Below are 72,089 nucleotides of genomic sequence, written 5' to 3'. Positions count from 1 at the left end.
CTGTGCCTCTATTGTCCCTACATCTTGCAGGCAGGGTGGATTGTAGAAAAATTTTTGTTGCTGGGTTGGTGTATAAGTCCCACCACTGGAAGTTGCCTGATTGCCGAAGATAACCAATTCATGCTCCATATTGTATATCCTCCATTACTAAGAATCCTTGCTAGTCACCTCATAGGATCCTTGGTGTTTCTACTGAAGTAGGTTTTCACACAGCTCTGCAAGTGCCTCTCAGTTCTCGTCATCTCTCCTTGTACTCTCTCCCTCAATCCCTTGCTCTACATGATCCCTCATGTTCCCATTTCTGCTTGCCACCAGCCCACATGCAAAAAGAAAATCTACTTCCCCTTCCCATGGTTATCCATATATCCCTCTTAGAGCCCTCCTTGTTACTTAGCCTTCCTGGGTCTGTGGGTTATAGCATTATTATCATTATTCAACAGCTAATATCTGTTTATGAGTGAGCACATACCATGTTTGTCTTTCTGGGTCTGGATTATCTTACTTGGGATGATATTTTTTCTAGTTCCATTTATTTTCTGCAACTTTCTTGATGTTTATTTTAAACATCTCAGTAATAGTAAATGTACTACATTTCCTTTATTTATCTATTTATTTATTTATTTATTTATTTATTTATCCATTTCTCTATCTATCTATCTATCTATTTATTATTTATTTATTTATTATTTATTTATTTATGGTTTTTCGAGACAGGGTTTCCCTGTGTAGCTTTGCGCATTTCCTGGAACTCACTTGGTAGCCCAGGCTGGTCTGGAACTCACAGAGATCCACCTGCCTCTGCCTCCTGAGTGCTGGGATTAAAGGCTTGTGCCACCACCCAACTGTACCACATTTTCTTTATCCTTTCTTCAATTGAGGAACATCATCTAGGTTGTTTGAATAAAAAAGCCACTATGAACATATTTGAGCAAGTGTCTCTGTTGGTAGGATGGAGGCATCTTTTGGGTACATGCATAAAAATGGTATATTTGCATCTTAAGGTAGATCAAGTCCTAGTTTTCTAAGGAAGCACTTTATTGATGTCCATAGTGGGTGGTACAAGTTTGCACTCCCACCAGCAATGGAAAAGTGTTCTTGCTCCACATCCTTGCCAGCATAAGCTGTGACTTGTGTTATTGATCTTAGCCATTCTGATAGGTGTAAGATGGATTCTCAAAGTCCCTTTGATTTGCTTTTCTCAGATGGCTAAGGATGTTGTGGTGATTTGAAAGAAAATGGTCCCCAAAGGGTCACAGAGAGTGATATTATTAAGAGATGTGACCTTCTGAGAGTAGCTGTGGCATTGTCAGAGGAAGTGTGTTTCAGTCTCTTCCTGCTTCCTTTGGATTGGGATCTAAAACTCTTAGCTTCCTTTCCAGCATTACGTATGCCTGCAGGCCATCTTGTTTCCCACCTTGATGACAGTGGACTAAGCATCTGAACTTTAAGCCAGGCTGATTATATGTTTTCCTTTATAAGAGTTGCTGTGGCCTGGCAGTGGTAGTCCACACCTTCAATCCCAGCACTCAGGAGGCAGAGGCAGGTGGATCTCTGTGAGTTTGAAATAAGCCTGGTCTACAGAGCTAGTTCTAGGACAGCCAAGGCTTCATAAAGAAATGTCTCAAAAAAATAAAAAATAAAAAAAGAGTTGCTATGGTCATGGTGTCTCTTCATAGCAATAGAAACCCTAACTAAAACAGATGTTGAACATTTCTTTAAGAATCTCTCAGCCATTTGTGATTCCTCTACTGAGAATTCTTTCTTTAGATTTTTATGCTATATTTAATTGGGCTATTTGGTTTTGATTTTTTGTTTTTTTGTTTTGATGTCTGGTTCTTTTATATATACTTTTGATAATAGTCTTCTCTTGGATATAGATCTGGGGAAAAGCTTTTCATATTCTGTAGACTGTTGCTTTATTCAATTGATGATGTCCTTTGCCTTACAGAAGCTTTTCAATTTCCTGAGGTACCATTTATTAATTATTGATCTTAGTGCCTATGCTATCTGTGTTCTATTCAGGAAGCCATCTCCTGTGTCAATGTGCTCAAGGGTATTCCCTACATTCTCTTCTATCACATTCAATGTATCTGGTTTTATGTTGAAGTCTTTGATTCACTTTGACTTGAGGTTTGTGCAGGATGATAGATTTAGATCTATTTGTATTCTATATGCTGACATCCAGTCATGCCAGCACAGTTTGATCAAGATGCTGTGGTTTTTCTGTTGTATATTTCTGACTGTTTTTAAAAATAAAAAATCAGATGTTCATAGGTGTATGGATTTATATCTGGGACTTCAGATTGATTCCGTTGATTAATGTGTTTGTTTTTATGCCAATACCATGTGATTTTCATTACTACAGCTCTGTAGTAGAGATTGAAATCAGGGACGCCAATACCCCTGGAAATACTTTTATTGGTCAGGATTGTTTTAGTTATCCTGGGTTTTCTGTTTTTCCATATGAAGTTGAGTACTGTCCTTCTAAGTTCTGTAAAGAATTGTGTTGAAATTTTGATGGGGGATTGTGTTGAATCTGTAGACTGCTTTGGTAGGATGGCCACTTTTACTATGTTGATCCTACTAGTCCATGGGAATGAGAGATTTTTCTATCTTCTTATATTGTCTTCAATTTCTTTCTTCAAAGATTTGACATTTTTGTCATACAAGACTTTCACTTGATTGGTTATAATTTCCCCCAAGATATTTATATAATTTGTGACTCTTGTTAAAGGTGCTGTTTCCCTTATTTCTTTCTCAGTTCCGTTGTCATTTGTATATATGTGGGCTACTGATATTTTTGAGTTAGCCTTGTATCCAGCTACTTAGCTGAAGGTGTTTATTAGCTATAGAGTTCTCTGGTGGAATTTTTGGGGTATCTTATGTACATTTTCACATCATCTGCAAATACTTTGACTTTTTGCCTTCCAAATTTTATCTTTTTATTTTCTTCATTTGTCTTATTGATCTAGCTAGAACTTCAAGTACTGTAGGGACTAGATATAGAGAGAGTGGGCAGCCTTGTCTTGTTCCTGATTTAAGTGGAATTGCTTTGAATTTCTCTCCTATGGAGATATTTTATTTGTGCTAAAATGTGATTTTATTTGTATGTTAATAAATAAAGTTGCCTGGGGGTCAGAGCTAAAAGCAAGCCTCATAGCAGAAGTCCAGTAGTGGTGGTACATGCCCTTAATTTGATCACATGGTAGGCAGAGTCTCTGTGTGTGTAAGGACACAGCCAAGTGGTGACCTGAACCTTTAATCTCAGTACGAACCATAGAGACCTGGAAATCTGTATAGGCAGGCAAGGTATATAAGGCGTGAAAATCAGGAACTAAGCTGGTTAAACTTTTAGGCTTTTGAGTACCACAAGTTCAGCTGAGAGGCTTCCAGTCTGAAGAAACAGGATCAGCTGAGAACTGGTGAGGTGAGTAGCTGTGGCTTGTTCTGCTTCTCTGATCTTCCAGCATTCACCCCAATAACTGGCCTCAGGTTTGATTTTATTAATAAGACCATTTAACATTCATGCTTCATCTGGCACCCAACATTCATGGTAGGAATTCATGAAAAAGCTACTTGCCTATGGCCGTTGCGGGCCCCAGCTCAGGCCCCAGCTACACTCAGCCAGTTGTGGTGGCGCACACTGGTAGGGAGTGTTAGTTACTGAAGGAGACAAAGGCAGGAGGATCCTGAGTTTGAGGCCAACCTAGGAGGCTTGCTAAGGAGAAGCAAATGGTGGCGGTAGGAGCATGGAGGTAGCAGCTTGCTGCTCCAAGTTGCTGGCTGCTTCTCATCAGGGTTGGTGACTGAGGTGATGCTGCTATCTGGGACAAAGGGTTTACTACTGCTTGTTCAGAGAAGAATTGCCTGGACCATCATGTTACAAAAAAGCATCAGCAAAGGTTAGTTTGGAAAAGTTTGGCAAGACAAATGGTGGGGAGAAATTGCTGTGAAGATATTCTCTTCTAGGGAAGAATGTTAATGGTTCCAAGAGACAGACATTTATCAGACTGTGATTGCTCCAAAGCATGGAGAAGGTGCGCGCGTGCACACACACACACACACACACACACACACACACACACCACACACACACACACACACACCAAAAGAAAATTCTGCAGGGAACCATGACCACACCTGACAGCAACTTTGAAATCTTCAAAAGGATGACAGGACCCCACAAAAATGATTCCACATGGACTATGATAAAGCTATCAACAACATGGAAAGATTGACTTAGGACTACAAACTGCTCAGGACAATTTTCAAGATGGCTAGCTGAGATGATCCAGATTCACAGACAACTTGAACAAGTACTTGAAGCAAGCCCTGCACTTTCTCATTATGCAGAAACTGAACAAATGATATAGGACTTGACAATAACCCCAAAATTCCTTTTCAGGATCCCTTAAAGATGTCTTCACCCACAGAAACCAGGAAGTAATTTTAAGAAAACGACATCCACATTCTCGAAGAGGTGGGATGGGAAGTTTTTGGTTGTTTAATAAGTTTTGGATATTGACATTGTTTACAATGATTGGTTACAAGTTGTTAATCGTTAATGGTCAGGAAAGAGCTGAACATGGAGATTAGATTCAGAGGTTTGTTTTTTTAAAAAAGGGAAAAGAAAGAAGAGAATATAGATATTTGGTAGATCATTGACTCTACTCTGAGAAAAAAGATAAAAAAATAATAGGATAAATGGGTAGATCACTGTATCTACTCTAAAAAGAAAAAGGGGAGGATATAAAAATGACAAAAGATTGTTTACTGAATCATTATGAAAAGAAAAAAATACTTTTAAAAAAGGAACTACTTGTTTTAATAGGATAAGTAATGCAATTTTTTTGTCTGAGTTTATCAAATATTACTGGACTGGACATTGTTATATATATATATATATATGATTCTTATTTGAATCTGTCAAATTTTAGTGGACTAGACATTGTTAATGTAATTCTTGACTGTATATATTGTAGATACTATTGGATAGTTTTTTCTTGTATTAGTTATAAACTTTTTAAAATTTAGACAAAAAAAGGGGAAATGTGGTGGTATTTTTGTCCCCAAAATATTGTTTACCCTAATAAAACTTATCTGGGGTTAGAGAATAGAACAACCACTAGATACAGAGGCCAGAAAATGGTGGCACACACGGCAGAGATCCATCTGGATCTCTGTGAGTTCAAAGCCACACTGGAAACAGCCAGGCATGGTGACACATGCCTTTAATTCCAGAGAGTGAGCCTTTAATCCCAGGAAGTGAGGGCAGAAAGCAGCAAGGTATATAAGGCGTGAAAACCAGGAACTAAGCTGGTTAAGCTTTTAGGCTTTTGAGCACCACAGTTCAGCTGAGAGGCTTCCAGTCTGAAGAAACAGGATTAGCTGAGGAACTGGCGAGGTGAGGTAGCTGTGGCTTGTTCTGCTTCTCTGATCTTCCAGCATTCACCCCAATAAATGGCCTCAGGTTTGATTTTATTAATAAGACCATTTAACATTCATGCTACAAGGCAGTGATGAGGAAATTATGTGGTTGAGTTTAAAGCCAATGAGAAGGTAGAACAGAAAGGCAACAAAATGATAGGTCAGACAGGAGAAGGTCTCTCAGGGAAAGGACAGCAGTGACTGGTAAGCTAAAGGCTTCGCTAGTGCTCTGATAGCTGGGGCTTTTAACTCTGCATTTGGCTCTGTGTTTCTTATTTAATAAGACCATTTAGAATTTTATCTACACTCTCCATTGAATTTGATGAATGATATAGGACTTGCTGTAAATTGCCTTTCTTATGTTAAGGTATGTTCTTTGTTGCCAGAGACAACATATGAGAAACCTGACATGTTGCCAGTGGAATCTGTGCTAGAGGTACCTATTGGTAAAATTATTAAGGCCACTCCACGTAGTTAAAAGGGAGGTTTATTTTGTGGGGTAACTTACAAATGAAGGGGTAGGTTGCAGGGTCTGGCAAAGGTACAGCACAGTCCGGCGGTGTTCTCTGGAGAACTCTGCTCAGTCTACCTCCAGCGTCCAGGGTCCCAGAACCAAGAGAGAGACCCTCTTCCCAGATCCTTGGGCTTCTGCTTCTCCTCCACCCTGCCTTGTGGGCGTGACCATTAACGAAAGCCTCAATGGGGGTTGGAACTTCCAGGCCAATGCTGGGATGGCTATCCCACTACATCTCCCATTTTGTCCAATAAAGTAAAGTTCTAACCTAATACAAGACTATATACAAAGAGATGGTTATCAAATATTGTCCAGGAGTAATGAGGGATAATGACCTAGATAATTTGGAATTACAGTAAGTTGCAAACAATAATCAAGCAAAAAACACATAGTAAAATCCAGGGAAGTCTAGGGCATGGGTAGGTGGCAGTTACAAAGATCATTCCAAAAGGTGTCCTATCCTAAAGAACCTGAGTCTAATACTTAATATATTCTATCTAAGATATTATATATGTATATATACTAAGTTGTAACTATACTGCTAATCTCCAATCCTCATCAAAGACCTGAGAAGGAATATAATAATACCGTGAGAAATGGGAGAAGGATGCAAGCCACTTTCAGGAGTTCTTGCAAGAGTAAGACAGAACAGCTAGCAGCCTGGACAGTCACCTAATGTTTCTCAGCACTCATTGGTACATTCAAATTGGACTACAGGCTAGAGTCTCTGACAGACCATTTTCAGAAGCAGGAATTCTGAAAGACCATCTTACCCTGTCTTGGCAAAGTATAGTGGTCGCTTTCCTTGTGTCCCATTTGTCGCAGAAAGGACAGCATTTGTACTGTCAGCAGTTGAGGCAAGGGCAGTTCTTTGCCCAGTAGGCCATTTTGTGCCAAGAAGACAAACTTCCAAATGGAAATGTCTTAGAAGCCCCAACATTCTCTCGGGAACAAATTGGTGCTGCCAGGAGCAATTATGTCTCACGTCAACAGAAATTCTAAGTTAATTAATGCCAAGTTATCTAGGTCCATGAAGTGTTTGAAGATTACCTGTCCATCTGACCTATGTATTTATAAAATCTGGATAACGTAACTAACATAAATTATAGAGATGACAAGCATAGGTGAAAATAACTCTGTAAGTCTTATCCTACCTAAAACAACCTAAGAACTAAGCTTCCTATAAATAAGGCAAACAGTCTGTAAGCAAATGCACAGTAAAAGGACAATGACTTTAAATTGTTGACAATACACAAAATATCTTTAATCAAGAGGTAGGATGTATAGTGCAATATGAGATATGATAATAACCTAAATATATATCAGTATACAGAATATCTTAAACAGAAGTAGAACATACATACAGTATGACAGATATAAATTCACATTTGTATCAATATACAAATATTTCATATAAGAGTAAAAATATGTGTACAATATAACAAACATAGTTCTGTATTTGTATCAATATACAAATTGTCTTAAATAGGAATGTAAAAAGTTTATATTTTGTATCAACATATAAGAATTCATAACAGTGCAAAGGCTGGTATATTACTAAATTTGTTTACTAATGTATATGACAGTCTACCTAAATATCTTATACCTATCCATTCCATTTCTTCTTTTCCCTTTTTTTTGAGACATATTTTCTTTCCTTAAGGAGAGTACTGAGTTTAACAGTTTCTTCCACCCCCAACCCTGGAACCATTGTCCATAACCCTGAGAAATATGAAACCTTAGGGAGAAGGGGCGTCGTTTTCTTAGAATTGCTTTCTGCTGTTTAGGGGCGATGGTATCTCTGTTGGGTATTGTGAGAAAGCTCAGATAGTTAAATCTCAGTTAGACTAACTGTAGATTCTGCAGCAACTCTCAGAGTAATGGGTAAGATTGTCTGAAATTCTGGCAAGAAGTGTAGTATGATGATGATTACCATGGCATCATTCTGGATTGGTTAGAGTTGTTGTTGTTGGGGCCCCATCTTCCTTCTGGAGACTTCAGAGATTGCTATTGGGAAAAAACTTATTTTTTATCAGAATGGAAGGTTTGGATTTAAAGATGTCATGACATGTAAGAAAGGATTCCAAGAAAGCAAGAGTAAGCATGGAGAGAATTAGAAGCTTGAAGATAATGGTCCCTTATAATTGGTTTCCTTCTGTCTCACACCAGAGGGCTCTTCTGATATGGGACTGAAGAATCTCTCAACCTTTTCTTTTATCAATATGCTTGGGTTTAGAGAAGGAGTGAGCCAATTCCATCTCCAAAGCCAGCTTGGTTTATAATTAAATTGGAACCACAACTATTCTAGATTGATAGAGATATAGATGTTAGACAGTGATATCTTACCCTGTGTAGATTGGTACCAATAGATTCTTTCTTTCTGCTGTAAACATCCGGATATCCAAGGCCTTATGATTTCTGGAAGATGGGTATTTCCATTATCCTGGAAAGACAAAAACAGAACCATACCCCAACCTTTGATTGTTAAATTTTTCTTACAACCTGAAGAGATGTCACATTGGTGGATGATCTTTTACTTCTCCTCATCAAGGGGTTTCTCCTGTTCGAATCGAATTTTTATTAATTTTGTTGGTATCCATAGCTTTTCTTCTCCTGTGGAAACAAAAGCAAAACCCCTTCCCCAACGTAGGACATATCCAGGTTTCCATTCTGAGGTCAACACATCTTTGAAATAACCCGGTTGGTTTAGCTCAGGAGTTTTGTCTGTCATCCAATGTCTCTCCGCAGCTGTTGTTCCTTTCTCATCAGCATTGAGAAAATTCAAGGTTAATAAAGCACTATGCAATCTATTTCTAGGAGTCATTGTTACCTGTTGCTGTTTATTTAGCATATCCTTTAAAGTTTGATTGGATCTTTCTATGACTGCTTGGCCTGTGGGATTGTGTGGTATACCTGTAACATGCTTTATATTGTAATAAGCAAAGAACTGTCTCATTTTATTGGAGACATATGCTGGGGCATTGTCTGTCTTAATTTGTACAGGTATTCCCATGATGGCCATAATTCTAATAGGTGTGTAATCACAGAATCAGCCTTTTGAGAACTCATAGGAGTTGCCCACTGAAATCCTGAATAGGTGTCAATGGTATGGTGTACATACTTTAATCTTCCAAATTCTGCAAAATGAAACACATCCATCTGCCAAATTTCATTTCTTTGTATGCCCTTTGGATTGCTTCCTGCAGGTAATGGAGTTTGGTTATAGAAGGAACAAGTAGGACATTTTTTCACAATATCCTTAGCTTGTTGCCAAGTAATGGAGAAATCCTTCTTCAAACCTTTGCTATTTACATGGTGTTTCTTATGAAATTCTGAGGCTTCTAGCACATTACCTATTAGTAACTGATCAATCTCATCATTACCTTGTGCTAGAGGTCCTGGCAGACCTGTATGGGATCTGATATGTGTTATATATATATAGGATGTTCCCTTTTTCTGATGATTTCCTGCAATTGTATGAATAATGAAGTTAATTCTGTATTATCAGGAATAAATTCAGCAGTTTCAATGTGTAAAACAACTCTCTCTGCATATTGAGAGTCAGTGACTATATTGAGGGGTTCTGTGAAGTCCATCAGTACCATAAGAACAGCATACAGTTCTGCCTTTTGTACAGAGCTGTATGGACTTTGTACCACTTTACTTAAGTCTCCTGATTTGTATCCTGCTTTCCCTGATTTATTTGCATCTGTATAGAATGTGAGGACTCCAAAAATTGGCTTGTGTTGTACAATGTGAGGAAGGACCCATTCAGTCTTCTTTATGAATTCTATTCTCTTGCTTTTGGGATAATGGTTGTTAATCTCTCCCAAAAAGTTACTGCAGGCTCTCTGCCAGTATTCATTATCTTTCCATAGTGACGAAATTTCCTCATTAGTTAAAGGTACTACAATTTCTGCTGGGTCCATTCCTGTCAACTGACGAAGTCTTAATTTACCTTTTTGAATCAAATCAGAGATCTTTTCTATATAAGTCTTTAATTTCTTATTTGGTTTACATGGTAGGAATATCCATTCCAATATAATATCTTCCCTCTGCATCAAAATACCTGTGGGGGAATGTCTGGAGGGGAATATGACAAGAATGCATTTAAGTTCTGGATCCACACGATCCACATGTGCTTCTCGAATTGTCTTTTCTACTAGAGCCAATTCCTTCTCAGCTTCGGCTGATAATTCTCTTGGACTATTTAATTCTTTGTCCCCTTCTAGAGTATTAGCCAAATTTTGTAGTCCATCTTTGGGTATTCCCATGATACCCAATAAGTTGGAAATGCTTCCTAACAACTTTTGAAAATCATTAAGAGTCTTTAATCGATCTCTCCTCAGTTGTACCTTTTGGGGTCTAATTTTTTGTAACTCTATCTTATATCCTAAGTAATTAATAGAATCTCCTCTTTGTATTTTTTCAGGAGCAATTTGCAGTCCCCAGAGAGGCAAAACTTTTTTTACTTCTTCAAACATGCTTTCTAATGTGTCTAACTTTGGATCAGCTAATAGGATATCATCCATATAGTGATAAATTATGGATTGTGGAAACTTTACACGAATTAACTCCAATGGTTTTTGAACAAAGTATTGGCATAAGGTAGGGCTGTTTAACATTCCCTGTGGGAGGACCTTCCATTGATATCTCTTGACTGGCTGAGAATTGTTATAATTAGGAACTGTGAAGGCAAATTTTTCTCTATCATTTTCTTGTAAGGGTATGGTAAAGAAACAGTCTTTTAAGTCAATAACTATTATAGGCCATTCTTTGGGTAGCAGAGAGGGCAAGGGCATCCCAGTCTGTAGGGAGCCCATTGGCTGAATTAGTTATTAATAGCTCTCAGATTTGTCAGCATTCTCCAATTACCAGACCTTTTTTTTTTTAATAACAAATACAGGAGAATTCCAAGGGCTGGTAGATTCTTCAATGTGTTGAGCATTTAACTGCTCTTGAACCAGCTGTTCTAAAGCTTGTAGCTTCTCTTTTGTCAAAGGCCACTGTCCAACCCAGACAGGTTTATTCGTTAGCCATTTTAAAGGTAAGGCAGTTGGTACTTCTGAGAGTTCAACAGCAGTTGTGCTCTGTTTGTGTACAGCCTGAATGGTTGGTGACTATTTTTTTATAGCATTTTATGATATTATTCCTAGAAGCATGCATTGGCCTGTATTCCTTTTCTGAGAGTGTAGGAATTTTAATCTGGGTATTCCACTGTTGTAACAGATCTCGGCCCCATAGATTTACTGCTACATTTGCTACATATGGCTTCAGCCTTCCTCTCTGTCCTTCTGGCCCTATGCATTCAACCCATCTCGAACTCTGTTTTATCTGAGATAGGGTGCCAATTCCTAAAAGTTGGACATCTACCTCTTGAAGAGGCCAATTTGGATGCCATGATTTTGGTGTAATTACAGTCACATCCGTACCTGTGTCTACCAGGCCCTCCAGAACCAAGCCATTAATTCGAATTCTAAGCTTTGGCCTTTGTTCATTTATGGAAGTCTGCCAAAATATTTGTTTTATTGTGTTCTTTGTAAACTGTGATTCATCTATCAGAGCTGTTTTATCATCCATTGCAGTATCAGTTTTTACATTAGACATTGGTTTATTCAGTTGTCCTGGAGAGGAATGTCTTCCACAGTGGCTGGGAATGTTCTTACCACATTTGCTTTGGGGGCCTGCAAATGGCCCCCTGAGGCATTTCCCACTACTAAAGGGTTGCCTCGTATATCTATTTTTGATCTGCACTCACTGGTCCAATGTCAGCCTTTGCCACATCTTCTACATAATCCAGGAGGTGGTTGGGGTCTCTTGTTTAGGCTATTCCTAGAAGGAGTATTACTTCTAGGATTACCCCATGTACAGTTTTTACTTATATGACCTGGTGTACCACATTTAAAACATTTGGTACCACGGGGCCTTCTTACACCTCTGGGATTTGTCTCTCCTATCCAAACCTCATTACTGTAGTTAAGAGATTGAACACTATTAGTATACTGAATCCATTCTTCCAAAGGAGCTGATCTGATCTTTAATGGTGTAAGTATTCTTTCGCATTCTGCATTAGCATTGTCGAATGCCAAGGACTCAGTTAATACTTTTCTTAATTCTTTATCTGATACAGCTTTTGTTATAGCTGTGTTCAGCCTTTGTAAAAAATTAGTGAAGGGTTCATGCGGTCCCTGAAATATCTTTGTGTATACCTCAGTTGCTTTTCCAGGTTCTGGAATTTTTTCCCAAGCATTTAGAGCTGCTGTACGGCATAGGGATATTGTATGCTCATCATAAATGGCTTGTACATTCCTGTCAGCAAAACATCCCTCACCAAGTATTTGATCTTGGGATATCTCAAAACCTCTGAGTTTACCTTGTTGTTCTAAATTTCTTGCCTCTTCTCTCAACCAGCTTTTCCACTGTAACTGCTGGCTATATTCTAGAACAGCTGAAATTAACTGATGCCAGTCATCTGGAATGATTCTCTGTGAGGTAGACCACGAATTTAACATCTGTTTTACATATGTGGAGTGTATCCCATATGTAACTACTGCTTCCTTTATATTTTTAAAGTCCCTTGTTGAAATTGGTTGTAATGTATATGTCGTATATGGTTCGGGGTGTGTGTCATCTGCTGGCTTCTCATTTATGATAACAGGATAAGCCATTGTATGTGAGCCATTTGGAGATGTTACAACTTGTATGGTCTTGCCCTTCTGCTTATTAGGTCCCTTGTCATGTTTATTTAGAGTTTCCTCCAGGGCTTATAAACGAGCACCTAGGGTCTGTTCCAGGGAGTAAACCTCCTCTCTTGTAAGGGATTCCAGATTTTTCATGGAATCATGGAAGTTTTTATGTTCTTCTGAAACACATGATTCCATGGACCTTATCTTATCAAGTAATGATAATTTTTCTTCCTCATATATTGTCTGAGTAGCTACAACTTCACTCTGGAGAGTTAGTGTTCTATCCATTAAATACTCATATTTATTATCAATAAAAGCAATTTTGGGTACAAGCTTGTTTTGTAAATTCTGGTTAGCAGATTCCAGAGAGAGAATATTTTTATGTAAGTCCTGGCCAGCAGATTCCAGAGAAAGAATCTTTTTCTGTAAGCCTTCATTGCTATCTTTTAAAACCTGTAAATCCTGGTTAGCAGATTCCAGAGAGAGAATCTTTTTCTGTAAGCCTTCATTGCTATCTTTTAAAGCCTGTAAATCCTGGTTAGCAGATTCCAGAAAGAGAATCTTTTTATGTAAGTCCTGGTCAGCAGATTCCATAGACAGAATCTTTTTTCGTAAGCCTTCATTGCTAACTTTTAAAGCCTGTAAATCCTGGTTAGCAGATTCCAGAAAGAGAATCTTTTTATGTAAGTCCTGGTCAGCAGATTCCATAAACAGAATCTTTTTCTGTAAGCCTTCATTGTTATCTTTTAAAGCCTGTATCAGTCCCAATAATGATTCATCTTTGTTCTTATTATTAAACCAGTGTTTGAACACTGTGTGAATTATTACAATGAATGTCAAAATGGTACAGGCCAGATATGTCTTAGGGAGGTCGTATATTTCCAGGAAAATGTCATTTATCGTACAGGCAAAAAGGTTATTAAATTCTTGTGAGGTAATGTTGTCAGCCATATTACAAGAATTACTCAAGATTTGTTAGCCAGTTTTAAGGTGTAAAATTATCAAGTACTTTTACTTGAAAGAAGCTTACCTTTCCGTAGTTTGTGGGGTGCAGTAGCACTTTTCAGCCAGCAGGAGGCGTTGGTATAGCTCCAAAGCAGGGCCTGCTGGTGACCTTGGCTGGCGGCAGCTGAAGGCAGGAGCCAAGATGGTGGGGAGCCGGCACTCAGGGAGTACTGGGAACGCCTCACAGCGGTTTTCGCTGGTCTGGGGGCTAAGCTAGGGAACTGAGACCGGACTAGCTGCTCCCTTTTTCGGGAATGGAACTGTGTAGGTGTCCCCTGGTTAAATGGAACTTTGCAGGCGGGTTTAGGTACCCGCCAGCTGGGGAGGAGGCTGAGGGAGGGAGCCGCCTAGGCCTTTGGAATTTGCCCCAAGTGAGCGCCAGATATCGGTGAAATTATTAAGGCCACTCCAGGTAGTTAAAAGGGAGGTTTATTTTGTGGGGTAACTTACAAATGAAGGGATAGGTTGCAGGGTCTGGCAAAGGTATAGTGCAGTCCTGTGGTGTTCTCTGGAGAACTCTGCTCTGTCTACCTCCAGCGTCCAGAGTCCGGGAACCAAGAGAGAGACCTCTTCCCAATCCTTGGGCTTCCGCTTCCTCCTCCGCCCTGCCTTATGGGCGTGACCATTACCGAAGCCTCAATGGGGGTTGGAACTTCCAGGCCAATGCTGGGATGGCTATCCACTAGAACAGATAAGCCAGGATTTCTCATCCTCATCACATGGACATTCAGAGGAAGTAAATATATGCTGTGTTGCTCTCCTGTGTAACACATAATGAACATTGTCCCTTGGCCCTGATCATTATTGTATGCCAGTATTATAATCTATATCATTGCTCCCTACACACCAGACGTGGCACTACTGAGGCTTAGAAAATGATGTGCTTGAAACAAAAAGCCCTCCTGGCTTTTAAGTTTTTTGCTAAGTAACTTGGTGATATTCTAATAGAACATACCTTGTAGGTCACTCGACCTTTCTCTAATGCAGACATTGATACTCTTCCCGGATAATTCCTCTACTACAATAGACCATTACAACAAAGAACTTACTTAAGGTAAGCTGTAGAATATAGAATCACTCCCCTCTAAATCAATCAGAAAACAGAAATACTGTTCTTCCCAGTTCTATGCCTCTGTGTGTGAGTCAGCTGACCATTAAGAAATTGTCTTACCTTCCCTATCTTAGAGTGAATCAATAGGCCTCCATTCTAGAAGGAGTCTTGGCATGTACTCAGGATGAATGAGTATGACACAAATGAATCAAGAAGAATCAGAACAGACAGGCTAACCAGGTTTCACATTTCAAGTTGGTAATTAGTTCCTACTTTTTGTCCAATCACACTTATAGACAGGTCTCTCTCAGTCCTACCCATAACATTGAACTGTTTTCCTTGATCGCTAAGTTTTTGGTTTCTATTTTCCTATTTAATGCAAAATCCTGAACAATTTAATCTATCATATTTCTCTTTTATTAATCTGTCCTTTGTTTTAAGAATGTTAGACTCTGTGTACATGTACACTGCCTGCATCTTAGCATTTAAGAAGCTGAGCTGAGAGATTGCAAATCCAAGGCTATATAGTGAAACATTGTTTTGTTATTTAAAAAGAGGAAAACAAAGGAATTTTAAAAGAAGAGAAAGGACAGACTGGGCAAAGGAAAGAATGGTTCATGACCCTCATAATGGCAGTGGCAGGGGATAAGGGATCACCTCTGTCCATTTTCACTAAGATTAAATTGTCCAAGTGAGTCACTGGTCTAACAGTACTTCTGAAGTCCACATGGTTGTGTCCTGGAAACATGACTAGGGTGGTTAGGTAATAAAGAAAAGAAAAACCCACAGATACACATACAGAAAAGCTGAGATTGGATGGACCAGGCACTCTAATAGGAATGCATCAGATAAAGCCTGGAAACTCAGCCCCTTTATTCTATACATCTGAATCAAAGATGTAAGTGTCTTACTTATACTGTATTGCTGTGAAGAGACACTATGACTAAACTAACTTATAGAAGAATTTATCAGACCTAGGGTCCAAGAGGATTAGAGTCAGTGAGCATCATGGTGGAGAGCACAGCAGAGGGTAGGCAGGCATGGTGCTGTGACAGTAGCTGAGAGACTGTACCCTTATCCTCAAGTAGGAGATAGAGAGAGACTGGGCCTGGGATAGGCTTTAGAAACCTCAAAGCCCAACCCCAGTGACACACCTCCTCCATCAAAGCCTCACCTCCTAATCCTTTCCAAGCAGTTTAACCAATTGAAGACCATGCATTCAAATGTATGAGTCTATGAGGGCCATTTTTATTCAAATTACCATAGTAAGTTCATTGTTTATAGCTGAAGGAAGAGGCAGTTTTATTCTATACAACTGAACAAGGAAATGGGTTTAGCTAACTGCAGAAGGAAGTTTTTGTAGAGGGGCATTCTCAGACTATAAAGATCTAGGAGGAGGAAGCAATAGCTGTTACTTTCTGTACATTTCCACACAGAGACCAAGGCAAGTCTTTGCCATTTCTCTGAGGCTAACTCATGGAAGGTTTGTCATTTCCCTGGGTTTGAGGCATTCACATACTTGATATGACTGTACACATGTCAACAACAGATGTTCACTCAGGGAGACATCTGCTTCCCACACTCTGAAGCCTGGACTTCTACTATGTCCACCTCCCAGACCATTTTGTTCCTATTGGTACTCTCAAAGTTCAAACTTTATGGTGGCCAGGGATTCTCTTGCACCATTCTTTGTTTCTTCTCTTATTTTCACATCATCCAGGCAGCTGGTGAACAATCTAATGTTAATATCTCCCTATCCCACTGTCTTCATCTGGCCTCCAAAACCAAGAGTCTTGAACTACCTCCTTGAAAGGTGGAGCTGCTTCTCACTTGTACAAACTTGTGGGCTCTTTCTTATGTTTGAGGTATTCTGTCTGATTCTAACTTGGTCTCTTACTAGTCACTTACCCTTACTAGTCTCTTACTAGCAATGTATGTATACATAACCTTTTCTTGATGTTTCCTGATACCAATTCCTGACACTATTATTTAAACTAGGAATTCAATTGTATCAATATTCTTGTTACTATTGTCAAGTATTTAAAAATATTGTAAATTGTAAATTCATTCATCATTACTGGGGTTGCTTTGATTTACATAAATTAATTTTTGGTTAGTTTTCATACTGTACCCTGTGTTTCTCTGATTTCTTCTCAGCTTCTCCTCAGTTTTTATGACTCTCCTTTGGGAAATTTTTGGCCTATTCATATATTGATGGACTGTCTTCTGTGATACAAATCTGAGATATTGAAATCTCTAATAATCACTATATTATATTAAGGAGCACATTGATCTGACCTAGGTATATATTTATTGAGGCACTTTTCTCCTTAATTCTTAGAGATTTTTTTTCATTTTGTCCATGATAGCCTTCCTTAGGTTTTTGCCAATTCTACATGGGATAGTTGTTTGTTCCTTATCTAGAACCTCTGCTGTTTGAGTGCTATAGTCCAGAACTTTCTCCTTTTTATGCACTACATATTGTTTTCTATTTTCCAATAACTTTACACAATAAAATTTAAAAAAATCAGCATTTTGTTCTGGGCCATTTAAATTTGTCTTATTTTGTTTTTGTTTTTTTATTTTAAAAGCTCAGTTATACATCTGTGTCAATGATGCATTAATGAATGAAAACACAGACTTCCTCTTAAAGGAACTTGACCAAGAGTGAGCCCAAATTTGAATTCTCCAATTTGCTCCCTGCGTCTTCTGTCTATTCCTAGATTATGGCTACTGGTCTAGTTGTAGTCTGTCTACTGTGTTTATCTATCTGCTGTCTGACTGACCTAATATCTCTTCCTAACAAAGGGCTTTGCTCTGTAGTTTTTGAACAACATAGAAAGGCTGGCATAAGAAAGAGATGAAGGATTGTTCACAGAGGCATGTAACAGAATTTTAAAGAGTAGAAGTCATTTTACTGGTTCCCCCCAACTCACTCAAAATAGTAAAAATAACCTCAAAGAGGCATTATCAAGCTACACCTGCACATTGTTTTCAAATTTTATGACAGATACTTATTTTGTAAGTTTTCTCCCAACATATTGGCTGCTTTTAGCAAATGACAATCACAAAACATACTTACACACATGTTACTCTGAGTCAGAGGCCTAGAAGAATAAATTTTGGTCATAGACTTAGAAAAATTAATAATCCAACATCAAAGTTATACATTAGCTTAAGCTGTAAAAGCTGAAGACAGAACATTCAAACCAAATATGGCAGCTTATAACATTGTTTTCTTAATTGCAGGTTAAATCAACAGCATGAATATACAACAAGATATCAGCCTTAGCTCTTAAGTGATCTCAAGATGTATAATTAACTTGGTTTGAAGTCCAGCAAAAGTCCATTCTCTTTGAATGTAAAATGTATTTTCATAAAATTGTATCACTATGTACATGTACACTATTAATGGGAAAGTCTACTTCATCAGTCACTATGACAACCAGTAGAGAGGGTCCTCAAAAATACTAAAAATAGTACTGCTACCGTCCCCTGTCCTGGGGACATCCACAAAAGTTCATGCAGGAACACACCTGCATAATAACCACTATTCTACAAAGAAAATGATGACAATGTGGAAATGTACTGAGACAGCAGTGTCAAGATTAGTGAGACCTGATACCTGATGAAGGGTTCCATTTCACTAAGACAGAAAAGGAGGCTTTCAACCCACACTGCCCTGAAATCTAATGCTTAGGATTCCTACTTTATTCTTATTAAAGGGATCCTATTATATGTATGTATACACTCCTATTTTTCAGATGACTCAACAATTTATCCTGTCCTCAAAAATAAGGCTTTTAACATATATGCCATTATGTGCATGAGTTTCAGGTATAATGACCTAGCTCCTATGACTTCTGGTTATCTTTACTTCTTGGGCGTAATTGCTTTGCAATGAGTGAATAAGTAAATTTAGTATAGAAAATGGTACAATTTCACCAATAAATTCCTTTCAAAATGAAGGTATATACATGTATATTTAAATGCTTTCTGAAATGGGAAGATACTAACTACATCCATTCCAAGTAGTAAATATATATATTTCCATAATTACTTTTTTGTTATTTATTATATTTGTGTTTTAATTTTACACATTAAATAAGTGATTATTCTAATACATTTATTGTAAATGTGACAGAAGTATATTTTTATTTATATTATAATTTGAATTGATCTTACAATTTTAAAATTAAATATGGTTTTCATAGATATATATGAATCTTAAATAGCCCTGAGTTAACTCCATATGTGTGTTAGCACAAATTCAACCAACTTAATTTTAATAATAGAAAAAACAAACAGCTATGATCAGTTGCTTGCATATATATTAGCAATGGCAGATGCTGGAACAATCCACAGGCCATCATCAACATTGAGAGGTTGTTAAGCCAGGAATAGTAGACATACCTACAATATCATTACTCAAGGGATTAATTTCATGGCCACCCTGGGCTACAAAATAAAATCCTGTCTCAATGAAAAACAAAACTAAAATAAGCAGTGGGAGGCTACTGAGTATCAGATACATACCGACTTCAGAAAGTTAAGTGAAAAAAACTGCTCTATTATATCTCTTGAAATGATATTAAACACAATATGTAGTGCTTTTAAAATGCATATCACTTATTTAATGTATACCACAGCAATTTTAATATTAGTTATAAGACTGAAAGGACAAGGACTCAAAACTTACAGAATCTGGACTCAAAACCTGACCATTTCCCCTGATCTTTCCATCTAACACAGTTAACTGAGGGGGAAGGGGGGACATGATCAAGGGACATCCAGCTAACTGCTGTTGCTGCCTTAATGACATCTAGTAACAACAAAGAAGCGCCATCTCTCCTAGTGGACATGAAAATGTTTGTTATTAAAATTCGTTGTTTCATCAGTTTTACTACAGATTGGTTATAAACGAACACGAACTCAGCTTCAGAATTCGGAGGAAGGAAGAAAAGGAAGTCCACTGTATGTTTGATATCACCTGAATTCTTATTGTGCTTCTTGACAATCATTCTTTTTTTCTTACAAGTAACTAATTCAACTTCATTTACTAATTATTCTTCACACTTTTATGCATGTTTTTCTGTTTCACCCTTTTCCATGGCATTCCTCTCTCTCCCAAATCATTCCAGACCATCATAAAGACTGTTCCCACATCTGAAACGCTCTGCGGCCCCTCCTTCTGCTTAGACGTTGAGCAGGCAATCTTGCCTTCAGTCAGGTCACCTGCCACCTCCAAAACAGCCCTTCCTACCAGCCAAACCAAGAGAAGGAGGCAGTGGTTATCAGTACAATTACATTTGTTCAAGACATTGTGTGTCATTTTTCTGACACAAACTCACAGAAACAAAAATTATTTTTTCACCATCTTACTAGTCTGTAGCATTCTGAGATCAGAGGCATCACAGCCATCTTCTCCTTTCTGCACAGCCATTATTTTTTTTTATTTTAATTCTTTTATCCTTTACAAGGAAGCTGTACAATGCAAACCCATGGGAGGGAAGGAGTCCGAAGAGTAGGCAAAAGAGTCAAAGACATACTTGCTCCCAGTTAGGATTCCCACAAAAACACCAACCTAAGAGCCACAACATTTACACAGAGGACCTGGTGCAGACCCCTGTAAGACACATGCTTGTCCCACTCAGGACCTGTGAGCCCATATGTGCCATTTAGTTGATTCAGTGGCTCGTGTTTCCTTGGGGTCTTCTGTCCCCTTCGATGCCTACAATCCTCCTGCCCCTCTTCTTCACTGAGCTACAAGGAGAGGGACCAGATGAAGAGCTCCAATTTAGACTCTTCACATACTATCTGGCTGTATTTTTAATGTTTGACTAAAGTGTACATATCTTGATAGCAATAATAAGATACATGCTCAGTTTACATTTGTTACTTCAATAAACTGCATCATTGTATGTGGTGGGTATTGTGTTCCCTGAAATATTGTGTGTTCCCCAAAATAAACGTATCTGGGGTCAGAGAACAGACAGCCACTAGAACAGAGCCAGAAATGGTGGCTAGAAAATGGGAAGAGTAAGCCATAACAGAAGCTGGGCGGTGGTGGTACACACCTTTAATCCCAGCACTTGGGAGGCAGAGCTAGCCGGATCTCTGAGTTCAAGGCCACTTTAGAAACAGCTAAGCATGGTGACCCACGCCTTTAATCCCAGGGAATGGGGGCAGAAAGAAAAAGGTATATAAGGCGTGAGGACCAGGAACTAAGGAGGAAAAAGCATGTAGTTAGTTAAGCTTTGGAGCAAGACAGTTCAGCTGAGAGCCACTGGGATGAGGATTCAGAAGCTTCCAACCTGAGGAAACAGGATCACCTGAGGAACTAGCAAGGTGAGATAGCTGTGGCTTGTTCTGCTTCTCTGATCTTCCAGCATTCACCCCAATAACTGGCCTCGGGTTTGAGTTTTATTAATAAGACCTTTTAAGATTCCTGTTACAATTATATGTAGAATTCTGAGAGAGAATGAACGCAGAATTTTTTTTCATTTTTCCTTATTAAGAATTTTCTACTTACTCTACATATCACCCACAGATCTCACCTCCTCCTTTCGCCCACCCCCAGCCCTCTCTCCCAACCACCCCATATCCCCACATCCCCCAAATCAAGGTCTCCCATTGAGGGAGTCAGCAGAGCCCAGCACACTAAGCCTAGGAAGGTCCATGCCCCTTCCCACTGCACCAAGGCTGAGCATGGTGTCACACCACAGGCACCAGATTCCCAAAAGCCTGCCCATGTACCAGGGATGGATCCCAATCCCCCTACCTGGGTTCCCCCTAAACATTTCAAGCCAAACAACCATCTTCATATCCAGAGGGCCTATTCCAGTCCCATGTGGGCTCCACAGCCACTAGTCTACAGTTCATGGGTTTCCACTAGTGTAGCCAGTCATCTCTGCACATCTTCCCATCATGATCTTGACATGTCCCCCCCCTCCACCCCACCACTATCACCAACCCCCACCTGCAGAATCCCTCCTCTCTCTCATCGATTGGATTCCCAGAGCTCAGCCTGGTACCTGGCTGTGGATCTCTGAATCTGCCTCCATCTGTCACTGGATAAAGGCTCTATGATGATGGTTAGGGTATTCACTAGACTGGTCACCAGAGTCCAGGCACCCTCTGGACCACTGCCAGCAGTTCCAGGTGGGGTCATCCTTGTGGATTCCTGAGAGGATCCCCAGCACCCTGCCTCTTCCTATTTACATGATGTCCTCATCTATCATGGTATCTTCCTCCCTGCCCTCCCACTCTGTCCCTGTTCTAGCTTGACCCTCTCATTTCCCTATGTTCTCATCCCCCACTCCTCGCCCTCTACCCTCCCCACAAACCCAGTCCACTCATGTAGATCTCATCCACCTCTCTTTCTTTGGGTCATCCAAGTGTCCCTCCTAGGGTCTTACCCTGTTAGCTAGCAGGGGGTTGCAGTCTGGCCATCTCTTCCCTCACATCTAGTATCCACTTATGAGTGAGTACATACTATGTTTATCCTTCTGAGTCTGGGTTACCTCACTTAGGATGATATTTCTAGTTCCATACATTTGCCTGCAAATTTCATTATAACATTGTTTTTTACTGCTGAGTAGTACTCCATTGTGCATATGTGCCGAAAAATAGAAATTATTAAAGGAAAAAAACTTACTGTTCTGCATAAGCCCCAGGTTCCAAACAGGCAGCTCATGCACTCAGGACAGGTCCGGGTCCCACTGCCTGGGTGTCTCCCAAAGAGTTCAAGCTATTCAACTGTCTCACTTATCCAGAGGGCCTGATCCAGTTGGGGGCTCCTCAGCTTTTGGTTCATAGTTCATGTGTTTCCATTAGTTTGGCTACTTGCCCCTGTGCTTTCACCAGTCTTTGTTTCTGGTACATGGACAGGCTTCTGGGAATCCAGTGCCTGTGGTGTGATGCCTTGCACAGCCTTGGTGCAGTGGGAAGGGGCTTGGAACTGTGTAGGTGCAGGGTGCCGGGCTCTGTTGACTCTCCATGGGAGACCTTGATTTGGGGAATGTGGGGATTCAGGGTGGCTTGGAAGAGAGGGCTGAGGGGTGGGAGGAGGGAGAAGGGGTAATCTGTGGGTGGTATGTAGAGTGAGTAGAAAATTTCTTAATAAAGTCAACCTCTCCCTATTTGCAGATGACATGATTGTATACATGAGTGACCCCAAAAATTCAACCAAGGAACTGATACAGCTAATAAAAACCTTCAGCAACATAGCAGGATACAAAATCAACTCAAAAAAATCAGTAGCCCTCCTATATACAATAGACAAACAGGCTGAGAAGGAAATCAGAGATACATCACCCTTTACAATAGCCACAAATGAAATAAAATACCTTGGGGTTACTCTAACTAAGCATGTGAAGGACCTCTATGACAACTTTAAGTCCCTAAAAAAAGAACTTGAAGAAGATGTCAGAAAATGGAAAGATCTCCCATGCTCATGGATAGGCAGGATTAATATAGTAAAAATGGCGATTTTACCAAAAGCAATCTATAGATTCAACGCAATCCCCATTAAATTACCAACAAAATTCTTCACAGATCTGGAAAGAATAACACTCAACTTCATATGGAAAAACAAAAAACCCAGGAAAGCCAAAAGAATCCTGTACAATAAAACAACCTCTGGAGGCATCACCCCTGACCTCAAGCTCTACTATAGAGGTACCATAATAAAGACAGCTTGGTACTGGCATAAAAACCAACATGTGGACCAATGGAATTGAACTGAAGACCCTGACATTAACCCGGACACCTATGAACATATAATTTTTGACAAAGAAGCCAAAAATGTACAATGGAAAAAAGAAAGCATCTTCAACAAATGGTGCTGGCATAACTGGATGTCAATGTGTAGAAGGCTGCAAATAGATCCATATCTGTCACCATGTACAAAACTTAAGTCCAAGTGGATCAAAGACCTCAACATAAATCCAGTTACTCTGAACCTGATAGAAGAGAAAGTAGGAAGTACTCTTGAATGCACTGGCACCAGATATCACTTTCTAAATATAACACCAGTAACACAGACACTGAGAGAAACAATCAATCAATGGGACCTGTTGAAACTGAGAAGCTTTTGAAGAGCAAAGGACACGGTCAACAAGACAAAGCGACAGCCTACAGAATGGGAATAGGTCTTCACAAACCCCACATCTGACAGAGGGCTGATATCCAGAATATATAAAGAACTCAAGAAATTAGACATCAAAATGCCCAACAGTCCAATTAAGAAATGGGCTATAGAAGTAAACAGAGAATTCTTAACAGAGGAAGCTCAAATGGCTGAAAGACATTTAAGGAATTGCTCAACATCCCTAATTATCTGGGAAATACAAATCAAAACGTCTCTTAGATATCACCTTACACCTGTCAGAATGGCTAAGATCAAAAACACAGAAGACAGCTTATGCTGGAGAGGATGTGGAGCAAGGGGAACTCTCCTCCACTGCTGGTGGGAAGGCAAGCTCGTACAGCCAATTTGGAAATCAATATGGCACTTCCTTAGAAAATTGGGAGTCCATCTTCCCCAAGACCCAGCTATAGCACTCTTGGACATTTACCCAAGGAATGCTCAATCATACCACAAGGGCATTTGCTCGGCTATGTTCATATCAGCATTGTTTGTAATAGCCAGAACCTGGAAACAACCTAGATGCCCTTCAACTGAAGAATGGATAAAGAAAATATGGTACATATACACAATGGAGTACTACTCAGCAGAGAAAAACAATGACATCATGAGGTTTGCAGGCAAAGGGATGGATCTAGAAAAAATCATCCTGAGTGAGGTAACCCAGACTCAGAAGGACAAACACAGTATGTATTCACTCATAGGAGGATAGTACATGTAAAACAAAGATGACTAGATTGCTACACAACTCCAGGGAGGCTACCTAGAAAACGGGACCCTAGGAAAGACCCAGGGATCACCCAATGACAGAGAAATGGATGTGATCTACATGAACAACCTGGATGACAGTGGGAGTAATGAAGGGCAAGATTTGAGGGAAAGAAAGCTTAGGGGAGCAGGAGATCCCAGCTGGATCAAGAACAGAAAGGGAGAACGAGGAATAACAGACCATGATAAATGAAGACCACATAAGAACAGGTATAGGCAGAGTGCTAGAGAGGTCCCTAGAAATCCACAATGATATATCCTCTGCAGACTGCTGGCAATATTCAAGAGAAAGCCTGATCTGACCTAGTCTAGTGATCAGATGACTAAACACCCTAACAGTCATCTTGGAACTCTCATTCAATAACTGATGGAAGTGGATGCAGAGATCCTCAGCCAGGCCCCAGGTGGAGCTCCAGGTGTCCAACTGTCAAGAAGGAGGAGGGACTGCAAGAGCATGAATTGTTTAATCCAAGATTGCAAAAAGCACAGGGACAAATAACCAATCGAAAGAAAGCATATGAATTATGAACCAACGGCTGTGGAGCCCCCAGCTGGATCAGGCCCTCTGGATAAGTGAGACAATTGAATAGCTTGATCTGTTTGGGAGGCAGTCAGGCTGTGGGACCAGGACCTGTCCTTAATGTATGAGCTGGCTGTTTGGAACCTTGGGCTTACACAGGGATACATGCTCAGTCTGCAAGGAGGGGACTGGACCTGCCTGTACTGAATCCACCAGGTTTAAATGAATCCCCAGGGGTGTCTTGGTCCTGGAGGACATGGGAATGGAGCAGAGGGCCTGCAGGGAAGGTGGGCATGGGGACGGGAGTGGGGAGGACAGGTGAACCCATGGCTGATGTATAAAATTAAAACACATAATAGAAAAATAAAATTTCTTAATAAGAAAAATGGAAAAAGCTGACTGCTAATAAATTAAGGTTATATGATTTATTTAAGTAAAAGAGAAAATCCCTCTACCAATAATTATTAAATTTGCTTAGTTAGATTCTTCTCATTGAAGACATAAAAGGTCCATATATTCACATACTTGCCATCAAGACCATGAGGGGAAAACATGATATAGGTACCCTTTAGCCTGAATGATCTAAAGAGTTTCATTTTCAATCTTCAAGCATTTGAATTACAACAAACTCTTCCATCATCTGCTCTTTCCAAAACTGATTTAAGACTAAGGAGGAAAGATCAGAGTGAAAAGGGCATTTCCCCTCCTTATTTGTACATTCAAAGAAACAAAGGACATTTTGAAATGAACTCTACTACAAAGATCCCCAGAAGGCTACTAACTGAATAAATGAGACACTATCTCTAAAACTGATAAAATTTTTATCTCAATGGTACAGCTATATAAGACTTCTAGATGTACCCTAGTCAAAGATCTCACAGCTGTGGTTAAGATATTGATCAGTTGAAGAATACTTGCCTAGCATGCAAAAGGGCATGAATATTATTCCTCAAACACATAAACTGCAAAGATATTCAAAATATATATGTAAAGATCTCATGACCTTTTTGTTTCTGAGTATAATATCATCCATTGCTTTGTTCTTAAATCCTTGTGATTTCTACCACCTCCACACAAGTCACCTAAGGAAGACATAGAATCTCATCTCAATGGCTCGCTCATTTCTTGGCTGGCAGTTTACATGTGACCCCACAATGTAGACATTGGACACAGAGAGAAGCCAATTCCCACCCCCACTGCCAACCACTCCAATGCCAGCCAGTCAGCAACAGGATGGCTAGTGACCAGTTGGACTGGTTCTTCTAGGGCACATGGGAATTGGAAGGCCCTCTCCCTCCCCATTTCTGAATGGAGGACAAGTGGAACTACACACCAGACTCCTATCTCCAGGCCCTCATGAACACCAAGAGCAACCTTGGTGCACACTCAGGACTCCTCAGAGCTTGCTTTCAGCCCCAAACTGATCCTGGTCCAGAAACACTCAGGAGCTAACAAATGCCTTGTCAGAAAAGAAAAAAATCCTTTTGATTTCTAAGCCTAGAGTGTACTGTACTAGTAGACATCTGCACAAATGTGTTCTTCAACTTTCAATACTGACAAAACAAACATATGATTTTAGAAAATTATAGAATAAACTATGCATTCTACCCTGAAAGAATGATGAGTTAACCAGTTTTCACTCTTTACCTCTGAAATTTACTTGATATTTAACTTAATTTTAAATAATGTTAATGCTATACTGTCCTCACCATTGGGTGTTATTATTATTATTATTATTATTATTATTATTATTATTTTATTTGTTGTAGCCATTGAAGTTTTTCAATATTGTGGAACAAATCCAGGACTCCATACATGTAAGCAAATGCTCTGCAAATGAGCTGGTCCTCTGGTCCTCTCTGAACTGTTAACCTCATGTGTCCTAAGATTTACTTCCATAACAAATACAGATTCTACTTAGGCAAACATACTTTTCTTCAAAGTTTTTCTCAGGGCAATGTGGACATCCTTATTCCTTATACTGTAGATAAAAGGATTCAGCATTGGACCCACAATGGTATAAAAAATGGTAGATACTTTATCTTCATCCACAGATGCACTAGAAGGTTTAAGATACATGAACGCTGCTGCTCCAAAGAAAAAAGAAACAGCTATTACATGGGAGCCACAGGTACTGAAGGCTTTTGACCTACCCTCTGCAGAATGGATTCTGAGAATGTTGGAAAGGATCAAGGTGTAAGAAATAAAGATAGTCAGGCTGGGCACTGTTACATTGATACCCACAACAATGAAAACCAACAACTCATTGATGGTAGTACTTGTGCAGGAGAGCTTCAGGAGAGGAAATATGTCACATAAATACTGATTGATGATGTTGCCATCACAGAAGATGAGTCTCAGCATGCTACCAGTATGGGCCATGGCTTCCACAAACCCCATAACATATGCACCCATCATCATCAAGTGGCAAACCTTATAGGACATGGTGACCTGGTAAAGCAGGGGCTTACAGATGGCAGCATATCTGTCATAAGCCATAGCTGTCAAAATGTAGCTTTCATCAATAACAAAGAAGCAGAAGAAAAAGAGCTGAGTCATGCACTCAGCATGGGAGATGATGTTCTGCTTCACAAAACTCACCAGCATTTTGGGGATTATGACAGAGGAGTAACAGAGATCTGTGAAGGCAAGGTTGAAGAGAAAGTAATACATAGGGGTGTGCAGGTGAGGGTTCAAAATAATCAGAACGATCAAGCCCAGGTTCCCCACCATGGAGACCACATAGATTCCCAAGAAGAGGAAGAAGAGAGGCAGCTGGAGCCCTGGCTGCTGTGTCAAGCCCAGCAGGATGAACTCCTTCACTGAAGAGTCATTACCTAAGGCCATTCTTCTCTAGGTCATATCTGTGAAAACAGTAACATTAAATAGTGACATTAAAATGAAACCCATCCCTCTCCCACCTACCCCATTAGAATGAGACTAAGAACCAGAGTCAATTGATAAAATCAAGCACACACTTCTCTGTGCCTCTGTTTTGTACAATTAGAGTTCATGTATAGAAAGAACCACAAATAAATGGAAGGCCATTTCTTTGAGAATAATATTCAGGTCACCAATGACTACTCTTGGGTCTGTAGCATCTCTGTTCTTCTATCTCTTCACTCACCTCCATATTCAGGCTCAGTGGTCATCTCAAAAGGTAAGAGACAAGGCACATCAAAGACTCACTGGATTACTCAGAGGTGGATTGGAAGGAAAAAATGATGCATCCAGTTCATTGCTTACCTTTGTGCATGGGGAACTCACAAGTCACCTTAGTAACTTTTCTACTCTGCTCTCATAGAGGAGCAAGTACACATGTCTCAGATGAGCTGTGAGGTGGATAGTCTAGAAACAATGTTGTTTGCTGTTGTTACTAGGTTTGGCTTTTTCATGATGAGGGTAATTCATTTTGAACTGAGTAATCCAGACCCCTCATTCTTCTTGATTCTGGAAAACCAGGAGCTCTAGTTTATGATTTCCAGTGATGACTTTACCCAGAATTTCTTCTTTATCCCAGAGGTTGCTAAATAATGTCTACTGATGTCACAAGAGTAATGGTAATGACCCAAGAGGGTTTTAAGAGTTTGTACTCTTAGGGACCTAATTAAAAATTGAAAAGATTATGTTTACCAGACATTTTCCCCTAGAGATCAGGCTTTGTTGCCATGGTGCTTACAAACTAGTTGAAGAATAATGACATTTGCTTATTGGAGGTATACACTATTGTTTATTTTGTTGTTATTGTATGAAAATTGTATGCACATATACAATGAATTTTGATGTAGTTCATCCTTGATTTTTTTCTCCTCCGATTTTCTTCATGCTCCTTCCACTATTCCTTCCTAGCTTCATCTCTTCTTTTCAATTTCTTTAACCCACTGACTCCACTTGTCACTACCTGTATTATATGAGTATAGAGTCATCTACTTGAGAGTAGGTAGCCTCTTAGGGGCTGCATCCTTGAAATTAATCATGTTTCCCACATGGGAAACCAGCCATTAACTGCCAATAGTTCCTCAGCTAAAGGTAAATTTCATTACCATGCCTCCCCTTACGTTCTTGAATTTTTCATGCTTGATTTTACAGGGATTTTATGCATAGTGTTATAACAATTGAGAGGTCCTAGAGCACATCTTGAAAATATTGTTTTGATGTAGTCATTTATCACTTGTGGCTCTTACAATCTTCCTATCCCTACTTTCTTTATGATCCCTGAGCCTTGGGAAAAGGAGTATGATGTGGAGTTCCATTTTGAAATGAGCATTCACAGTCTCTTCTTCTCTACCTGTTGAGCAGCTGTAGATATGTTTTAATCACCATCTACTGCTAAAAGAAACATCTCTGATAAAGGCTGAGATATGCACTAATCTGTGGACATAATGGAAAGTCATTAGGAGTCAGTTTACTAGTATATCTTTAGCAGAAAAACAGTCATAAATACTTCCCTCATGCCTATGACCCTTCTAGCTTCAGTGGTTGGCTTCAGGAACCATGCTAGAAATGAGTTTTGTCTGTGGAGCAAGACTGAAATCCAATCCAAAAATGGTGGTTGGTTGATTATTCCTACATTTATGACAATATTGTACAAGTGGGTATATCCTGTCAGGTAGCTCTCATGATTCAAACCTCAGTGAAATTGATTATTGCATTTCTCATTTGATAGCATGTGCAGACATTCGTCACTATAAAAACTAAACCTTACCAGATTCCCCTCCCAACTTCTTACATAAGACAAGACCAACTTTCAAATAGTGATACATACTGCTATCTCTTTAACCACACAAAACAGTTGAGAGACAGCTATCAGGAAATGATTAGTTTCTCACCAGGCTTTGAATAATGCTGAGAGAAATTAATGCTTGTGATGACTTTATATAATGGAAGTAAAATTATCACATCTCTTTTCAGGTCTGTGTGTTTGAGTTAGTTAGTTTGGAATTTGGAATTGTATGTAGGTGGACATAATCTAAGTCCATTTTTTTCATGTAAAGAATTACCAATGAATAAAAGATGAAAGTACAAAAAGTGGATATATGTGGACATAGAAATGTTTTTTCTTAATTCTGCTAGACAATAGGCTACTAGAGATATACAAAATTTATTTCTCCATATTATGACATGAATATATGGTGTCTTCTGCAATATGCTCTAATTACCAAGTTTGGGGATAATCAAGGGCAGTGACAAGGGCCTGTTATATATGGGGATATATGGGGCACAATTGAATACCAACAAAAAGGTAATTCATTCCTGGTTCTAGGTTTTATTTGATAGCTTGTGGTGTCTAGTATGAATGATATCTCCAAATGATGAGGAATTTCAATTTAAACTCATTTTAGACATGAAAATATTTTATGAACTTGTACAGTAGTAGTTTACACATGACTTTCTCAAAGGTCTTTAATGTTACTTATCCCTCCTCAAACTCCCTCCTACTCTGTCCTCCCATATCCTGCCTGACCCAATCCTTCCTGTTCTGGTATTGTCCATTCTTCATTCACATCACCTGTGCTCCAGTGTTGCCTACATTTTATTCTTGCCCATCTGGAAACTCTCCAAAGAGAAAAGCATGAAAACCTGTCCTGTATGCTATGAATTCTCTATTCTTTCCATCATTAGATGAAATCTTAGTGTCTGCTTTCATACATATCATACATGCTTCTTAATCAAAGAGATATTGGCTGTTTTCTTCAGAGCTACTTCTGAAGCACTTAAAGCAATTATACTGACATATTCCAGGTGTGCTCTATAAATATATAGAGGAATGAATAAATTAGTGTCCCTTCCCTAGTTCTCTAAGAATACATACTGAATATTATACAGAATATTTTTCCCACAGTCAAAAACTTATATCATGCAAATGCCTTTACTTATACACAAGAATGTGGGCAGGGTGACAACCATAAAGCATGTAGGACCATTAAAAGGAACACCAGATGAGATTCACTAGTTTCATAGGAAGAAATCTATAGCTTCCATCCATGAATGTCACTCTGATTTGCTGAAAATACCCAGTGTCTTTTCCCACACCTCTAGCATACACTCAGATCAGAGAAAAGTCAGTAATAAGGCATTATAATAGGGTCTGAAATGCCAAAATCAAAGTTCTCTTCCTTTTGGAATGTCATTGGGAGCCATTAAATTTTGTGACACAAAATTAAAACAATTTCAGTACTCAGAAAAATTAATATGGCCAGAAAGTACGAAGGAAAATAACCAGGGGTAGAGAGAGGAAAGTAAGGTGAGCTGCAGAGCGAGACAGAGAGCAAAAAGGAAAACTATTCCAGACTCCCCAAAATTACTAAGGGACCAAAAATTCCTTAGGACAAACTTGAAATGTGTCCCACAGGACAGACATTCCTTGGGGTCCCACAGTGATCAGGACTTGGTGATTTGTTAGGGTCCTCTTTCCCTCTTGGCCTGCCGGACATCAATCCAAGAGAAAAAAGAGGCAGATGTGCAAGAGAAAGCTTTGTATGCAGTCCATGAACACCAACAGAGATGGTCCTCCAGGAGACTGATTTCTGCGAATCAGTTCAATTTTATTCCAGAGGATAAGGAATGTATAGGACTGGGGAGCCGGGGGACGAACCCTAATTTGCATCTGTGCCACAGTCTTATCACAAGACTTTGCATGTGGCACTGGGATCCTATCAAGGAGCTCCTAACACAAGTGTTCATAGCAATGATCTGTGTCAAGGGTCAAGCTAAAGATGAATCAGGCAACTCGTGTAGAGAGAGCTTTTAGATAAGGTCAGTCCTCCAGGTCCAGGATAAATGGAGAGCACGAAGCTTTGCTGCAGAGGGAGGGAGGGAGGGAGGGAGGCAGAGGGAGGGAGGGAAAAACAAAGGGAGGGAGGGAGTTTCCATATTGCAGAGCTTAGAGAAAGCTGCCAGGCTATGGTAGACTGCAACCTCTACCAGCCAGCAAATGCCTTCCAACAATGATTGATTAAAATATATTCAATATAAAATGCTAAGAACTTTTTCTTTGGGTAGTTTTGTTTTGATTTCCTTTTTCATTCATTTCTTTCCTCCAGTCTATGCAAAGTACTTTCCAGCATTATGAAATCATTAATCATCAAAGAATCACACATATAAACAATGAGCTTCCATCTCACCCCATTCAAAATGGCAGCTACCAAGACAACAGATAACAGCAATGCTGAGGAGGATTTGGTTGAAAGAAACTTTTATATACTGCTGGTGGGAAAGTAAACTAATCCATCTAACATAATAATCAGTATAGAGGTTTCTCAAGGTACTAGAAATAGATCTACCAAATGACCCAGCCCTACCATGTTTTGTTATTTACCCAAATCTCCAAGTCAATATATTGCAGAGACACTATTTTAAAAAGCTAAATAATGGAAGCCATCTAGGTGTCTAACAATCAAAGAATGGATAAAGATAAAGTTTATATACATAGTAGATTTTATCAACTATAATGAAGACTGAATTTTTCATTTGTAGGAAACTGCATACATCTCATGGTGATTTTACTGAGTAAATTAGTAAGTATAAGTAAGACAAACATCATATATTTTTTCTAATCTGTGGGTCCTAGACTTTATTGGTAAATAAAATTGTGTCTCTTGTGGACCAATGGAATCAAATTGAAGACCCTGACATTAACCCGCACACCTATGAACATATAATTTTTGACAAAGAAGGCAAAACTGTACAATGGAAAAAAGAAACCATCTTCAACAAATGGTGCTGGCATAACTGGATGTCAATGTGTAGAAGGCTGCAAATAGATCCATAACTGTCACCGTGCACAAAACTTAAGTCCAAGTGGATCAAAGACCTCAACATAAATCCAGCTACTCTGAACCTGATAGTAGAGAAAGTAGGAAGTACTCTTGAATGCATTGGCACTGGAGATCACTTTCTAAATATAACACCAGTAGCACAGACACTGAGAGAAAGAATCAATCAATGGGACCTCTTGAAACTGAGATGCTTTTGTAGAGCAAAGGACACAGTCAACAAGACAAAGCGACAGCCCACAGAATGGGAAAAGGTCTTCACCAACCCCACATCTGACAGAGGGCTGATATCCAGAATATATAAAGAACTCAAGAAATTAGACATCAAAATGCCCAACAGTCCAATTCAGAAATGGGCTATAGAACTAAATAGAGAATTCTCCACAGAGGAAACTCAAATGGCTGAAAGACATTTAAGGAATTGCTCAGCATCCCTAATTAACCAGGAAATGCAAATCAAAATGACTCTGAGATACCACCTTACACCTGTCAGAATGGCTAAGATCAAAAGAACAGAAGATAACTTATGCTGGAGAGGATGTGGATCAAGGGGAACTCTCCTCCACTGCTGGTAGGAATGCAAGCTTGTACAGCCAATTTGGAAATCAATATGGCGCTTCTTTAGAAAATTGGGAATCCATCTCCCCCAAGACCCAGCTACAGCACTCTTGGGCATATACCCAAGGAATGCTCAATCATACCACAAGGGCATTTGCTCAGCTATCTTCGTATCAGCTTTATTTGTAATAGCCAGAACCTGGAAACAACCTAGATGCCCTTCAACTGAAGAATGGATAAAGAAAATATGGTACATATACACAATGGAGTACTATGCAGCAGAGAAAAACAATGACATCATGAGGTTTGCAGGCAAATGGATGGATCTAGAAAAAAAAATCATCCTGAGTGAGGTAACCCAGACTCAGAAGGACAAAATGGTATGTTCTTACTCATAGGTGGATACTAGATGTAAAACAAAGATGACTAGACTGCTACACAACTCCAGGGAGACTACCTAGAAAATGGGACTCTAGGAAAGCCCCAAGGATCACCCAATCACAGAAAAATGGATGAGATCTACATGAACAACCTGGATGACAGTGGGAGTAATGAAGGGCAAGATTTGAGGGAAAGAAAGCTTAGGGGAGCAGGAGATCCCAGCTGGATCAAGAACAGAAAGGGAGAACGAGGAATAACAGACCATGATAAATGAAGACCACATGAGAACAGGAATAGGCAGAGTGCTGGAGAGGTCCCCAGAAATCCACAATGATAATATCCTCTGTAGTCTGCTGGCAATGGTCAAGAGAAAGCCTGATCTGACCTAGTCTGGTGATCAGATGACTAAACACCCTAACAGTCGTCTTGGAACTCTCATCCAATAACTGATGGAAGTGGATGCAGAGATCCTCAGCCAGGCCTCAGGTGGAGCTCCAGGTGTCCAACTGTCGAGAAAGAGGAGGGTGTGCAAGAGCATGAATTGTTGAATCCAAGATTGCAAAAAGCACAGGGACAAATAGCCAAATGAATGGAAGCACATGAATTATGAACCAAAGGCTGTGGAGCCCCCAGCTGGATCAGGCCCTCTGGATAAGTGAGACAATTAAATAGCTTGATCTGTTTGGGAGGCACCCAGTCTGTGGGACCAGGATCTGTCCTTAGTGCATGAGCTGGCTGTTTGAAACCTTGGGCTTACACAAGGATACTTTGCTCAGTCCAGAAAGAGGGGACAGGACCTGCCTGTACTGAATCCACCAGGTTTAAATGAATCCCCAGGGGTGCCTTGATCCTGGAGGACATGGGAATGGAGGGGAGGGGCTGGGGGGAAGGTGTAGGTGGGTGTGGGAGGGGGGAGGACAGGGGAACCCATGGCTGATATATAAAGTTTAAAACACATAATAATAAAGAAAAAAATTTAAAAAAATAAAATAATAAAATAAAATTGTGTCTTACCAATGACAATGTTATATTGCCATGGGTAGCTATTCTGACCTTGAAGCACTGCCCCTAGAGATGCAGCAGGTAACTGCTCCACCTGCCTCTGACCTTGAAGTCATGCCCCTGGGGCATGGACTATCAGATCTTTAAGACCTGGGATGCATATAGGCTCTCCCTTTCTCCTTCTCATGGTTTTGGATGCTGAGACAGATCAGGTGGAAGGACAGTGTGGACCATAGCTTAGCTTTCTAGGACCATATGATAAATTCCTTGCCCTTTAAACAGTCTCCGTGGAGTTGATCTCTCATTATAGCTGATGCACCCCCACTCCCTTGGGTGGGCCATCCTCAGCTCTTATGCATGCAGATAAACTGCCATGTGAGCTAGCCTCTTACCCCAACTGGTAAGATCCTGCCTCCTAAGGCATGAGTCTGTGTTCTGAGCCCTGGGACAGATTTGCACTCCCTTTAGGTCTGGGCTCTGTCAAGTTCTGGTCTTCACACATGCATTTCCCAGCCAGGGGAACATTCAGCAGATCTCCCTCTTAAATGCACTCTTGGTATCCCTGTTTGAGCCTTGCTAACTTCCACTTGTGCGCTCCCACCTGCTTGTCCGCAGCCCATGTCAGGTGACCACACCCAGACAAGTTGGCAGCATCAGCCACTGGAACACTGATGACAGTGGTAGATGCAGTGGGAGGCAGCTGTGTGGCTAGCAATTAGTCCTGGCAGGCTTACACTTCCTCACTGCCAGTTCTGTGGTCCCAGAGACCAGCACATCCTTTTGAGGTCAGAGCTATGTGCTAGCGTGCAGTGGGCAAGACAGCATGGGCCCACAGAGGACAGAGAATGCCAACAGGCAGCTCCTTCTTTGTTAAATCTGTTCCATGTTGCTGTTTAAGGCCATACAGGTCTTTGGAACATGCTTCAGGACCTGCTTCAGTGCTACACTTGGGACACCTGCTGGTCGAATATCGCTACTACACCCAAAAAACATTGCAAGAACAAAGACATCTGGAACACCTAAGACCATTAGGACCAGGACATCACCACTCAGGAATTTAAAACCTTTATGTTTTTATTATGAATGAAATTTAAAAGACATGTGTGACCTTCCTGGGACATGTACATTTTTTCCATATTCACAATTAGCATAGTGATTCATATCATCTCATTGAAAAACTGGCTTAATAACACCAAAAATGAGACATTAACGGGACTGATACAGTCTTTACAAAGTGATAATGAGGACCTAAACAAACAGATTCTTTCTCTGGAATCTGATAATTTACCAATTTACCACAAGAACTTCAATCCACTAATAATAACTGGACAACCAAAATTAATTCTACTGATAATAAATATGAATACTTAATGGATAAAACAATAAATCTTCAGAGCAATCTTAATGTTATTCAGATAATTTGTAAGGAGAAAAGATCATTGCTAACTGATAGAATGAAGTCTTTGGAATCCCATGTTTCTGATGAACATATAAAATTGTACGATTCCATGAACTTTCTAGAATACTTTACAACAGAGAAGGCTCAAACACTGCAACAGGTATTAATCTATTTCAAGCTCTGGAGGAATCTATCAGAAAGGATAATAAGGAAACTAATAAGTAGAAGGTCAAAGTAATAGAAATCATAACATTACCAGGTGGCTCTTATAAAATGGCTTATCCTGCCACCATCTGTGAGAAGTCAGAAGGTGGTAAACATCCTGAAGAATGTGTAGAATGTATCTAGAAACCTCTTCATAAGAAAGATTTAAAAAACATTAAGGAAGCAGTAATCACCTATGGTATACATTCAACGTATGTAAAATAGATGTTAAATACATGGTCTTCTAGAAATAGAATCATACCAAATGATTGTGATCAGTTAATCTCTGCTTTATTATTATTCAGCAAGCAGTTACAATGGAAAAGCTGGCTCAGAGAAGAGGCTGAGGACTTTGAAAAGCAAGGTAAGATTAGGAGTTTGAGATCTCTCAAGTTGAAATTCTTGATGAAGGCTGTTTCACTAATAAAAATGTACAATCTACATTTGATGAGCATATATCATATCTATGACATACAGCATACAAATACTTGGGAAAAAATTCCAAAACCAGGGAAACCAACTGAGATATATGTAAAGTTTTCCAGGGGTCCAACTGTTTTTTTACCAAGTCTGACCAAAACTGTACACAAGGCAGTATCAGACCAAGAATTAACATAAGTATTAACTCAGTGTTTGGCTTTTGATAATGCTAATACAGGATACAAAAAGATATTTATGCCTTTAAAGCTCAGATTAGCATCTTTAGAGAAATGGATTCAATACATAAATGGTACTGGGGCTTGATTAGAAAAGACAATTTCCAAAGCTGAAAGGAGGCATCAAAGTACCAAATGTTTTAACTGTGGTACATCAGGTCATATAATAGGAAACTGTACACAGGGTGCTCCTAGAAGCAATGCTTCTTCTAGAAATGACCCAAACAGGAGATATCAACCTTATGGATTATGAAGAAAATGTGGCAAAAGCCATCATTGGACCAATGAAGACAGATCAACAAAAGACATATGAGGCAATCCTTTACCAGCAAGAAATGCCTTAGGGTACTTCTCAAAAGCCCCTAAATCAAATGTAGTACACACATTTCCAACCACTGTAGAGGAAATTCCTCCCCAGGACAATTAAATAACCCAGTATCTAATGTAAAGAATGATACTGCACTAGAGGATAAAAGAGCTTTGATAGATGGATCAAGAATTCAAAAAAACACCATAAAATGAATATTTTGGCAGACTTCCATAAATGAACAAAGACCAAAGCTTAAAGTATGAATTAATGGCATTGTTCTAAAAGGTCTGTTAAACTTAGATGTGGATGTGACTATAATTACACCATAATCATGGCATCCAAATTGACCTCTTCAAGAGGTAGATGTCCAATTTCTAGGGTTTGGAACCCTATCTCAGGTAAAACAAAGTTTGAAATGGGTTGACTATATAGGACCAGAAGGAAGAGAAGGAGGATGAAGCCATATGTGAACCTTTGGGGCCAAGTTCTATTACAGCAATAGAATACCCATATCAAAATTCCTCCAATCTCAGAAGTGGAATATAGACCAATTCATGTTTCTGGGAATAATATTATAAGATACTATGAAAAAAATAGCCACCAACCATTCAGGCTGTACTGCCGTTGAACTCTCAGAAGTACCAATGATTTCAGCTTTAAAATGGCTAACAATAAATTTGCCAGGGTTGGACAATGGCCTATGACACAAGAGAAACTATAAGCTTTAGAACAGCTGGTTCAGGAGCAGTCAAATACTCAACACATTGAAGAATCTACCAGCCCTTGGAATTCTCCAGCATTTGTTATTAAAAGGATATCTGGTAAAAAAAGAATGCTGACAGATCTGAGAACAATTAATAAAGTAATTAAGCCTATGGGCTCCCTACATAATGGGATGCCCTTGTCCTCTCTGTTACCCAAAGAATGGACTATTATTGGTGAAATTATTTAGGCCACTCCACGTAGTTAAAAGGGAGGTTTATTTTGTGGGGTAACTTACAAAAGAAGGGTTAGGTTGCAGGGTCTGGCAAAGGTATAGCACAGTCCGGCAGTGTTCTCTGGAGAACTCTGCTTGGTCTACCTCCAGCGTCCAGGGTCCCGGAACCAAGAGAGCTGTACGGCATAGGGATATTGTATGCTCATCATAAATGGCTTGTATATTCCTGTCAGCGAAGCATCCCTCACCAAGTATTTGATCTTGGGAGATCTCAAAACCTCTGAGTTTACCTTGTTGTTCTAAATTTCTTGCCTCTTCTCTCAACCAGCTTTTCCACTGTAACTGCTGGCTATATTCTAGAACAGCTGAAATTAACTGATGCCTGTCATCTGGAATGATTCTATGTGAGGTAGACCACAAACTTAACATCTGTTTTACATATGTGGAGTGTATCCCATATGTAACTACTGCTTCCTTTATATTTTTAAAGTCCCTTGTTGAAATTGGTTGTAATGTATATGTCGTATATGGCTCGGGGTGTGTGTAATCTGCTGGCTTCTCATGGATGATAGCAGGATAAGCCATTGTATGAGAGCCATTTGGAGATGTTACAACTTGTATGGTCTTGCCCTCTGCTTATTAGGTCCCTTGTCATGTTTATTGAGAGTTTCCTCCAGGGCTTGTAAACGATCACCTAGGGTCTGTTCCAGGGAGTAAACCTCCTCTCTTGTAAGGGATTCCAGATATTTCATGGAATCATGGTAGTTTTTATGTTCTTCTGAAACACATGATTCCATGGACCTTATCTTATCAAGTAATGATAGTTTTTCTTCCTTATATAGTGTCTGAGTAGCTACAACTTCACTCTGGAGAGTTAGTGTTCTATCCATTAAATACTCATATTTATTATCAATAAAAGCAATTTTGGGTACAAGCTTGTTTTGTAAATTCTGGTTAGCAGATTCCAGAGAGAGAATATTTTTATGTAAGTCCTGGCCAGCAGATTCCAGAGAAAGAATCTTTTTCTGTAAGCCTTCATTGCTATCTTTTAAAACCTGTAAATCCTGGTTAGCAGATTCCAGAGAGAGAATCTTTTTATGTAAGCCTTCATTGCTATCTTTTAAAACCTGAAATTCTTGGTTAGCAGATTCCAGAAAGAGAATCTTTTTATGTAAGTCCTGGTCAGCAGATTCCATAGACAGAATCTTTTTCTGTAAGCCTTCATTGCTATCTTTTAAAGCCTGTATCAGTCCCAATAATGACTCATCTTTGTTCTTATTATTAAACCAGTGTTTGAACACTGTGTGAATTATTACAATGAATGTCAAAATGGTACAGGCCAGATATGTCTTAGGGAGGTCGTATATTTCCAGGAAAATGTCATTTATCGTACAGGCAAAAAGGTTATTAAATTCTTGTGAGGTAATGTTGTCAGCCATATTACAAGAATTACTCAAGATTTGTTAGTCAGTTTTAAGGTGTAAAATTATCAAGTACTGTTACTTGAAAGAAGCTTACCTTTCCGTGGTTTGTGGGGTGCAGTAGCACTTTTCAGCCAGCAGGAGGCGTTGGTATAGCTCCAAAGCAGGGCCTGCTGGTGACCTTGGCTGGCGGCAGCTTAAGGCAGGAGCCAAGATGGCAGGGAGCCGGCACTCAGGGAGGACTGGGAACGCCTCACAGCGGGTTTTCGCTGGTCTGGGGGCTAAGATAGGGAACTGAGACCAGACTAGCTGCTTCCTTTTTCAGGAATGGAACTGTGTAGGTGTCCTGTGGTTAAATGGAACTTTGCAGGCGGGTTTAGGTACCCGCCAGCCGGGGAGGAGGCTGAGGGAGGGAGCCGCCTAGGCCTTTGGAATTTGCCCCAAGTGAGCGCCAGATATTGGTGAAATTATTTAGGCCACTCCACGTAGTTTAAAGGGAGGTTTATTTTGTGGGATAACTTACAAAAGAAGGGGTAGGTTGCAGGGTCTGGCAAAGGTATAGCACAGTCCGGCGGTGTTCTCTGGAGAACTCTGCTTAGTCTACCTCCAGCGTCCAGGGTCCCGGAACCAAGAGAGTGACCTCCTCCCGATCCTTGGTCTTCCACTTCCTCCTCCTCCTCCTCCTCCTCCGCCCTGCCTTGTAGGGCGTGACCATTACCAAAGCCTCAATGGGGGTTGGAACTTCCAGGCCAATGCTGGGATGGCTATCCACTAGAGACTATTACAGTTATTGACTTAAAAGATTGTTTCTTCACCATACTTCTACAAGAAAACATAGAGAAAATTCTGCCTTCACAGTACCTACTTAAAATAATTCCCAGTCAGTCAAGAGATATCAATAGAAGGTCCTCCTACAGGGAATATTAAACAGCCCTACCCTGTGCCAGTATTTTGTGCAAGAACCATTTGAAATAATTTGTGAAAAATTTCCACAATTTATAATTTACCATTTTATGGAAGGAATCTTATTAGCTGATCCAAAGTTGGGTACCATAGAAAACATGTTTAAAGAAGTAAAGAAAGTTTTGCCTCACTGGAAAGAATAAATTGCTTCTGAAAAAATAAAAAGAGAAGATTTTATTAATGCTTGGGATATAAAAAATTAGATCCCAAAAGGTACAACTCAGGAGAGATTGATTGCAGACTCTTAATGATTTTCAAAAATTGTTAGGGAGCATTTCCAACTTACAGACTATCATGAGAATATCTAAAGATGGACTAGTAAATTTGGCCAATACCCTAAAAGGGGACAAGGACTTCAATAGTCCAAGAGAATTGTCAGCTGAAGCTGAGAAGGAATTGACTGTAGTAGAAAAGAAAATGTGAAAGACACACATGGATCGTGTGAATCCATAACTTAACTGCATTCTGGTCATATTTCATTCTAGACACACCCTCACAAGGATTTTGATGCAGAGGGAAGATATTTTATTGGAATGGATATTTCTACCCCGTAAACTGAGTAAGAAGTTAAAGATTTGTGTGGAAAAGTTCTCTGATTTGATTGTAAAAGGAAAATTAAGACTTCATCAGTTGACAGGAATGGACCCAGCAAAAATTGTAATACCTTTAATTAATGAGGAAATTTCTTCTTATGGAAAGATAATAAATACTGGAGAAGAGCCTGCAGTAACTTTTTGGGAGAGATTAGCAATTGTTATACCAAAAGCAAGAGAATATAATTCATAAAATAACTGTGGGCACTTCCTCACATTTTATGACAAAAATAAATCTCTCAAGTCCCCACATTCTATATTGATGCAAATAAATCAAGAAAGACAGTATATAAATCGGGAGATTTAAGTGAAGTGATTCAAAGCTCCTACAATTCTGTACAAAATGCTGAACTGTATGCCATTCTTATGGTTCTAATGGACTTCATAGAAACTCTCAATATAGTTACTAACTCTCAATATGCAGAAAGAGTGTTTTACATATTGAAACTGCTGACTTTATTCCTGATAATGCATAATTAACTTCACTATTTATACAATTATAAGAAATTGTCATAAATAGAGAACACAATAGAAAGATAGATAGATAGATAGATAGATAGAGAGATAGATAGAGAGATATAGATATAGATATAGATATATATTACACATCAGACCCTGCCAGGTCCTCTAGCACAAGGTAATGATGAGATTGATCAATTATTAATAGGTAATGTGCTAGAAGCTTCAGAATTTCAAAAGAAACACCATGTAAATCACAAATGTTTGAAAAAGTACTTTTATATCACTTGGCAATAAATCAAGGAAATTGTAAAAAAAAAAAAAGAAAAAGAAAAAGAAAAAAAAAAGAAAGAAAAAAAAGTCCTACTCATTCCTTCTTTTTTTTCCCCAGATCTGAGGACCAAACCCAGGGCCTTGCACTTGCTAGGCAAGCACTCTACCACTGAGCTAAATCCCCAACCCCTACTTGTTCCTTCTATAACCAAACTTCATTACATGCAGGAAGCAAACTTAAAGGTATACAAAGAAATTAAATTGGCAGATGGATGTTTTTCATTTCACAGAATTTGGAACATTAAAATATATATACCATACCATTGACACCTACTCAGGATTTCAATGGACAACTTCTATGAGTTCTGAAAAGGCCAACTTCCTGTGATTATAGACTTATTAGAAGTAATACCCATCATGAGAATACCTATACAAATTAAGACTGACAATGATCCAGAATATGTCTCAAATAAAATGAGTCAGTTTTTTGCTTATTACAATATAAAGCATGTTACAGGTATACCACACAATCCTCCGGGCCAAGCAGTCATAGAAAGATCTAATCAAACTTCAAAGGATATGCTAAGTAAACAGAAAGAGATAACAACGACCCCCTAGAAATAGATTACATAATGCTTTATTAACCTTGAATTTTCTCAATGCTTTTGAGAAAGGGACAACAGCTGAAGAGAGATATTAGACAAGAGAAAAAAATTCCTGAGCTAAATCAACCAGTTTACTTCAAAGATGTGTTGATCTCAGAATGGAAACCAGGATATGTCCTATGTTGGGGAAGGAGTTTTGCTTTTGTTTCTGCAGGAGAAGAAAAGCTTTGGATACCAACAAAATTAATAAAAATTCGATTTGAACGGGAGAAACCCCTTGATGAGGAGAAATAATAGCTTATCCATTGATGTGACAACTCTACAAGTTGTAAGAGAAACTCAACAAACAAGGGTAAGGGCAGGGTTCTGTTATTTGTCTTTACCGCATAATAGAAATACCCATCTTCTGGAAATCATAAGGCCTTGGACACCTAGACATCTACAGCAGAAAGTGATGTAGATATAATAGGAAAAAAAAGGTAGATTAAAAAACTTACTTCTAAAGAGCAACAACTTGTTTAAAATGTTTTACATTGGTATAAATTTTAGTCTATTGATACAAACTTAAAGTTAATTTTGTTATACTGTGTGTATATTTCTACTCTTGTTTAAGGTATTATGTTTATATAGCTCATTTAAAATTGTAATGGATAATTAAAAATAGATTAATAATTAATCATCTATGATAATCATACTTGTAGCCATGTTAGTTAAGTCTTCTAGGTATACATAGAGATATTTCAGATAGATAGATAATCTTCAAATACTTCAAAGACCTACAGAATATGGCATTTAAAATATTTTTAAAATTTAGACTTTCTGGGCAATGAGACATGTCTGCTCCTGACAACCAATTTACTTCAGAGAGGAGGATAGGCATTGAAGACACTTCATATCTTATCTTCACCTTGACAAAAACAGCCATTTGGGCAAGAAACTGTTCTTTCCTGGACTGCTTGATCGACTGGACATGCAGGACCCATAGAAAGGTGACCAAAACTTTGACAAAATAGTCCTTCAGGTACCTGTTTCACAGAGGAAACTGCCAGAAATTCTATAGGACACTGAGAGAAGTGACCGAGAGACTCTATACCAGTGGGCTGAAGACAAATGATCCAACTTTACAAAGGAACATTAGGTGACTGTCCAGGCTACCAGATGTCTCTGTCTACCCTGCAAGACTCCTGAAAGTTACTTGCATCCTTCTTCCATTACTCAGGTAATAATATATCCTTCTGAGGTCTTTGATGTGGTTGAAAACTAGATAGTTTTAATTTCCTCAGTTATGATAAAAGATAAGTTAGATACAAAAATCTAAAAATCTTAGACTCACAAATATAGGATAGATAAGATATTTTGTTTAATTTTGCCCAAACAAATAGACTAGATATTGTAACTATAATTCTTGCTTGATAATTGTTTTGTTATATGTAATTTTATTATGTAAAAGTTAAAACCTTCCTTAAAAAAAAAAGAAAAGGGGAAGTGCTGTGGATATCACTCTGTATAAATAAAATGCTGTTTGGCCAGTGGCCAGGCAGGAAGTATAGGCAGGACAAGAAAGAAGAGAATTATGGGAAGTGGAAGGCTATGGGAGAGACACTGCCAGCCACTGCCATGAGAAGCAACATGTAAAGACACTGGTAAGCCACAAGCCATGTGGCAAAGTATAGACTAACAGAAATGGGTTAATTTAAGATAGAAGTAGATAACAAGAAGCCTGCCATGGCCATACAGTTTGTAAGCAATATAAGTTTCTGTGTGTTTACTTGGTTGGTTCTGAGCATCTATGGGCCTGGTGGGTAAGAGAGATTTGTCCTGACTGTGGGCCAGGCAGGAAAATTCTAACTACAAGAAAGGAAAGACCTATTGGTACCAATATACACTATAGGATAATACCTCACTGTCTAACATCAATATCTCTTTAGACCAGATGTGGTCCCGATTCAATTATAAATAAAGCTGGCTTTGGAGTTGGACTGTGGCTCTCTCCTTCTCTAAACCCAAGCATATTGCTAAAAGAAAAATTAGGAGATTTTGTCTCATATCAGAAGAGCCAACTGGTGGAAGATAGAAGAAAACCAGTAATACAGGGACCACTGTTGTCAAGACTCTTATTTCTTTCCCTGCTAGTCCTTGCTTTCTGGGAATTCATTCTCTGTTCAGCAGCATAAATTCAAACTTTCCATTTTTATATTCATAATATTCAAGTTTTCCATAGTGAAAAATAATTCTTTCCAATAGCACTCTCTGAGGTCTCCAAGAGGAAGATAGGGCCCCAAAGCAACAACTCTACCCAGTCCAAAATGATGTCATTGTACATAGTAACATTACTCAAATTTGGACTGAAACCCCTCCAGGACAGTTCCAACATGATATGGTCCACCATACTACACTGCTAGCAAGAATCTCAGACAACTTTACCCATTATTTTGAGACTGGCTGCAGACTCTGCAGCTAGTCCCACAGAGACCTAACTATCTAAGCTCTCTTACAGGACCTGACAGAAATACCATTGCCCCCTAAACAGCATAAAACAATGCTAAGAAAATGATACTTCCTCTCCCAAAGGTTTCATTTTTCTCAGGGTTATGTATAAATGGTTATAGGGTTTGGAGTGGAACAATAAAATTTAGACTCAGTATTCTTCTTTAGAAGAGAAAAAGGGGTATGGATAGGAGTAGGATATTGTGGTAGATTATTATATCTGTGTAGATGAATTTCTAAATGGTCTTATTAAATAAAAAGCACAGAGCCAGATAGAGAGGTTAAAGCCTGGGAGAGATCAGAGAAATAGGAACAGCCACAGCTAACCTTACCTCACCAACTTCCAATTGCAAGTTACTTCCTGTCTACCCATACCTATATGTCTTGCTGTTCTGCCATATGATTTGCTCTCTCTATCCAGTTACATCACTTCCTCTTTCTGCCCAGCTCTGTCACTTCCTGTCTATCTGTACAGACCTCCAGATCTCCATGGTTACCTAGTGTTGGAATTTAAGGCATATGCCACCATACCTGGCTGTTTCCAGTGTGGCCTTGAAATCACTGAGATCAAGACAGATTCTTGCCTGCCAAGTGATAGAATTAAAGGTGTGTGCTAACATTGCATGACTTTTGTGTTTAGTTATATTGGCTTGGTTTTTCCTCTGATCACCAGGCAAGCTTTATTTATTAAAGCACAAATAAAAAGCACCACATTTCAGCACAAATAAAATATCACCATATATCTGTTAGTAAACTGAATTAACAAAACATCAACCTTGGAAAATTTGCACTAATATAGATTCTTATACATTGATAAAAATGCAAACTATTTTTATATTCATATTTAAGATAATTTGTATATTGATACAAATACAAAACTACCTTTTCATATTGTACATACATTCCTATTTGTTTGAAATATTTTGTATGTTGATACAAATGTAAAATCTATTTGTTATACTGTATATATGTTCCACCTCTGTTTAGGATATATTATATATTAATACATATTAAGGCTATTGTCGTCATATTGCACTATATATTTCTAGCTCTGTTTAAGATATTTTGTTTATTGTCACAATTTTGAAGTCATTGTCCTTATACAGTACATTTATTTACAGGCTGTTTACCTTGTTAATGTAAAGCCTTAGTCCTTAGATTATTTAGGTAGAGAAGACTTGCAGATTAATAGTCACCCATGCTTGTCATTTCTATAATTATGTTAATTATGTTGTCCAGATTTACAGAAACATTGGTTAGATGGATAGGTAATCTTCACACACTTCATAGACCTAGAGAATATGGCATTTAAATGTTTTGATAACTTTGAATTCTGTTGACATGAGACATAATTGTTCCTGGCAGCACCCATCTGATCATGAGAGAATGTTGGGCTTCTAACACACTCCATTTGAAAGTTGCCTTCTTCTTGATGCAAAATGCCCTGATGGGCAAAGAACTACACTTGCCTCAACTACTGACAGTATGAACACTGTCCTTTCTGGACAAGCAGGACACAAGAAAAAGCTACTACTGAACTTTGCCAAGACAGGGTAAGATGGTCTTTCAAAGTTCCTGCTTCTGACTATAACCCCAGGCACTCACCTCTGGTCCAGATGGGAGTTCTGGGGTGGATGGGAGCTGGGGGCTGGTCTCTGAGTCTCAGGAAGTGGCTGTTTGGAACCTGAGGCTTACACAGGGACACCTTGCTCAGCCTGGAAGGAGGGAACTGGACCTGCCTGGACTGAATCCACCAAGTTGAAATGAATCCCCAGGGGAGTCTTGGCCCTGAAGGAGATGGGAATGGAGGGAGGGGATGGGGGAAAGGTGGGGGCAGGAGGGGAAGGACAGGGGAACCCATGGCTGATGTATAAAATTAAAACACAAATATAATAAAAAAAAGGGGGGGGGAGTTCCTGCTTCTGAAAATGGTCTGTCAGGGATTCTATTCCTGTAGCCAAATTAGATGCCCCAACAGTGCTGAGAAACTTTAGGTGACTGTACAGGCTACCAACTGTTTGTCTATTCTCCCAAGATGTTTTGATATTGCTTGCTTGAATTTTCCATTTTCTCAGGTATTATGTTCTTTCTCAGGTCCTTTGATGGAATTGAAGACTAGTTACAGTTACAATCTTTTCCTATCTTAGCTAGAACATATTAAATACTAGATTCACTTTCTTCAGGATAGGACAGCTTTTCTAACAATCTCTGTAATGTGCCACTTACCTATGTTCTGGACATCTCTCAATTTTAGTATGTGACTCTCATTTTAAGTCATTCTTGCTAGTTGCAATTCTATTTTTGTTTAGGTTATTACTTTTCCCTTCTCCTGGACAATACTTGATAATTGTTCCTATTATATATAGCTTTGTACTAGGTTAGAACTCTTATTTAGACAAACAGGGAAGATGTAGTGGGTAGCTGTTCTGTCTATGACCTTGAAACACTGCCCCTAGAGATGCAGGAGGTAACTGCTCCACCTTGAAGTACATGCCCCTGGGGCGTGGCCTGGTGGACCTTTAAGACCTGGGATGCATGTAGGTTTTCTCTCTCCGAACCCTACAATAAATCTCTCATACTGTAGTGAGTTCTTAATCCCCTAATAAATTCCTTGCCCTTTAAAAAGTCTCAGTGGATTTCTCATTATATTATATGATACAAATTGTTATTTGATTATATTGTAAACAAATCATTTTTCTTTCCAAATACAAAGCATCTAAGAGGCCTCTTTGATGCATATTTCACCATGAAAGCTTAAGCAAACTCCTTTACCTCGTGATGACCAAAACCAATCGCAAATTTCAATGAATAAAAAGTGTCATTTTGTAGCTCACCATGTGTACACTTTTATATGAGACTTCTGTAAGGAAATGTATATAATATATATATATATACATTTATACATATATATATATATATATTAATTTGGCCATCAAACCCTTATAGATAAGTTCTCTGCTATAGGCATCTTGACTGAGTCCATATTCTCATAGACTTCTTCGTTTTTGAAACATTGTGAAATAGTACTCCAGAAATTCTTGCTATTTCTTGGGGATTCATTTTTCTTTCCTTCCATTTCTTCATCAGATATATAATAAATATTAGATTAACATCTACATTACTATTTGTGTGGCCTTTAAAGCTCACAGTTTTCTTAATATTTAAGATTATTTTTCAAATGTTAGCATTACTTATTTTTTTTCACTTCTTTATGACCAAGATACCATAGCAAAAGAAATAGCAAAACATAAGAATAAAGGGAAGGAGGAAGAGAGGGAGGGAGGGAGGAGGGAAGGAGGGGAGGAGGAAGAGAGGAAGGGAGGGGAGGAGGGAGGGAGAGAGGGAGGGAGGGAGGGGAGAATGCAGGGAGGGGGAGAAGAATGTTAATTCTGGTCTTGTGAATCAAACTCATAAACAAGAGCATGCAAACAATGTATCAATAAGGCTTAAGTCCTGCTATGGTTCAATTATTCACAAGTAAGCATCACTTTTAAAAATAATAAATATCCATGTGACAGGGAAATGGGTATTCTCTAAGAATGAATGTAACATTACAAAAATTCACAGATACAATTCATGTATCAGGGACCTAAAGTAACAATTTTAATTATACTCATGATAAATATCAGTTTGCTGATATGTTGTCATAATTGTGGTGTCTAAGAAACTTTGGCAGAAAAATAAATCTAATAAATGCTCAAATAACCATAAAAATAAATCCTCATTTAAGCACATCAAACAAGTCCATTACAAACTTGGAGCTAAAATCCTCTAACACAAAATGCTAGTAACTTCTTAAGGATCTCCTAATGTAAGTCCCACCTCTTCTAAGTAATATATGTGGTACTTAGGTGAATGGACTCTGCAGCAAAATGCTTTCATTTTATCCTTGATCTAATCTCAGATCTTCCACATGTATATAAAGTTTCCTCATTGTAAAATAGAAGCAATAACAGTAGCATCATCGATTCAAGGGAGTTTTTTTAAAAAGCCCTTAAAACAGTGTTTAGCATACTCAACAGGTAGTTGTAACTGCCATTACTTTTTGCATAACAGAGTTAAATATAAGTGTATTTTATTTATTCAAAAAGGTTCCAATTTTTACTGCATATAATAATTTCTATGTGATTTTTGGATATATGCCAATAATGTCAGTGAAAAATAAATAAGGGTGACATAAATATTAGAAAAGGAACTGCTAGCAAAATTACTGAGAAAATTACTGAAATTTTAACAATGATATTACCTCCTGTGTATGTTAATGTCTATGTAGAAAATACACCCATCAAATAACAAAATGCATATACAAAATGATTACAAAAGATCAGGAAAGAAAGCAATTTGAGATAAAGAATACAATGCCCCCCTTCCCAATGGGTTAACTTGGAAAGAAAACACATGCAAGAGAAAGAAGCAGGTGGTGTTGTCCTTAAGTAAAATAAGCAGACACAGCCTGGTCTTATGCTGATATAGGCAGTGGACTTTGTATTGGATAAAATGAATCTGTGGATACCACCAGACAAAAAATGGTTGATTACAAGTGACATTACATAGTTGAAAGAAAAGGGATACTGTACAAAATTTGTTGACACTGAAGAAACATGAAAAGAAGGAAAAATAAAGATTGGTAAAACAAACAAAAAATAAAAGGAGAACAGCAGACAAGTAGAAACAGATCTAAGAGAAACACACTTGAGTAGATCAATTGGTGAGACTCTGCACAGTTTATAGCAAGTTAGAATCATTATTCCTGAGGCTATAAATGAGGATTCAGCATGGGCACCAAAATATATGTTATTAAAAGATAAGTGTTCAAATGTTCTCTACCTCAAAAATAATAAATAAGCAAGAATATGAAAATACTAAGTGCTCAGATTTGGTCAATAGGCTGAATACACTGAAAATGAAAACTTAGAATGTCATTGAATGAGATCACAAAACTCTTCACTTGGGGAAACATGAGGCATGATGCTTTAGTCATCAAGGTCAGTCTGAACTTCTGTTGCTCACCACAATTCTTACCTGGAGTAGACACAAGGAATTAATAATAATTCAGCATCCTGCAGTGTTTCTAGCTGGCAGGTAAGATGGTAATGAGGAGTGTACCATGAACATCTTTTTCTCCCTCTTTAATCTGTAAGAATGCAGTCTTCAGATGCCATTTTGAAAACAATCTGTTATTTCTGGGAGTTTAGAATTTGTGTTCTCTTCCCAAATGTCAAGATTCCTTTTTCTCACAGCCACAGCCTCTCAACATGTCTTACAGGTGAACAATATATGTCACTTTATTATTATGTTTTTATCCTGGTGTGATCAGACACCAGATAGCCTGGGAATTGTACTTGGTTCCTCTGTAACATTGGTCAGTGCTCTTAAGTGCTGAGCCATCCTTCTCCTATAAATAACTTATTCATTTGTTTTATGTGCATTGATGTTTTATCTGTATGTTTGTCTGTGTAAGGGTGATAGATCTTGGAGTTGCAGGCAGATGTGAGCTGCCATGTTGGTGCTGGGAATTGAATTCAGGTCTTTTAGAAGAACAGTCAGTGTTCTTAACCACTGAGCCATCTCTACAGCACCATATGACACTTTATAAGACTTTGCCCTTTAAATATTTGCAATTATTATTCTTCAGTTTAAATATATATACATGCTTTTTTTGTCTAACCTCTTCCATAGCATTCACCTGTTTCCCTTAACAATTTATCATCATCATCATCATCATCATCATCATCATCATCATCATCAAGATTGTTCCTGCCTCTAATATTCTGTTAAGCTCATGCCTCTGCTTAGATGTTCTATGGACAACTCCATATCATCAATCAGGTCACCAGATACATCTTCAGGAAGAGCCCTTCCTACCAGCCAAGATGAGATAAAACTTATTCTCAGCACAATTACATTTGTTCAAAACATTGTATATCATTTGTCTGACACAAACTCACAGACAGAAAATTTATTTATTTAACCACATGACTAGTCTGTAGACTTCTGAGATCACAAGCATCTTCACCTTTCTTCACAGCAGTATTTTTTTTTAATGTGGAGCTGAGGATCGAACCCAGGGCCTTGCACTTGCCAGGCAAGCACTCTACCACTGAGCTAAATCCCCAACCCTCACAGCAGTATTATTTTTAATACTTGACCAAAGCCTGATATGTTGGTGTCTAAAATAGAACAAATACTTGGTCTTTTTTGCTCCTCCAATAAACTCCATCATAGTATATAAAACTCTAAGACACTGTGAAAGTAAAATTATTTATGAGAAAGAACAGACTGCTAATAAATTAAGATTACATAATTTATTTGAGGGAAAGACAGAATAGCTTTACCCATGATATGTTTTTATGCATGTAGGGTCACTAAGAGATTCACCAGTATGACCAAATACAAACTTATTTCTAACAAAGAAAAGACTTTTATGCAGAAACTGGTTTCCCAGGCCTATACATGGAACTGAGGATTCCCATGATGTAAGAAAGAAAGACCAAAACAAAGCAAAAGGTTACATTCGATATATTTGTAGACGTACATCCTACAATCAGAAGGTTGCATTCCAGTTAAGCACACACTCGTATCTTTGCCTAAGTGCAATCATAAGCTTTTGGCAAACATATTACAAGTGTCCAAGTCATCTTGAAAAAACAGCTTTGTTTACAGAGGCAGAAGCAGCAAGTAACGTTGTGACCATTATGATAACAGATTCCTTAAAACTGTACAAGAATGGCTCAGAACATTCCATCTGTCATTGGACCAGTGGAACTTTCAGGTTAGAGCCAAATTTATTTCATAGATCTCTTAAGTACAACAACTGAAAATTAAATCACAGTGTTGGCCATTGCATAGTAAACTTGCTTAGTCAAATTCTTCCCAGTGAGAACTGAGTGAGTCCCTATAGTCTGTCACAGGCCAGTCCTCAAGACCATGAATGGAAAACCTCCTACATGTTCCCTTTACCTTGAATGACCAAAATTGCTATTTCATTTTTAGTCTTCAAGCACTGGAATCACAATAGACTCATCGCCTCTTCTTTACTAAACTGATTTAAGACTGCAGAGAGAAGAACAGAGTGAAAAGGGAATTTCCCTCCATAAAGGAACCTCTAGAAAAACAAAGGAACCTTTCAAATGAAATCTCCTACGAATCTTCCCAGAGGTTTACTACCTGAATTGGTGAGTCACTGTCTCTAAGACTACTAAATTCATATTCTAGGGTCACAGCCACATAAAGCCTCTAGATGTACCCTAGTCATAGTGGCACTTAAGATATAGCTCAGTGAAAGAACACTCGCCTAGCATGTAAGAGGGCCTAGATAGGATCCCCCAAACACACACTACAAGTAAAAAAAAAAAAAAAAAAGATGTGAACACTTTAAAAAAATCTCTTGACCTATCTATTTCTGAGCATAATATCACCTAGTGTTTTGTTCTGAAATCCTTGTGTTTTCTAAGCTAGAGTGTAACATACTAGTAGATGACAGAACAAATGGATTTGCTCAGTGTTCAATACTGAAAAAGATTTATGTGATTTTTGGGAAATTACAGAATGAACAATTCTGTCTATCCTAAGAGTATGATGGATTAATCATCCTTCACAGTCATTACTTCTGAAATTCCCTCAATAATTAACTTACTTTTACATAATGTTAACTAACTGTGGTTCTACACTTTTCTCATCATTGGTTGTGGGATATCTGTGTTATTTCAGTTGTTTTCATGGTTGTTTTACAACACTAGGGGTCAAATCTAGAGCCTCATGAATGTAAGCAAGGGCTCTGACAATTAGTGGACTCTAGGCAGTCCTTCCCCAAGTTGTAAACGTCACATGACCTAAGATTTACTTCCATAACAAATACAGATTCTACTTAGGCAAACATACTTTTCTTTAAAGTTTTTCTCAGGGCAATGTGGACATCTTTATTCCTTATACTGTAGATGAAAGGATTCAGCATTGGGCCCACAACAGTATAAAAAATGGTAGATACTTTATCTTCATCCACAGATGCACTAGAAGGTTTAAGATACATGAATGCTGCTGCTCCAAAGAAAAGAGAAACAGCTATTATATGGGAGCCACAGGTGCTGAAGGCTTTTGACCTACCCTCTGCAGAATGGATGCCAAGGATGTTGGAAATGATCAAGGTGTAAGAAATAAAGATAGTCAGGCTGGGCACTATGACATTAACACCCACAACAATGAAAACCATCAGCTCATTGATGGTGGTGCTTACACAGGAGAGCTTCAGGAGAGGGGGTATGTCACACATGTAGTGATTGATGATGTCATCACAAAAGGTCAGTCTCAGCATGCAAATTATGTGGGCCATTGCACCAACAAACCCCATAGCGTACACACCCATCATCATCAAGTGGCAAACCTTATAGGACATGGTGACCTGGTAAAGCAGGGGCTTACAGATGGCAGCATATCTGTCATAAGCCATGGCTGTCAAAATGTAGCATTCATCAATAACAAAGAAGGCAAAGAAAAAGAGCTGAGTCATGCACTCAGCATGGGAGATGATGTTCTGCTTCACAAAACTCACCAGCATTTTGGGGGTTATGACAGAGGAGTAGCAGAGGTCTGTGAAGGCAAGGTTGAAGAGAAAATAGTACATGGGAGTGTGCAGGTGAGGGTTCAAAATAATCAGAACAATCAAGCCCAGGTTCCCCACCATGGAGACCACATAGATTCCCAAGAAGAGGAAGAAGAGAGGCAGCTGGAGCCCTGGCTGCTGTGTCAAGCCCAGCAGGATGAACTCCTTCACGGAAGAGTCATTGCCTAAGGCCATTCTTCTCTGGATCTTATCTGTGAGAACAGTAAAAATCATAACATTAAAATGAAATCCCAGCCCCTTCCAAACTACCCCATTAAAATGAGACTAAGAACCAGAATAGGAGGATAAGTTCAAGCACACACTTCTCTGTGCCTTTGCTTTCTACATGTTATGGGAGTTCACATACAGAAATAAACATAAATAAATGAAAGGCTATTTCCTTAAGAATAATATTCAGGGAACCAGTGATCATTTTTAGTTCTGCAGCATCTCTGTTCTTCTCCTATCTTGACAATCCACTTCCTAATTCAGGCTCACTGGTCATCTCAAAAAAGAAGACACAAGGCACATCAAAGACCCACTGGATTGCTTAGAAGTAGTTAGAGAAAAAATAAGAAAATGAAAACAACCACAGGGGAAAAAAATTATCCAGTTTACATCCAGTTTAACAGTTACCTCTGTCCATGGGAACAAGAAGTCACCTTACTATCTCTTCTCTACCCTCACAGAAGGGCAAGAACATGTAGCACAGATGAGCTGTGAGGTCTGAAACTCAGGGAAAGAAATATTGTTTTCTGTTGTGGCTAGGTTTGTCTGTTCGGTGATAAGGGAAATGAATCTTGGACTTGAGAAGCCAGAGCTCTCATTCCTTTGCATTCCAAGAAGTCATGAGTTGTGGATCATGATTTCGGGCTGTGGCTTTACCAGATACTCTCTCTCTCCCAGGAGTTTGTAAGTAGAATCTGCTGATGTCACAAGGGCCACCTGGTAATGGACCCAAGAGGATTTTATGAGATTGTGATCTTGGGGCCTTAGTAAAAACTGAAAGGCTTATGTTTTCCAGCTATTTTTCCCCAGAGTCAGGCTTTGTTGCCATGGTGCTTCCAAACTAGTTCAATAGTAATGTCACAGGCTGATTGGAAGTATACACAATTGTTTTGTTTTATTGTTATTGTTTGAAAATTTTGTACACATATACAGTGTGTTTTGATCAAATTCACCCTGATTCATTTTGCTACAATTCTTCCACAATAATATAGGCACTGTTCCCTCTCAACTTCATCATTTCTTTACTCTTACAGTTTTTTTTAACAGACTGAGTCCACTCAGCACTTCCAGTATATATATGACAGTAAGTATGTCTATGTCAGTTTAGATAGCCTCTCAGTGAGCACATCCTTGAAGAAAAATTATTATGTTTATATGAATAATCATGTACCAACAGATCCTCAGTTAGAGGTGGAACTATATGATCATATCCTCTCTCCATGCTTGGATTTTGGGGGGCTGCATCTTACACAGGTATTTGCACACTGTTGCAACCTCTGTGAGTGCATTTGATCAGTGGACATGTTGAATTCTGAAAACACAATTTCAAGTGTAATCATCTATCACCTCTGGCTCTTACAGTCTACTTCTGTTATAGTCTCCAAGTCTTGAGAGAAGGGATATGATAGGGAGTTCCCGTGTACTACTGAGTACTCATAGTCTCTTCTTATCTATTTGTTGACCAGTTTTGGATTTCTGTGTTAATTGTGATCTACTGTCAAAAGAAGCACCTCTGATGAAGGTTGAGAGATTCATTAATCTATGGGTATAAGGTACAATGGAAATTTATTAGGGTTCATTTTAATACTATAACCATAGAAGTGAAATAGTCTTAGGTCCTTCTCTAGGACCTATGAACTATCTATCTAGTCTCAGGTCCCAAGAACCTTGCTAAGAATGAGCACTGTATAGAGCAAGGCTGAAATCTAATACAAAAGTGTTTGGTTACTCCCACAGTGCTTATGACAATGTTGCACTAGTGGGTATATCCTGCCAGGTCAGCCTTTGCTGTAGCTCTTGTGATTCACATCTGGGTAAAATTGAATATTACATTTCTCCTTTGATAGCATGTATAGCACTATAAAAGCTGGACAATACCAGATTCCCCTCCTAAATTCTTACACGAGACATGATTAATTTTCAAATAATGATACATACCGCTATCTCTTTAACTACACAAAACAGTTGAGAGACAGCTGTCAAGAAAGGATCAGTTTCTCACCAGTCTTTGAATCATGCTGAGGGAAATTAATGCTTAGTATAACTCTGTGATGTAAGTAAAATTATCACACCTTCTTTTCAGGTCTGTGTTTGAGTTAGTGGATCAGAGTTTGGAATTGTATGTAGGTGTATATGATCTAAGTCTATTGTTTTCATGTTTGAAATTGCTGAAGAATAAAATAAGACAGTACAAAAAAGTACTTATGTCAATAAAAAAATTTTTAAAGCTAGACTATACGAAAGCCAGTTCTAGATAGACACATTTTATTTCTCCTTGTTATGACATGAATATATGATATTTTCTGAAATAGAGTCTAATCATCAAGTCTGGGGATAATCAAGAGCAGTGACAATAGCCTGTAATATTTGGGGATCTCTGGGGACACAACTGGCAAATAACTCCAAAAAAGGTAGCTCATTCCTGGTTCTAGGTTTTATTTGATAGCCTGTGGTGTCTAGTAGGAACACTGTCTCCAAATGATAATGTATTTCCATTTAAACTCATGTTAGACATGAAGATATTTTAAGAACTTGTACAGTAGTAGTTTACACATGACTTCCTCAAAGGTCTTTAGTGTTACTTATCCCTCCTCAAACTCCTTCCTCTACTCTGTCCTCCCATCTTCTGCCTGACTCAATCCTTCCTGCTCTGGTATTCCCCATTCTTCCTTCATATCACCTGTGCTCCAGTGTTGCCCACATTGTATTCCTGCCCATCTGGAAACTCTCCAAAGAGAAAAGCATGAAAACCTGTCCTGTATACTATAGATTCTCCATACTTTCCATCACTAGATGAAATCTTATACTCTTGTTTATAGTGTCTGCTTTCATACATATCATAAGTCCATAACATCAAAGGGATATTGGCTGTTTTCTACAGAGCTACTTCTGAAGTACTTAACACAATTAAACCTGACATATGCAGGGGTTGCTCTATAAATATATAAAGAGGAATGAATAAATTAGTATCCCTTCCAAGTTCTCTAAGAATACATACTGAATACTACACAGAATATATATTGCAGGGATAAAAAACTTACATAGTGTCAAAGCTTTTACTTATAGACAAGAATGTGGATTGAGTGACATCCGTAAGTCATGTAGAGCCACAGGTAACACCTAGAGACCATCAAAAGGAACCCCAGATAAGAGTTACTAATTTCAGAGAACACAAGAAACCTATAGCTTCCATATATGAATGTCATTCTGATTTGCTGAAAATGCCGAACTTCTTTTTCCACATCTCTAGCCTATACTCAGATCAGATCTGTAATAGTTTATTATAATAAGAGCCTAAATGTCAAAGTTCTCTTCCTTTTCAAATGCCATTGGAGCCAATGTCAGCGCTCAGAAAATTTTTCTGGCCAAAGAGCACAGGAGAAAATGACTAGCAGTAAAGAGAGGAAAGTAAGGTGAGCTGCAGAGGCAATTACAACAGCCAATGAGTAGGAACAGAAGAAAAGGCGGGAGACAGAGAACAAAAAGGAAAACTATTCCTGACTCCCCAAAATTACTTAAGGGACCAAAAATTCCTTAGGGCAAACTTGAAATGTGCCCCACAGGACAGACTTTCCTTGGGGTCCCACAATGGTCAGAACTTGGTGATTTGTGGAGGTCCTCTTTCCCTCTTGGTCTGTTGGCCATAAGTCCATGAGGAGAAAGATGCAGAAGGTCAATAGAAAGCTTTGTATGCAGCCTGTGAGCACATACAGAGATAGCCCCCTGGAGACTGATTTCTGTGAATCAGTTCAACTTTATTCCAGAGGATAAGGAATATATAGGATTGGGGGACCTGGGGACAAACCCTAATTTGCATTAAGTGGCAGTCTCCTATCAAAGGGTTTTGTTTGTGGCAGTAGATTCCTATAGCCCAACTCCTAGCACAAGTGTTCTTATCAGGAATCTGTCTCAAGGGTCAAGCTAAAGAAGAATTAGGCATCACGTTTAGAGAGAGCTGTTAAATAAAGTCAGTCCTCCAAGCCCAGGACATCCTCCAGTAAGGCTAAGTATTGAGAGCTGCTGGTTTCAAAAGGCCATGGGAGTATACAGCAGGTGACAACTAGTGTTCCTAAAGTCAACCTATCAGAATCATGGGTTCTGGTGGAGGAAACCATCACACAGGCATTTTGGAATTACTGCCTCTTGAATGAATTGGCTGTTTATTATTGTAAACTTCTTAAACAATAACAACTGTGATATCTTCCTATTATCATGCATTTTCACAAAATGTATATATGTAATCACATGATTACATATGGGTACATAGTTCCATGAGTAGTCAGAAAGAAGACTTTTCATTTAACTGTATAATTTTGGTATATTGAAAATATACTAGGATATGCTTCAAAACCAGATCCATTTTGCCACAAGACTGTAGACACTGAAAGCCTGTTTTGTTCCTTCTGCTCAGACTAACACAGAAAATAATAATCTTTCCTCAGTCTAACACAAACTGCATGCACTTGGCTCATTTTTTACCTCAGAGCAGGTTCAAACCAAACTAAAGGTCTTTGAAAATAGATCATAAGTTTAAAACTTTACAGTTATGCGCAAGGTCAGAGTCACATCAACGCTACTAAAACACCCTACAAAAACCCTGGCAATTCTTTACTTGCCAAGTCTCTTGATAAAAAGTTATGTCTCAGAGTTTGTGGCACTGAGCACTGCATCTTCTCCCTCTGGTCCTGAGACCTTGGAACCTTGTGTTACCATGGTAGTGGCCCTTTTCCTTATCTTCTATTCTAGGAATGAGCTATGACCTTGAGAGTTTTCTCAGGATTGCAAGGAGTCTCCTGTTAGAAATGTAAGCAGTCAGGCAAGAGAGAAGCAAGGAATGAGAGCTAAAAAGAAGCTGTAGACTTAGATAAACAGTAGAACACAGAGAGATCTGCAGAAAGATCAGGGAACTGACTTAGAACAATAAAATGAATGGATTGAAAGAGTACAGTGTGTGTAGATTCAATTGATATCCTAAAGATTGGAATTCCATCTGCTTCTACACATCTTTTCTGGACTCTGGGAGAAAATTATTGGGGTGGGATCTCAATAGTTTTCATTAGCTAAGTAGAGAGCAGGAAACTTTGCTGGGGGAGGAAGGGAGTTTCCATATTATAGAGTTTAGAGAAAGTTGCCAGATTATGGCAGACTACAACTTCTACCAGCCAGCAATCCTTTCCAATAATGATTCATTAAAATTCATTCTATATTGTTAACATCTTTTTTTTGTTTAGCTTTGTTTTCATTTTCATTTTTGTTCATTTCTCTCCTCCAACCCACACAAAGTACTTTCTAACATTGTGAATGCTAGTCAGTATGAGTGAAGCTTTTAGCTAGATATCTCCAAGTTCAATGATTTAAGTGGTATCAGTAATAAGACCTTAGCATCAGGTTGTTGGGAAGAGTAATAATAGCCTTGGCAACGGCCTGTGATGTTTGAGGAGACAGTATATGGGACCCTTTGGGCCAAAAAGTTAATATGATATAACCCATTCCTGGGACTAGAGGTTTTAGTCGGTGGCATAAAATGTCTAGTTGAGGTATTGTCTCCCCCATTATATGGTGACTCCTTTTAAATTCCTTTCATGTGTATTAGGAAACTTGTACAATAGTAGGTTACCACAGGGCTTTTCAAAAAGCCTTTAATGCCAGTTGCCTCTCTGCTTGAAGTTATCCATTATCATCTCAGACTATTATAATCTATCTCTCCCCTAATCTATGAACATCCCTGAACTTGAAGGAAAGAGTATGTATAATATATCAATGTCTTATTTATGATTGAGCACCATAAAATCTCTTGTTCTCTGCATGTTAATCAGTAGAGAGTATCCATAACAACTGTCATTTTCTGCAAGAAGACATGTCTCTTTCATAGGCTGATAGATACACTGATCTATGTGTATAGCAACAATTCATTAAGAATCATTTTAATATACATCTATTTAAAAGAATAACAGTACTATGTTATCCCCAAGGGCCCAAGACTGGTCAGGTGACAGGTTCTTGGCCCCATATCAGTGTCATATATGCCAAGATGTACATTGGAGTAAAGACACACAGTTCAACAAACGGTGCTAACCAAACTCATCTGTGTAAAAATGAACCTGGATGCCTGTCTCTCACCTGTATTGAAATCAATTATAGCTGCATCAAAGACTATGACATAAGACCTGGAAGTCTTAGAAGAAATCATGAAGAAAATAGTTTATGACATGGGCATAAACAAAGATTTTGTGAATGGCTTCCAGAAGCTAAGAAAATAATCATAAAATAGATTGTATGGCATTAAAAGGTTCTGCACATGAAATAAGCTATTATTAGAGTAAAAAGATAACCAAAAGAGTAGAGGAAAATATTTAATATCTATACATTAGGATTAATATCTAGAATATACAAAAATAATAAATAATTTTTAAAAATTAGCACTTGAAACCAAACAAAACAACCAATGAAAAGGCCAAAAATGTACAGACATCTGTCAATTAACAAAGCAAAAATAGCCAATAAACATTTTAAAATGTTCAAAATCACTAATTATCAAGAAACACACATATAAACAATGAGCTTCCATCTCATTGCATTCAAAATGGATGTCACCAAGAAAATGGATAACATCAACGCTGAGAAGGATGTGGATTAAAAGGAACTTTTATGTACTGCTGGTGAGAAAATAAATTCATCCAGCTAACATAAAAATCAGTATAGAGATTTCTCAAGATACTAGAAATAGATCTACCAAATAACCCAACAGTACAACTTTTGTTATTCATCCAAAACTCCAAGTCAATATATTACAGAGACACTGTTTTAAAAAGCTAAATAATGGAAGCACTCTATGTGTCCAACAACCAAAGAATGGATGAAGAACAAGTTTGTATATGCACTATATTTTTTTTAATCATAATGAAGGCTGAAGTATGTCATTTGTTGGAAACTTGAAATATCTCTCAATGATTTTACTGAGTAAATTAAGTAAGTCTAAGAAAGACAAACATCATATACTTTCTTCTTTGTGGGTCTTAGACTTCACTTGTAAATAAAATTGTGTATTGCCAATGACAATGTGGCACAATATAAATTGTTATTTGTTTATATTGTAAACAAATCATTTTTCTTTCCAAATAAGGAGATAGCATCTAAGACACCTTTTAATGTACATATTTCACCATGGTAATAGCAATATGACTCACCATGAAAGCTTAACCAAATTCCTATACCTCATGGTGCCCAAAAAACAACCACTAATTACAATGAATAAGAAGTGTCATTTTGTAGCTCACCATGTGTGTACTTTATGAAACTTCTGTAAGAAATTCATATTTTTTATTTGGCCATCAAACCCTTATAGATAAGTTCTCTGCAATAAAGCATCATGACTGAGTCCATATTCTCATAGACTTCTTCGTTTTTGAAACATTGTGAAATAACTCTCCAGAAATTCTTGCTATTTCCTGGGGATTCATTTTCCTTTACTTCCATTTCCTTATCAGATATATAATAAATATTAGATTAGCATCTGCATTACTATTTGTGTGGCCTCTAAAGCTCACATAGTTTTTTTAATACTTAAGGTGATTTATTGAAATGCTAACATTACATATTTCACTTCTTTATGACAGAGATACCATAACAAAAGAGACAGCAATACATAAGAATGAAGGGAGGAAGAAAGTGAGGGAGGAAGAGAGAGAGTGGGAAGGGTTATAGCTGGTCTTGTGAATCAAAATCATAAAGAAGAGCATACAAGCTCTGTATCAACAAGCCTTAAGCCCAGCTATGGTTCAATTATTAAGAAGTAAGGATCAGCCTTTGGTTCATACTTCATGTGCTTCCATTAGTTTGGCCCCCAGCCGGATCAGGCCCTCTGGATAAATGAGACAATTGAATATCTTGAACTGTTTGGGAGGCATCTAGACTGTGGGACCAGGACCTGTCCTTAGTGCATGAGCTGGCTGTTTGGAACCTTGAGCTTACACAGGGACACTTTGCTCAGCCTGGAAGGAGGGGACTGGACCTGACTGTACTGAATCTACCAGGATTAAATGAATTCCCAGGGGAGTCTTGGCCCTGGAGGAGATGGGAATGGAGGGGAGGGAATGGGGGGAAGGTGAGGGTGGGAGCGATAGGGGGGAGGACAGGGGAACCCATGGCTGATGTGTAAAATTAAAACACAAATATAATAATAATAATAATAATAATAATAATAATAATAATTAAAAATATGTATATGTTTTTAAAAAGTAAGGATCATTTTTTTTAAATAAAATATCCGTGTGTCATCAGGGGAAATTGGTGTTCTCTAAACAAGAATGAATGCAACATTACAAAAATTCACAGATACAATTACATATCAGAGACCCAAAGTAACAATTTCAAGTCTACTCATGATAAATATCAGTTTGCTGATATGTTGCCATAATTGTGGGGTCTGAGAAATTTTGGCAGAGAAATAAATCTAATAAATGCTCAAATAACCATAAAAATAAATCCTCATTTAAACAAAGCAAACAATTCCATTACAAACGTGGAGCTAAAATCCTCTAGAACAAAATGCTAGTAGCTTCTTAAGGGTCTCCTCATTGTCTGTTGTTATGTCCCCCTTTTCATTTCTTATTTCCTAAAGTAAGTCCCACCTCTTCTAAGTAATAAATGTGGTAGTTATGTGAATGGGCTATGCAGAAAAATGCTTTCATTTTATCCTTAATCAAATCTCATATCTGCCACTTAGCAGATGTGTGTGTGTGTGTGTGTGTGTGTGCGTGTGTATAAAAACCTCTTTGTGTGTCAATTTCCTCATTGTAAAATAGAAGCAATAACAGTAGCATCATGGATTAAAGGGAGGTTTTTTTTTTAAGTTCTTAAAACAGTGTCTAGCATTCTGTAGCTCAATAGGTGGTAGCTACCATTACTTTGATCATAACAATGTTAAATATAAAGGTATTTTATTTATTCAATATGGTTCCAATATTTTACTGCATGTAATAGTTCCTATATGATTTTTGCATATATGGAAATAATGTAGGTGAAAAATAAATAAAGGTGACATAAATATTAAACAAGGAACTTCTGGTAAAATTACTGGAAAATTGCTGAAATTTTGACAATTATGTCACCGCCTATCTATGTTACTGTCTATGTAGAAAATATACCCATCAAATAAGAAAATGCACATACAAAATTATTACAAGGATCAGGAAAGAAAGCAATTTGAGATAAAGAATGCAATGGCCCCTCCCCATGGGTTAACTTGGAAAGAAAACACATGCAAGAGAAAGAAGCAGGTGGTGTTGTCCTCATGTAAAATAAGCAGACACAGCATGGTCTATGCTAATATAGGCAGTGGACTTTGTATTGGATAAAATGAATCTGTGGATACCACCAGACAAAAAATGGTTGATTACAAGTGACATTACATAGTTGAAAGAAAAGGGATACTGTACAAAATTTGTTGACACTGAAGAAACATGAAAAGAAGGAAAAATAAAGATTGGTAAAACAAACAAAAAATAAAAGGAGAACAGCAGACAAGTAGAAACAGATCTAAGAGAAACACACTTGGGTAGATCAATTGGTGAGACTCTGCGCAGTTTATAGCAAGTTAGAATCATTATTCCTGAGGCTATAAATGAGGATTCAGCATGGGCACCAAAATATATGTTATTAAAAGATAAGTGTTCAAATGTTCTCTACCTCAAAAATAATAAAATAAGCAAGAATATGAAAATACTAAGTGCTCAGATTTGGTCAGTAGGCTAAATACACTGAAAATGAAAACTTAGAATGTCATTGAATGAGATCACAAAACTCTTCACTTGGGGAACATGAGGCATGATGCTTTAGTCATCAAGGTCAGTCTGAATTTCTGTTGCTCACCACAATTCTTACCTGGAGTAGACACAAGGAATCAATAATAGCTCAGCATCCTGCAGTGTTTCTAGCTGGCAGGTAAGATGGAAATGAGGAGTGTGCCATGAACATCTTTTTCTCCCTCTTTAATCTGTAAGAATGCAGTCTTCAGATGCCATTTTGAAAACAATTTGTTCTTTCTGGGAGTTTAGAATTTGTGTTCTCTTCCCAAATGTCAAGATTCCCTTTTCTCAAGCCACAGCCCCTCAACTTGTTCAACAGGTGAAAAATATATATCATTCTATAATACCTTGCCCATTAAATATGTATATGTATATGCATGTTGTTTTGCTTAGCTTCTTCCGTACCATTCAGGTGTTTCCCATAACAATTCATCATCATCATCAAGACTGTTCCTGCCCCTAATATTCTGTTAAGCTCATCCCTCTGCTTAGATGTTCTGTGGACAACTCCATATCATCAATCAGGTCATCAGATACATCCTCAGAAAGAGCCCTTCCTACCAGCCAAGATGAGATAAAATGGTTATTCTCAACACAATTACATTTGATCAAGACATTGTATATCATTTGTCTGATACAAACTCACAGACACAAAAAAATTATTTATTTAGCCACCTAACTAGTTTGTAGACTTCTGAGATCACAAGCATCTTCACCTTTCTTCACAGCAGTATTTTTAATACTTGACCAAAGCCTGATACATCGCCATCTAAAATGGAACAAATAGTACTCGGTCTTTTTTGTCCCTCCAATAAACTCCATTATTGTATATAACTCTCTAAAACATTATGAAAGTAAAATTATTTAAGAGAAAGAACAGACTGCTAAAAATTAAGATTACATAATTTATTTGAGGAAAAGACAGAATAGCTTTGCCCATAATAAGTTTTTATGGGTCTGAGGTCACTAAGAGATTCATCAATTATACCAAAAATAAATATACTTCTAATAAAGAAAAGGCTTTTATTCAGACACTGGTTGCCCAGGATTCTACTTGGGACTCAGGATTCCCACAATGGAGAGCAATAAAGGCAAACAAACAAAGTAACTAACTAACTAAAACTAAAAACAACAACAACAAAAAAACTGCATAAAATTACATTCCATATATTTGTAGACATACATCCTGCCATCAGAAGGTTGCATTCCAGTTCAGCACACACACTCATATCTTTGTGTAAGTGCAATCACAAGCTTTTAAGAAACATACGTCTTACAGGTTTGCTGCTGGTCTTGAACAAGCAGCCAAGCAGTGTCTACAGAGGCAGAAGCAATAGTTAACATTGTGACCATTATCATGACAAACAAGATTCGTTAAAACTGTACAAGAATGGCTCAGAACATTCCATCTGTCCTTGGGCCAGTGGAACTTTCAGGTTACAGGCAAAATTGTTTCATAGATCTCTAAGAGCAGTAACTGAAAATTAAATCAGAGTGCTGGCCATCACAGCAAATTTGCTCAGTCAAATTCTTCCCAAGGCACACAGAGCATGTCCTTATATTCAAACGCTTGCCTCAAGTCCATGAATGGGAATCTAATATAGGGCCCCTTTATCCTGAATGACCAATAATGCTGTTTCATTTTCAGTCTGGGAGCACAGGAATCACAATCGACTCATCATCTCCTCTTTTCTAAACTGATTTAAGACTGCAGAGAGAAGAACAGAGTGAAAAGGGAATTTCCCTTCCATACCTGAACCTCTAGAAAAACAAAGGAACCTTTTACATGAAATCTCCTACAAATCTTCCCAGGAGTTTATTAACTGAATTAGTGAGTCATTGTCTCTAAGACTACTGAAATGAGTACTCCATGAGCACAGCCACATAAAACTTCTACATGTAGAGGAACCACAGTGGTACTTCAGATGTAGCTCAGTGGAAGAACACTAGCCTAACATGCAAGAGGGCCTAAAGTGATCCCCCAAACACACACTAAAAGTAAAAACATAAATGTGAACATTTAAAAAAATCTCTTGACATATTTCTGAGCATAATATCACCTAATGTTTTGTTCTTAAATCCTTGTGATTTCTAAGCTAGAGTGTATCATATTGGTAGATGGAAGTCAATAATATTTGCTCAGTTTTCAATACTGAAAAAGATATATGTGATTTTTGGAAATTACAAAATAAAATGTTCTCCCTACCTTCACTGACTTTATTTCTGAAATTCCCTAGATAATTAACTTAATTGTGTATAAAGTTAAATAACTTTGTTCTATATTTTTCTTACCATATATGTTTGGATATTTATGTTATTTTAGTTGTTTTCATGATTTTTACAAAACTGTAGCAAAATCCAGGGCCTGTGAATGAGAGCAATGAGTGGATTCCAGGCGGTCCTCCCCTAATTATAGACCTCATGTATCCTAAGATTTACCTCTATAATAAATACAGATTCTATTTAGGCAAACATACTTTTCTTTAAAGTTTTTCTCAGTGCAATGTGGACATCCCTATTCCTTAAACTATAAATGAAAGGATTTAGCATTGGACTCACAATGGTATAAAAAATGGTAGATACTTTATCTTCATCCACAGATGCACTAGAAGGCTTAAGATACATGAAGACTATAGCTCCAAAGAAAAAAGAAACAGCTATTACATGGGAGCCACAGGTACTGAAGGCTTTTGACCTGCCCTCTGCAGAACGGATGCCAAGAATGTTGGAAATGATCAAGGTGTAAGAAATAAAGATAGTCAGGCTGGGCACTATGACATTAACACCCACAATAATGAAAACCACCAGCTCGTTGATGGTGGTGCTTGTGCAGGAAAGCTTTAGGAGAGGGGGTATGTCACACATGTAGTGATTGATGACATTGCCATCACAAAAGGTAAGTCTCAGCATACAAACTACATGGGCCATGGCACCCACAAACCCCATAACATATACACCCACTATCATCAAGTGACAGACCTTATAGGACATGGTGACCTGGTAAAGCAGGGGCTTACAGATGGCAGCATATCTGTCATAAGCCATGCCTGTCAAAATGTAGCATTCATCAATAACAAAGAAGGCAAAGAAAAAGAGCTGAGTCATGCACTCAGCATGGGAGATGATGTTCTGCTTCACAAAACTCACCAGCATTTTGGGAGTTATGACAGAGGAGTAGCAGAGGTCTGTGAAGGAAAGGTTGAAGAGAAAGTAGTACATGGGGGTGTGCAGGTGAGGGTTCAAAATAATCAAAATGATCAAGCCCAGGTTCCCCACCATGGAGACCACATAGATTCCCAAGAAGAGGAAGAAGAGAGGCAGCTGGAGCTCTGGCTGCTGTGTCAAGCCCAGCAGGATGAACTCCTTCACAGAAGAGTCATTGCCTAAGGCCATTCCTTGGGTCATAGCTGTGAAAACAGTAAAAATAGTAATATTCGAATGAAATCCCAGCCCCCTCCAAACTGCTCCATTAAAATGAGAATAAGAATGGAAGGATAAATTCAAGGACACACTTCTTGTGCCTTTGGTTTCTACATGTTATGGGAGTTCACATACAGAAATAAACATAAATGTAGTCATTTTCTTTGAGAACAATATTCAGGGAACCAGTGACTATGTTTGGATATGAAGCATCTCTGTTCTTCTACCTTGGCAATCCACTTCCCAATTCAGGTTCAGGTCATCACTAAGGAGAAGACACAGGCACATCAAAGATTCTTTGGACTGCTCAGAGGTAGTTTAAGGAAAGTACAACAAAAATAAAATCCAAAAGAAAAAACAAGCATCCAGTTTAACATTTACCTCTCTCTGTCCATGGGGAACTCACAAATCACCTTACTATCGCTTCTCCTCTACCCTCACAGAAGGGCAAGAACATGTAGCACTGATGAGCTGTGAGGTCTGAAACTCAGGGAAGAAATGTTGTTTTTTGTTGCCACTAGGTTTGGCTGTCTAGTGATAAAGGAAACTAATTTTGGACTGGAGAAGACAGAGCTCTCATTCCTCTGCATTCTGGGGAGTCATGAGTTATGGATCATGATTTCTGGCTGTGGCTTTGCTCTGATGTCCTCTCTTACTCAGAGGTTGGAAAATAGCATCTACTGATGTCACAAGGGCCACCTGGTAATGACCCAAGAGGGTTCTATAAGATTTTAATCTTAGGGGCCTTAGGAAAAAATTGAAAGGCTTATGTGTTCCAGCTATTCACCTCAGAGATCAGACTTTGTTGCTATGGTGCTTACAAACTACTTCAAAAATAATGACATAGGATTATTGGAGGTATACACCATTGTCTTGTTTTATTTTGTTTTGTTGTTACTGTTTGAAAATTTTATACATATATACAATGTATTTTGATCAAATTCTTTGCCTTACAATTTTTCCTCCATCATCCTGACACTATTCACTCCCAACTTTATCTGTTCTTTTCTCTTATTTTTTTTTTTTGACCACTGAGTCCACTCAGCACTTCCAGTATGTATATGAGTGTAGGGATGTCTGTGTCAGTTTAGGTAGCCTCTCAGGAGGCACACCTTTGTTGAAAAATTATTATGTTTATACAAGTGACCATCTACCAACAGTTCCTAAGTTAGAGGTGGAACTATATGATCATATCCTCCATGCTTGGACTTTTGGGGGCTTGATCTTATACAGGTATTTGCACACTGTTGCAACCACTGTGCATGCATTTGAGCAGTGACATGTTGACTCTTACAGTCTTTCCAGTCTACTTCTGTTATAATCTCCAAGTCTTGATAAAAGGGATATGATGAGGAGGTGCCATGTAGAACTGAGCATTCACAGTTTCTTATTATCTACCTGTTGACCAGTTTTGAATGTCTGTGTTAATTGTTATCTACTGTCAAAAGAAGTGCCTCTGATGAAGGTTGAGAGATTCATTAATCTATGGGTATAAGGTACAATGGAAATTTATTAGGGTTCATTTTAATACTATAACCATAGAAGAGAAATAGTGTTAAGTCCTTCTCTAGGACCTATGAACTATCTAGTCTCAAGCCCCAAGAATCATGCTAAGAATGGGCACTGTATGGAACAAGCCTGAAATCAAATACAAAAGTGTTTTATTACTCCCACAATGCTTATGACAATGTTGCACTAGTGGGTATATCCTGCCAGGTCAGCCTTTGCTGTAGCTCTTGTGATTCATATCTGGGTAAAATTGATTATTACATTTCTCCTTTGATAGCATGTATAGCACTATAAAAGCTGGACAATACCAGATTCCCCTCCCAACTTCTTATACAAGACATGATTAACTTTCAAATAATGATACATACTGCTATCTCTTTAACTACACAAAACAGTTGAGAGACAGCTGTCAAGAAAGGATCAGTTTCTCACCAGTCTTTGAATCATGCTGAGGGAAGTTAATGCTTAGTATGACTCTGTCATGTAAGTAAAATTATCACACCTTCTTTTCAGGTCTGTGTTTGAGTTAGTGGATCAGAGTTTGGAATTGTATGTAGGTGTTTATGATCTAAGTCTATTGTTTTCATGTTTGAAATTACCAAAAGATAAAAAAGAGAATACAAAAAAGTACATGTGTCAATAAATAATTTTTGTAAAGCTAGACAATATGGAAGTCAGTTCTTGATAGACACAAGTTTTATTTCTTCATATTATGACATGAATATATGGTGTCTTCTGAAATAGGGTCTAATCATCAAGTCTGAGGATAATCAAGAACAGTGGAAATAGCCTATAATATTTGGGGATCTCTGGGGACACAACTGGCAAATAACTCCAAAAAAGGTAGCTCGTTCCTGGTTCTAGGTTTTTATTTGATAGCCCATGGTGTTTAGCAGGAACACTGTCTCCAAATGATAGTGAATTTCAATTTAAACTGGTTTTAGACATGAAGATATTTTATGAACTTGTACAGTAGTAGTTTACACATGACTTTCTCAAAGGTCTTTAGTGTTACTTTTCCCTCCTCAAACTCCCTCCTCTATTCTGTCCTCCCATCTCCTGCCTGACCCAATCCATCCTGCTCTGGTATTCCCCATTCTTCCTTCACGTTACCTGTGCTCCAGTGTTGCCCACATTGTATTCCTGCCCATCTGGAAACTCTCCAAAGAGAAAAGCATGAAAACTTGTCCTGTGTGCTATGGATTCTCCTTACTTTCCATCACTAGATGAAATCTTATACTCTTATTTATAATGTCTGCTTTCATGTGTATCATACATGCTTCTTAATCTAAGTCCATAGCATCAAAAGGATATTGGATGTTTCTCCCGGGCTACTTCTGAAGCACTTAAAGCAATTATACTGACATATTCCAGGTGTGCTCTATAAATATATAGAGTAATGAATAAATTAGAATCCCTTCCTAGTTCTCTAAGAATACATACTGGATACTTCGCAGAATATTTGTCTCACTGTAAAAACTTATATAGTGCAAATGATTTTACTTATACACAAGAATGTGTACAGGGTTACATCCATAAGGCATGTAGAGCTACTGGTAACTCCTAGAGACCATCAAGGTGAACTCCAGGTCACAGACACTGAGCTCAGAAAGAAAAAATAAACTTTATAGCTTCTATCCCTGAATGTCACTCTGATTTTCTGAAAATATGAAGAATGCCCAATTTATTTTCCCACACACTTGCAGCATAGGCTCAAATCAGAGGAAAATTTGTAAAAATACATTATAAGGTCTGAAATTCTAAAATTAAGGTTCTCTTCATTTTGGAATGTCATTGAGAGCCCTCAAAGTTTTTTATCCTTTGTGGAACAAAATTCAAACATCTACAGTACTTAGAAGACCAATATGGTCAGAGAGTACTGGGGAAGATGACTAGCACTAGAGAGATGGAAGTTGCATGAGATGAAGAGGCAATTAGAGCAATGCAAACAGAAGAGAAGGCCAGAGACAGGGAGTGCGGAGGGAAGGAAGGTAAGGAGCAATGAAGGGGAAGAAGATAGGGAAAAAGGTATCTGAATTAAGAGTAATGATGAGAGAAGTCTTGAAAGAAAGAAGGAAGGAAGGAAAGAAAGAAAGAGAGAAGGGGAGGGAAGAAGGGAGGGAGTAAAGAAAGGAAGGAAGAAAGAGAGAGAGAGAGAGAGAGAGAGAGAGAGAGAGAGGACTCAGCAAGAATTCTCATAAAAGAGGTAGAGGGAAACAAAAGCAAGAAAAATCTTAATGACACTAGCCCAAGGACTGACTACATTGTGGGGTTGCTGCAAGCAGAAGTTAGGAATGAAATTTTGGGTAAATTTTTACATTTAATATTGAGCTGCACATGAAAAAACAAGTTTGAAGTAGGGTAATTTACCAAAAAGAATAAAATTGAGAACCAAATGTCAGAACATGAGAAGTATCACAGATCATTTCTCTAGATAACAAAGCACAGGATTGGTGAAGTCTATGGGAAAAATTAAATAAAATAAGAGAAAGAAGAAAAAAATAAATCTCCTATTGCAGATTTTTCTTTTTAAGATAAAAAAAAATAAAGCAACTGCTAAAATGAATTATTCCTGAATATCCAAAGTTACTAAGGGACCAAAAATTCCTTAGGGCAAACTTGAAATGTTCTCTACATGACAGACATTCCTTGGAGTCCCACAGTGACAAGGACTTGGTGATTCATTAAAATACGTTTCATATGAAATGCTAAGAACTTTTTGTTTGATTAATTTTATTTTGATTTTCTTTTTTTATTCATTTCTTTCCTCCAGTCCATGCAAAGTACCATCCAGCACTATGAATGCTAGTCAGTAGAAGTGAAGCTTCTAACTGGGTATCAACTAGATATCTCCATGTTCAATGACATAAATGGTGTCAGCAGTAAGGAGAAAAATAACAATAGCCTTGGCAATGGTCTGTGATGTTTGGGGGCCCAGTCTATGGGACCCTTTTAGCCAACAAGTTAACATGCTGTAACCCATTCGAGGCACTGGAGGTTTTAGTTGGTGGCATAAAATGTCTAGTTAAGGTATTCTCTCCCCCTTTATATGGGAACTTCTTTTAATTAGGAAACTTCTACAGTAGAAATGCTCCACACAGCTTTTCAAAAACCTTCAGTGTTCGTCACCTCTTTGTTTGAAGTTATCTACCATCACCTCAGGCTCTTGGAAGCCTTTAGTGTTAGTTATCCCATATTTTTCTGATAATTTCATAAAATTATATATATATATACATATATATTCATATATACATATGTTAATTATATGTATATATTAATAAATGTGCTTTGAAGAGATCAACCCCTATTCCTTCTCCAGCTCCTCTTAGAGCCCATCTACCACATTCCCTCTCAAATTCATGAATTCATGCCCCTTTTTATAACC

The 72,089-nt window shown here is 38.3% G+C and overlaps 3 protein-coding genes across 3 annotated transcripts; all 3 read right to left on the bottom strand.

Moving 5' to 3' along the window:
- Positions 1 to 27,036: 27,036 nt before the first annotated feature.
- Positions 27,037 to 27,981, bottom strand: LOC118587692 (olfactory receptor 145-like). The gene is given in 1 exon segment (XM_036193691.1): positions 27,037 to 27,981. A coding segment is annotated over 1 exon segment (945 nt).
- Positions 27,982 to 53,009: 25,028 nt separating this feature from the next.
- LOC118587776 (olfactory receptor 145-like) lies at positions 53,010 to 53,945 on the bottom strand. The gene has a single exon (XM_036193849.1). The coding sequence runs from the start codon at positions 53,934 to 53,936 to the stop codon at positions 53,010 to 53,012; it is 927 nt and encodes a 308-aa protein (XP_036049742.1). The 5' UTR covers positions 53,937 to 53,945.
- A 12,293-nt stretch (positions 53,946 to 66,238) lies between these two features.
- LOC118587688 (olfactory receptor 145-like) lies at positions 66,239 to 67,180 on the bottom strand. The gene has a single exon (XM_036193687.1). It carries the CDS (start codon positions 67,178 to 67,180, stop codon positions 66,239 to 66,241), a length of 942 nt encoding a protein of 313 aa, XP_036049580.1.
- Positions 67,181 to 72,089: the final 4,909 nt, after the last annotated feature.

The sequence above is a fragment of the Onychomys torridus genome, chromosome 7 (genome assembly GCF_903995425.1).
Source record: "Onychomys torridus chromosome 7, mOncTor1.1, whole genome shotgun sequence".
Lineage (NCBI taxonomy): Eukaryota > Metazoa > Chordata > Mammalia > Rodentia > Cricetidae > Onychomys > Onychomys torridus.
This window is presented reverse-complemented; position numbering and strand designations above follow the sequence as displayed.

Coding starts and splice junctions, on each gene's coding strand:
- LOC118587776 (XM_036193849.1), bottom strand. CDS start 53,936: ATGGCCTTAGGCAATGACTCTTCCGTGAAGGAGTTCATCCTGCTGGGC.
- LOC118587688 (XM_036193687.1), bottom strand. CDS start 67,180: ATGACCCAAGGAATGGCCTTAGGCAATGACTCTTCTGTGAAGGAGTTC.